The sequence below is a fragment of the Vombatus ursinus genome, unplaced genomic scaffold (assembly GCF_900497805.2).
Source record: "Vombatus ursinus unplaced genomic scaffold, bare-nosed wombat genome assembly UNPS02013588.1, whole genome shotgun sequence".
In the NCBI taxonomy this organism is placed as follows: Eukaryota; Metazoa; Chordata; class Mammalia; order Diprotodontia; family Vombatidae; genus Vombatus; species Vombatus ursinus.
The window spans coordinates 4,300-76,349 of NW_020953366.1; the positions used below are offsets into that span (position 1 = coordinate 4,300).

General features: G+C 39.5%; 2 protein-coding genes across 3 annotated transcripts; one reads left to right on the forward strand and one right to left on the reverse strand.

Moving 5' to 3' along the window:
- Positions 1-3,098: 3,098 nt before the first annotated feature.
- On the reverse strand, positions 3,099-36,598 carry LOC114040562 (DNA-directed primase/polymerase protein-like). Of its 2 annotated transcripts, XM_027858674.1 has the most exons (14): positions 36,476-36,598; positions 31,860-32,111; positions 29,905-30,002; positions 28,410-28,539; positions 20,746-20,893; positions 15,029-15,316; positions 13,105-13,267; positions 11,581-11,669; positions 11,093-11,182; positions 10,908-11,016; positions 7,649-7,731; positions 7,512-7,558; positions 3,863-3,934; positions 3,099-3,622 (listed from the first exon to the last, which is right to left on the reverse strand). In XM_027858674.1, exons 2-14 carry the CDS (start codon positions 32,037-32,039, stop codon positions 3,347-3,349), a joined length of 1,773 nt encoding a protein of 590 aa, XP_027714475.1. In that variant the 5' UTR covers positions 32,040-32,111; positions 36,476-36,598; the 3' UTR covers positions 3,099-3,346. The 2 variants fall into 2 exon arrangements, with proteins under 2 accessions (XP_027714475.1, XP_027714476.1); XM_027858675.1 differs by lacking the exon at positions 3,863-3,934.
- A 299-nt stretch (positions 36,599-36,897) lies between these two features.
- On the forward strand, positions 36,898-54,743 carry LOC114040560 (caspase-3-like). Its single transcript, XM_027858673.1, has 7 exons — positions 36,898-37,046; positions 43,157-43,222; positions 46,204-46,325; positions 48,558-48,686; positions 48,964-49,139; positions 50,844-50,964; positions 52,408-54,743. Exons 2-7 carry the CDS (start codon positions 43,170-43,172, stop codon positions 52,635-52,637), a joined length of 831 nt encoding a protein of 276 aa, XP_027714474.1. The 5' UTR covers positions 36,898-37,046; positions 43,157-43,169; the 3' UTR covers positions 52,638-54,743.
- The last annotated feature ends 17,307 nt before the right edge of the window (positions 54,744-72,050 follow it).

Genomic DNA, 72,050 nt, shown 5'->3' on the forward strand with positions numbered 1-72,050 from the left:
AATGAGAGTATTAATTTTGCAATACTAAAAATCTGCAAAATTAGATTATATACTGTACCAAATAGAACAATTGTCATTTCTAATTATTTTGCCTGGGTAGTTCAACTAATAGCCTTTGTAATTTGTAGCCTTCCTTGGTCCATTAAAGCATTTAAAAACAGACTTAAAACTCTGAGTGAATGAATAGCTACTTGTTGAAAAAAACACTTTTCTGAACCACATAGTATTTTTTCTTCAAGTTTAGTTAAAAGCTGTAGAAGAATGGAAGGGGACATGGCACACATGTAACATTCTGTATTCTGCTCATATATTTCACCATCCCCCTGACCCCCTTTTTTTTTTTAACCATAAAGGAAATTTTTAAAAATTTTTGCTACTTTTTGTTTTTGCATCATATGTTGACTCTCAGATTGCATCACAATTGACTCCCTTCTCCCAACCCAGCAAGACTTCCATTTTATTAAAAACAAAACAAAATCCAAAAGCAGTTCTGTAAAACTAACACCTAGACTTTTCTTTGTGGTTTTTTAATTCTTTTGGTGCCAAGTCTGGTTATTAAAATTACAGTTGGGTTTAGTTTTGGTTCTTGCTGTTGTCCCAGTTTAACCTATTTCCCTGTTATCATTTCATATATATCCTGTTTTAAGAATCCTTCATATTTGTTGTTTACAAAATAACATCCCATTACATTTATGTACCACAATTTCTTCAGTTTTTTTTCCCCACAATAAACAGGCACATTATTTGTTTCCAGCTTTTTACTGTAACAGTGCAGCCATGAATGTTGGGGGATGTAATGGAGCCTTTCTGTCAGTGAACTCCTTGGAGTTTATAAACCTAGTCATGGGGCCTGATCAGTTTAGTGGCCTTTTTTTGGGGGGGGGGGGGGGGCAATAATTTGACATTATTTTCCAGAGAGTATTTGGACCATTTCATAGCTTTCACACATGCTTGTCTTCCCACAGCCCCTGTAATTTCATCTTCAGCAGTTTAATGTATAAGGTGACATTTCAGTGTGATTTCAATGTGCATTTCTATCATTAGTGATACAGGGCATTTTTTTCTTTCTTTTTTTTTAAGGTAATTGGGGGTCACACAGCTAGTAAGTGTCAAGTGTTTGGTCTGAGGCCGGATTTGAACTCAGGTCCTACTGACTTCAGGGCTGGTGCTTTATCCACTGCGCCACCTAGTTGCCCCAGGGCATTTTTTTCAAATAGCTGTCGGTAATATTTATCTATTTTGACCATTTCATTTATCCAGTCGAGAGTGACTCAAAATGAAGTTGTTCAATTGCCCACAGGTTTTGGATGTCTGAATTTGTTTTATTCTAAGTCTATAGTTCTTTTAATGGAAAAGGAGATTTGTTCAAGCTCTCTTGCTCATTTTCCATATTATTTAAGCAGTGGAAGCCAGGGTTAGGCCTGAGATGAAAGACAGACCCACAGACAAAGCTTGTGTATCCCAGTGAGGCCTTTCAAGTCAGCAGATGCCTGGGGGGCTTAAGGGGTGACATTTTGGGTCTCCATTGTGGATGTATCCCAAGGGTCTGCTGTGAGCCCCATTCTCTCTTCCCTCTATGCTAACTCAGTAATACAATGGTTCTTATCTCTATGCAAGTGATTCCCAGATCCATATATTTGAGCCTAACTTCTCTCCTGAGCTCTAGTAATTACATCACTAAATATCTCTTAGACATCCTGAACAGGATGACTCAACATCTGAAACTCAACACATCCAAACCAATTCATTTTCTTTCCCCCCAAAACTCTGGGGCAGCTAGGTGATGCAGTGGATAGAGCATCAGGCTGGCCTCAGACACTAGCTGTGTGACCCTGAGCAAGTCACTTAACCCCGTTTGCTTCAGTTCCTCATCTGTAAAATGAGCTGAAGGTGAAACCACTTTGCCAAGAAAATTTCAAATGAGGTCATTTAGAGTTGAACACAACTGAACCAACCAAACTGAACAAAACTCTGCCCTTCTAATCACCCAGCCTTGCCTCGCACTCACACTTAACCCACCTGTCTTTCCAACATCTCTTGTGTATATCCCCTTCTCTGTTCCCCGAGCTGTCACCCTTCTGGCTGGGCTCCCTGCCTCCAGACCACCTGCCACTCAGCTGCCATAGTGATTTTCCTAAAGCACGGCTCTGACCACTCATCTTTCTCTACTCATCTACCCCCTTGTTTTCCTTTTACCTCCAGGAACAAAAAGAAAATCCTCTCTTTGGCTTGTAAAGCCCTTCACAGCCTGGATCCCTCCTTCCTTCTTGCTCTGTAAGCCAGTAATGCTGGCCTTTGTCCCGTGCCTCCTCACCCTCCACTGCTGAAATGCTCTCCCTCTTAGATACCCCAGCTCCACCTTCTGCAGGAGGCCTTTCCTGACTCTTTTCCCCTTCTATTTCCAGTCTATATACAAGTTCCTCAAAGGCAGAGACCACGTTTTTGCTTTTCTTTCTATGTACAATGTTGAATAAATGCTTAGTGACTGACACCAGCTATTTAAGAAGCCAGCTTAGTTTCAACTGCAGTCTCAGATCTACTTAGCTAGCTCCGAAACTTTTCTGTTTTATATGGGAGAAGTCTAATTTCTGAAATTGCAGTGATATTTGACTAGTGTTCTTGCTTCTCAGGGGTGCTGGGGAGGAAAGTAATTATTATTTGTTACCTTTGCTTCCAGAGCTATGCTTCAGATCCCTGAGCGCTGTGATTGGCTGAGGAGGTGGTGTCTGGCTTTGTAAGCTTCATGGGCCTAGGGCTCAGGCAACTTTAAGGTTAGCCTGAGATTAAGGTTAGTTCGTGGCCTGGATTCTTGACTGACAGACTCTACTGTACCCCTATTGTTGACATGCTTTATGCAGGTTAATATCAACCTGGGGCTTTTAGTTCAACTAATACTTCATATACTGGGGACCTTGTGTCTGTGACGTGGAATGACATCCAAGTACAGGGGTCTAGAACAGTGTCAGACCTGTATTAGTAATCATAGGTTATGATATACAATAGGACCATTAAAATATCAGCATTTAATAGAATTTCTAGTAATAATCAAGAAAATGTTCAAAAAGTAAGAAAAAAATTCAATAATAGGTACCATAATGATCAATTTATAAAGCTCTGAACTAGACCTGTGATTTCAAGAGGCCAGATAATTCTCAGATGAGGTCAGCATCTCCTCTGCAACTGCTGGCCCTAGAAAGTTGCCTGTTCTAGTACCAAGGAGCTTCTGGGGGTTGCCCAGGGTCAGTCACACAGCCCGTATGGCATACAGATGTTGGGACTTGAGCCCCAGTCTACCTGATTCTCCTCCAGTGAATTCCCAAGTTTTACCTTTAGCCGCTCTTTGAAGTCACGTTATACTCCTAGTCGTTTCCTGTTCTTGTAGCACTTCCAAGAGAAGTGCATCAGGAATCTCATCCTCATTGGGGCCATCACTGGCCAGACTCTTCTCTGCAGCTTCCGCAGCTTCCAAAAAACAGGCGTCGTCAATCCCATTGTCCCAGTCTGCGTCTGCAGGCACCTCTCTCGTCAATATACCAGAAGAGAATTCTTGTGAATTTGAGGACTTTGGGTTAGTTCCAATGTTCCTAGTTTCGGTTCCATTCAAAATGGGGTCTTCATCATCCTGAAAAAATATGCAAACACCATCACAGACCAGAGACTTGAGGCAGGCAGCCCAGCTCCCACAGTTCCTAAAAATCATACTAGACCAAATAAATGACCAAGAAATCCAATGAGAACAATCTACGATGAACTGCACAAAAAGTCAGCCAGGAGCCCACAGGCATAGAAAGGCAGGTTGCCAACAAAGGCAGATGAGACACGTAGCCCTCCCAGGGCCAGCAGGGATACATGGCATACAAACCTGTCTCTGGAGACAGCAGGAACAGAGGGTGGGCACTGAGAAAATCCAGCCAGATGAGCTGCAGTATGAACCCTGGAAGTGACCAGGAGTGGTAGTAAACATTTCGGATGAGGAAGTGCTCAGCCTGAGATGCCACGGAAGGCCCCAAAGATGCAGCACTCTGAACCTGAAAGCCTCGAAAGAGGCCTAAGCCTCGGAGGTGGAGGTCAGCACAAAAAGCCAAGAGGAGTCCCGTCAGGTTTGCCCACCTCATCCAAAAGTGCATTAGAGGCCAGAGCCTAACCCATGACAAAGCCGCAGTTCAGGGACTAAAGCTTGATAAATGAGTAAACCTAAGACAATAACCACCATAAAGAATTACTGCAGATCCAGAGATGGAGGGAAAAAAGAAAAGGAGAAGAAATTTAACAATTGTTGAACTCTCTGTAAACTATTAAAAAAAACAACAACAACAAACTTGGACGCTTTCAGGAAATGAAAAGTTGCCCAAATCTATTAGAACCAGAAAGCAAAGTGAAAATATTAGGAATCCAATTCCCTCCTGGAAAAAAAAGCCCTAAAATGTTCTATTAATGTCATAGTCAAAATCCAGAGCTTTCAAGTCAAAGAAAAAATACTGCAAACATCCAAAAAGAAAAGTACCAAGAAGCCACAGTCAGAATCACACAAGCCCTGGAAGCTTCTAATATAAACATAAGGAGATATTGGAATTCAACATTCCTTACAACCAGGAATAACTTACCCTGCAAAGCTGGGTATAATCCTACAGGGAAAATTAAAAGCACCTGTAATGGAATAGAAGACTTTCAAGCCATTTCTGATGAAAATACAAGAGGTGAGTAGGAATTTTGAAATATAAACACAAGAGTCAGGAGAAGCCCTGCTTGAGCAATTGAAAGAGGCTCTATGATGCTGCAGAGCTAACATTCTAATAGGAGGAAAAAAACAAGTGTCCCTCTAGAACTTTAATGTCTTCAAAAGGGCATTGAGGGAGTTAAATAAGAGAAACAGGCTGTAGGTGCCTGATCCTGTTTTGGGAGTTTGAAGAGGGGGAAAAAAAAAGGAGGGTAAAAGGAGGAATACATTAGTGGAGAAAGGCAGAATAAGAATGTGGAACATGTTTTTTTTCCTCATAATTGGGGTGCATGAGAAAACAGTATACAGACATGCAGAAAGGGCAAGCAGGCATCAGTGGAACCTCACTTACCTGAAAAAGAGGGTTGAACAAGCAGTTTGGTACAGAAATACATCAAACTCAAGAGAAGGTTAAGAGGAAGGGTGATGCTGGAGAGGCAATACTCAGACAAAACAAATTTCTTGGATCTTGAAAGAGAGGGGAGATTAAGATAAAGACAAAAACTGGAAACTGGGGACAACATGCCCATCGATTGGGGAATAGCTAAATTATGCTGTGTTAATGTAATAGAGCATTATAGTGTCCTTGAGAATGACAAAAGGCATTTTCAGAGAATCCTGAAAACATACGAATGAAATTATAAAGCATGAAGTGAGCAGAACCTGTAGAAAATGTATTTCAAGGACACTGTGTAAAGAAAAACAAATTGTAAAGATGGAAGAACACTTATCAAAGCAATGACCAACTACATCTCCAGAGAACCTGCGATTAAGCAATGTCACCTTCTGACAGAGGCAATGGGCTCAAGGGGCAAAAAAAGACATACCCTTTTGGGCATGGTGGCCACTGTGTGGATTTGTTTTGCTCGATTACGTTTATTTGTTAAAAGGATCTTCTCCTCCATTTTAAATTGAGGGTAGGGGTAGATATGAAAAATAAGAGGGCCACCGAGTGTTTTTACTGTATATAGGTTTATCTTTTCTATGTATTTAGCTCTATTTTGGGGATTTCTGTTCTGCAGCAATGGTCTATTTGGCCCACTACAAGACAGTTTTAACAAGAACTGTTTTAGAACGTTTTAAAATCTGGACGGGCAAGTTTACTTTGTCCTCTCTTCCCACGCCGATCCCCATGCTGGTCGGCAAAACAACAAAATCAACCTTTGAGATTCTTGATTGTTTTTATATACATTTCATAACGATCTGACCCAGTCTTCTAATGAAATCCATTGGGATTTTTGCTATTTCATTAAATCTTTTTACCATTTTTACTGCATTGCTTCAACTCATACAATAATGAATTTCATTAGTTATTGAGATCTAATTTTTGTTAATTTTATAGATTATTTTTACATGGATAATTCCTGAACATTAATTTTTTTGTCATAAATGGGACTTTTTTTGGGTAACTAATGGCTTCTTGGTCATTGGTGGTATATAAGAATGTAAATGATTTTGTGGATTTACCTTTCATCCTGCAATCTTGATGAATTAATTTTTCTCTAATTTTTGTTGCAACTGATAAGTTTTCTAAGTAAACAAATTATCTGCAATAAATGATCTTTTCCTGATCTTTTGATTTCCTGTTAAACCTTCAAAATTTACTTTTCCCTTCTCACAATTACTAAAATTTCTAATACCATTTTCTCTTTGATAGAGATTCTCTTTGATATGTTTACATCTATATTCATTAGTGAACGGTCTATAATTTCTTTTTAGTGTTTGTTTTTAAGCTTTAGGATACCATATATGCCTCATAAAAAGAAATGGGTAACACTTCATCTTTCACTACATTTAGAAAGTCAATATGTGAATTATTTATTCTTTGAAGCTTTGGAAAAAATTCACCAATAAATCCATCTGAGTGAAGTGTTTTATGGGTTAATTCATTGATTGCTTCTCTTATTTCTTCCAATGAAATTGTTATTTATTTCTAATTTTGTTAATTTATAGTTTTGCAAATAGTCATCTATCCCTTTTGCTTAAGTTTTCAGTATATCAGCATGTAGCTGTGTACATTTACTGGTGAAATTATTCTGAATTTGTAATGGTCCCTCCTGCCTTTCTAATTCTGAGGAGTTGTCTTTCTTATTTGTGATTTGTAATTTACTTGCTAGCAAATAATTTGTCAACTTTATTGATCATTCTAAAGAGTCTCCTCTTAGTTTTGTTAATTCAGTTGTCTTTCATTTTCTATTTTAAATAATATCTATTTTTTTCCTTTGGACTATTACTTGTTTTCTAACATCTTTTTTAAGTACAAACTTGTTTTATTCAGTAAGTACATTACATTTACAAAAGGAATAACTCCATACAAAAAGTATTTCCTTTGGTCCCTTTCTCCAAAAGACACCCCTTTCTTTTGCCCTGATAATTACCCTTCAACCTTCCTTATCCATTCTACACAGCAGATAATTTCTACATATCCCAATTATATGTATACACACACACACCAAAAGCTTACTGAATTAGTTATGATAGGAATGTAAGGAACCAGCTGTTCAAATCATTGCACTGAGCTCTGCATTTGTCTGCACTAATGGTTTAATATTTCTGAGAAGGGTTGGCCAGAGTATGAATGAAATTCCAAAAATGAACATACAAGAGAACAATAATAGCAGCCATCCTTATCCTTTATGTCAGGCTAATCGTACATATTTGGGGGAGAGGAGAATGGGATGGGAAGTTATTTTCTTAAGTTTCAGAATGACTTGGATTTAATATTCATAAACATGCATACCTTTAATTCGAAGACAAGTTAGCTAATATAAAATAACAAAAAAATAGCACATACCTCTTTGAACAGATATAAGAGGCACACTTCAGTTGGTAATGGGAAACCTAAACCAGAGAGAAATTTTTATTTATTGCTTAAAATAAACATAGTTTTTTAATTGCTGGAAAAACTGCCTTAAAAAATCAATAACTCACAATCTGATTTGAAGTTTTCTGCTCTGCAGACAGGGTCATGACATTTTTGATACCAGACCTCATTTTTCAGATCCACCAGAATCCTTCAAATATAAATATAAATATTAAGTTTCCTAATCCTTTTGCACATTACTTTTTTAAAACTTTATTGTCATTTTTATTTTTAAAATCACCTTCATTTCTATCTTTTCCCTTCCCCTATCCAGCGAACCATCCTTTGTAACAACAAAAAAGTCAATTCAACAAGATCAAGGAGCAGTCATCTGAATCTGACAGTATATGCAATGTTCTACACGCATATTTCCCTACCTCTACAAAGAAAGGGAGGGAGGGAGGTGCATTTCCTCAGCTCTTCTCCAGGGCCAAGGTTATTCATAGTTTTAAGGAATAAAGGTCTTAGCATATATCTTTTTCATTCTTTCCATTTACATTATGAATTGCTTTCCTCATTCTGCTTAGTTCATTCTGAATCAGTCAATTCCTATAATCTTCTGTGGTTCAATGGGAAGAGCACTGGCTCAGATGTTCACTTCACTTATGACACTACCTCGGGCTAGTCACCTGACCTTCAGTTTATTCATCTATAAAGTATGAGCTCTGTGATCCCATTTGTTTGTCCGTTACCAACTGATGGGTCTCTACTTTATTTCCAGTTCTTTGCTACTCCAAAAATTTCACTGAGTATTTTGGGGTCCATTGTAGAACCTTTTGTTTTTTTACTTCCTTGGAGCAGATACCCAGCTGTGGGCTCTTTGGGTCAAAGGGTATAGATGTTTTCATAACTTTTTTTTTTTTAGCATAATTCCAGATTGCTTTCCAGCATTAGTGGATCAATTAATAGATTCTTATTTTTATTGATTTGTTTATTTTTAAGATTATCTTCATTTTTCAACACCTCTCTTTCCCCTCTTCAGCAAGTCTGTTGTAATGGAGAATTTTAAAAAGGGGATAAAAAAGTTCTGCAAACCAAGCTGTATTAGCTTTGTCTGATAGTTTATGCAATGTTTCCCCCACCCACGGTTCCCTCACCTCTCTGTAAACAGGGAAGGAAGGCACACTTTTTCAACTCTTTGAGACCAGGCTGAGCCATTTATAATTGCATAGTGCAGAACATTAAAATAATAAATAATAAGCATTATTACTAAAAAAATTTGCTGTCTACTGTCTGCCATCAATCAAGTATCTACTAACCACTTATTATATGTCCCTATGCAAGGCACCATGCCATGATATGCAGGATACAAAGGAGTATGAAAAAAGGCCCCTGCCTTCGAGGTACTAACAGTCAACTTTAGGAAACAAAAGATAGGTGAAAAGCTAACAATTATTCCCCACAGGATGGAAATACTGAACCAGTAAAAATGAAGAGTGACATGCAATGATGCAGGAAAGCTTCTTGGAGGAGCTGATCTTGAAAATGGATAGTAGGATTTCAATTGAAAACGCCCCATTGAGTGGGATGACAAAAGGCAGAAAATCACAAGCAGTATTTTGGGCATAGTGAGAAGGGCCTGTGCTGGGGAGACAGGGGTACAGTGGAGAGAACAGTGTTCTACAAGTCATGTTGGGACTCCAGGCGAGGCATTTGTCCTCACTGTGTCTCAGTTTCCTCAATGAGAAAACAAGAGGCTTGGATTAGATGATCTCTAAGGTCTCTTTTAATGCCAAGAATTTCTTGGAGGGTGATGCTGATGTTTCAAGCCTTAGAGTGTCTGTGACAATGATAGAAAGGAAGTCATGAGATGGAGTGCTGTGTTGAGAGGGATCATAAGAAAATAGATTTAGAGTTGGAATGGTTCTTAAAGGTCATCTTTTCAACCCCTTTATTTTACAGATGAGGAAACTGAGGCCCAAAGAGTCAAAATGACTTGCCCCACATTGCAGACAGGGGCAGAGCCAGGATTCAAATCTAGGCACCCTTAACCCTTTTCACTGGACCACACTGCCTTGCAATGATGAGTCTGGTTTTAGACACAGAACACGGGAATCGGAGCCAGGAGAGCCCTTTTGAGACCATCAAGTCTAGACTCTTCATTTTACATATAAGAACCTGTGGCCCAGAGATATTAAGTGCTGCACCCAATGTCCCAGAGCTAGTAAGGCATGTGTTTAACTTAAAACAACTGCAAATATTCACTAAACACACACACTCAAGACTTGGAAGACACTCCTATGATGAAACTATAGACTTGGGAGTCATCCACACAGAAGGGATAGTTGAAGCTACAGATTACAGAAAGAGCAGAGCAAAGGTCCAAGAACTTGTGACGTTTAGGAGGCAGAAGGAAGAAGAGTTAGACGGCAAAGGAGATACTAAAGGGGAGACTGCGTCTGTGCCTTTATATCTCACAGTGCTGTTATGTCTGAAACTTAGAGTAGACTGAGAGATAATGGTCCAAGCATGATCAACTTATTAGGCTAGCATTAACCAATAAATTGGGTTAATGGCCTCTCTCAATGACCAAAAGACCTCACTGAGGGCTGACTTAGATGTGTTCCTTCTGATCAGCCTGACAGTACATTATTTGGACCTCCCCTGGCAAAGTAAGACAATCCCATTGGTAAGATATTATAATGAGGAGGTGAGATGAGAGCTCTTCCTCATTTAGAAAATGGGAACTGTTGTTCAGCTGTATCTGACTCTGCATTAGTATCTTGGCAAACATATATCAGAATGATTTGCCATTTCCTTCTCCAGTGTGTCCCCATTTTACAGATGAGGAACTGAGCCAAACAGGGGTTGAGTGACTTGCCCAGGATCACATAGCTAGCAAGTGTCTCAGGCTGATTTGAACTCAGATCTTAGCACTCTATCCACTGCCCCTCAGATAATAGGATTAGGCTGCAGACAATGCTAAGTAGTTTGCAGTAGCTTTGATTGATTCAACTTGAATTTGAGTTAAATGGGTAATGGGCTAACAGTGCAAAGGTAGATAACACAAGGGTGATTCTGCTCTCTCTTTTCCGGGTTCCCCACATACTAACGTCTTGCTAATCCCATTTCTGTTCCTGACTCTAGGGGATTACATTCCCATTCCTAGCTCAAATAGCTCTCCTTAACTTGAGACTTCAGACTAAGCCAAGTAAATGCTTATCAAGTAGGGCAAAAATAAAAATCAAATGTAGTAGATACAGATTACTAGAAATAAACTATAACTATAAATTTAATAAAATTCTGTGCAAAAACCCAATCTAAAATGGCAATAAATTTACAAAAATATGTATAACTCTTTCTTTAAAACACTAAGCATTTACTTACATTATATTATTACTCTTGTGGGCTCTTTTAATATTTCCACACCAGCGATACTTAGAAATATCATAAACAAGTAATTCTTCTGGGAAAAAGTAGTTCCAACACCGAATTCCTGAAACATCAACAATATTTATAAGTTCAATAGAACCACATCTAAGCAATACTTAATAAACAACAAAGATATTTACCTCCCTTAATGCCATTCTTATTCACCAAAGAAAGAACAAAGTTATCAATTTCAGGATATGGTGAGCACTGGAAGCCTTCAATGACACCCACTGCAACAAAAGAAAGGGAAGGTGTAAACTACTCAAAAGAGCTAAACGATATGCAGCTAGATTCTAGATTGTACTTATTCAGGGGCTGTAGATTTTTTCAGCCCAGGTGCCCACATTTTCCTGTTTTTGTTTTGTTTTCCCTCCTCTCCTGTTTGCTTTTTGGCAATGAGAGAGCAGCTCAGGAAAGAATGAGGGAGTGAAACTGAAAATCAGGCCAATTTTGCTACTCCTTAGCAGTTAGGGTAAACCCTAATTTTTAATTAAGTGCATGATTTTACAGTTTTTAAAGTGAGAAATCTGTAACAAGAACACTGTGCATATAAAAGGTCTCATTTAATTTTAAGACTTAATAAACTTTAAAGAAATAGTAAATATATAAAATATTTTAAATAGCATACCTGTAGTATTGGCACTGTTAAAATATTTGGTCCTTTTTTGTTTACTTAGAGGTACATCACAGGTAAGGATTCGTAAAGTGTCTGAAAATCTGAAAATACAGAGAAAATTAAAATGTCATTACTTAGTATTAAAGAACAAAATGCCAGGGAAAACAATTAAGTTCTAAATATTAAAACATTTAAATACTATTTGTTCAACATCTGTTGCACCACATTTATCCATATAATCCCCCTTTCTCCCTCAAAAGGAAGGTGATAGCTACTGGATAAATTAATCCCTCTGATGAGAAGGTGAATAAGGATTGCCACAGTTATAACCTGAAGCACAATTAGTACAGTGTTTGGCACATAGTAGGGACTTAAATGTTTTTTTTTTGCCTGAAAATCAGAAGAGTTATGTGTTGTACTAGACAAATCTCTGAATAGGTAGTCAGGAAGCCCAGGTTCTAATATCTTCACCACATTCACAGAGACAATACTAGAAGGTTTACAAAGCACTTTCTATAAAACCACTCCAGGAAACAGGTAGCCCCAATGTTATTATTATTATCCCCATTTTAAAGATGGCTCAGTGATTTACATATAGCCACATAACTAGGGAGTATCAAGTCATGGCTGAAACTCTGATCTTCTGATTCAGAGGCCAGTGGGAAGGCAGGAACTAAGCATATATATAGTGGCATATATATAGCCAGGCACTGTGCTTATAGTAATATCTCATTTGATCCTCACAACAACCCCCATGGGAGGTGCTATTATTATCCCCATTTTACAGATGAGGAAACAGAAAGACAGAGGTTAAGTGACTTGCCCAGGTTCACGCAGCTATTAAGCGTCTGAGGCTGCGTTTGAACTCAGGTCTTCCTGCCTCTAGGCTCAGTGCTCTGTGCAATATATGAAGCTTCTAGTCTAGTCATTAATTTTATGATGAATGTTATCTTGCAGACAAGGAAGCTGGAGCAGATAACAGACAGAATGCTGGGTGATAACTCTGGGCCCTGCCCATCTTCCCGCCCCCCCCCAGGGCTTAAAAAAACAAGGTACAGGCCAGAGGAAAGTGGAAGGGAGGTGTGATCATGAGAAGAGGAAAGAGGAAAGAGTCCCTACTCTCCAGGATTCTTGCTCATTTCGAGGGAAAGGACTTGGACTGTATTTGAATGTATAGATCTCTAAATAACCCGGCTCTGGGATCCTAGTGTGGATGAGGGAGGGGCCGTGAAAAGGCTCCTGAGGCCCCTGACACCAGACTGATGCTCTTTCTACCCCAGATAAAGAACCTAAGAACCAGAAAGATGTGAGACAGCTCCTGAATCAAATGCAGGTCGATGATACAACCTCCCCTTTCTCTGCAGTTCTCTTTTGAGAGACTTTTCTCCTGACCCAGAGAGGCACTAATCTCCAATATCAGAGGTGATGACTCCAGGGAATGCAGAGGCCTCAGATCTGATACCATCAGATCTTCTTTGATAAATGTCACCACAATTATCACAAATAAATGAAAAGCCTAATTCTGGCACTGCATACCTGATGTTGGTAACCAAAGAAGAAAGGAAATACTGGTTTTCTTCAGAAATAGTCTTTGATTGTTTTGGAAAAAATTTGTTATCTTCAGCTACTTCCAAAGACACACATTTGCCCAGTTTTGATGATTTGTACAGCCGGAAGTTTCTATTTCTTGTATAAACTCCTATATAATATACACATGTAAAAAGCAAAGAAAAAAAATATTAATTTTGAGAAATCATTGTGACACAATGAAAAAAGTTCTGGTCAGAAGATCTGAATTTGGGTCTCTGCTCTGACTCTTATTAATTGCATGTCAGCGGACAATTCATTTAATTTAAGACTCAGTTTCCTCATCTGTGGAATGGGTTTTGTAATATTTACAGTCAATCTTAAAGCATTTTATGAACTTTAAAGTATTATTGCTATGTCATCTATTAAATAATCTTATTTTTATTTTTTATTTTATTTTAGGCAATTGGGGTTAAGTGACTGGCCCAGGGTCACACAGCTAGTAAGTGTCAAGTGTTTGGTCTGAGGCTGGATTTGAACTCAGGTCCTCCTGACTTCAGGCCGGTGCTCTATCCACTGTGCCACCAGCTGCCCCTTAAATAATCTTTAAATAATACTTTTCATAACCAGTAAATATTACTTTATTACTGTAGTCTACATTAGGCACATATGGGAAAAAATCAGCTTTTTATCCAAGGTTACAAAATAAAAGTTTTCTTTGAGAGGATATTCAAGTCTTCTCTGAAATTGTTAAGGAACATTTAAGAAAACAGTTCCCCATTATTACATAAATGGATGTAGGTATAAGGTTGGACTAATTCCCCCAAGCAAATCATTATTAAAATATTCCTATCAGGCCTGTAAGCTGATTCTTTGAGGCAGCTGATGCTCAGTGAATAGAGCAATGGGCCTGGAGTCAGGAAGACCAAAAGTTCAAATCTGGCCTCAGATATTTACTGGCTGTGTGACCCTGGGCAAGTCACTTACCCTGTTTACCTCAGTTTTCTTCATCTGTAATAGCACTTACCTGCAAGGTTGTTGTGAAGAACAAATGAAATAAGATTTGTAAAAAGTGCTCAGCACAGTACCTGGCTCAAAGTAGGTGCTATATCAATGCCTATTCCCTTACCTTCTCTTCCTTAGGGGTCAGGCCTTTCAGGAACTGGATATATGTCATATGAGACAGTTTTTTTTTTTTAAGGCAATTAGGGTTAAGTGACTTGCCCAGGGTCACGCAGCTAGTAAGTGTCAAGTGTTTGGCCTGAGGCTGGATTTGAACTCAGGTTCTCCTGACTTAAGGGCCGGTGCTCTACCCACTGAGCCACCTAGCTGCCCCAATATGAGACACTGTTAAGGGGCAAGATAGGCACAATATTTGGCTACTGGTGACTAGCATGGCTGGCTGGATTTGTATATTATTGAAAGTTATGTTGACTCAGTTCTGAGCCTTGCTTCTCAATCAGGGCTGGGAGAGGCTCTGTTTGGGGAAGGCAACACAGTTTACAGCTTTTTATATTACATGCTCTTTGTCACATAACCCTACCTACAAATGGCCACACACTTGCTGTCTTTGGGAGGAACTGAAATGCTCAACCCCTTTTGCTGAGATGGACCTATCCAAATTGTCTTTAAAGTTACCAGTAAAGTCTGGCCCCACCTTAAAGCTATTGCTGATCTGCAGTGATTAGCCCATCAGTAGCTACCTGGACTTACTTAAAATAGACCCCTTTTAATTCTTTTTATCCTGAGTTTTGCCTCATTAGTCAAGGTGAAAACCCAAATGAAGAATTTTCCTTTCAACAGTCTATTCCTTGATCAGCCCTCCAAAATCCATTTCTCCCAATATCCTTTGAGGCTGGTCCAAAGCAACCTGGATAGAATAACAATTCCAACAGTTATGAATTTACATATGAATTCACAAAATTTTACATACCCACATCTACAAAAAGGTGATTATCTCCGCCTTTATTCTTCACAATTAAAAAGGAAAGATCTGGTGCATTCTGCTCTGATGTCCCCAAATCTTCTACCTTACATGAATTAAAAGGCTGGCTTTTCGCAGTATTTTTATCTTCAGATAAGTTTGTAAAAGAGGTTTCTGGTTTCACTATTGTTTTCGTAGACAAGGAAATTATGTGTCCTGGTACTTCTGGTATCTTGTTATTAATTTTACCATCCTCTAATGCAATCACAGGTTGCAAAATTTTTCTAACAAAATTACCTTAAAGAAAATAGATGCGATTAAGCAATTGTTTTATTCAATTTAAAACTTCTAGCGTTAACCATATCTACCTAAGGTCAAGTTTTCTACACCTTCAGAGTAAGTCAATATTTTCCCTTCTACTTTGGACCTATGTGCACAGTGCATAAGGAAAGGAAATAAGGAAAAGGACTAAGTGATCAAACAACCTAACAATGGGTTTGAACAATAACTCTGAATTTATGGCTGACGCCCAAGCACTTTGCTTCCACTCAGTGAAACGGTTCCATCAGTTGATCGCAAGGACTTGACCCATTCAATGCCCTTCCTCTACTCCCCTAGCCCCTTGTGCTGGCTTTAGCTATCCCAGCCCCGCCAGCCCTAGCATTTTTACTAATCCACATCTGGAATACGTTCTGCTATGGGCACCACATTTTAAGGACACTGAGTAGGACATGTCCAAAGGAAGGTGGGAGGGACAGTGAGATGACTGGAAACCATGCCACATGTGGGTCAACTGGACTAACCAGGAAAACTTAGACTGGAGAAGAACGTGTCAGTGTCTTGCAGCGTCTGAGGGGCTGGTATGAAGCAGAAGGGCTGGACTTGCATTTGGCTTCAGGGGACAGAACTAGGAGCAATGGGTAGAAGTTACAAAGAAGTGGACTTCAAGTTAATATCAGAACAAACTTCTTAAAGAGTTATCCCAAAATGCAGCAGGCTGTCTCAGGAGGCCATGGTTTCTCCATCACTGCCAGTCTTCAAGAAGACTGGATAAACACCTGAGGGCCCAATGGGGATTCCTGTACATCCTACTGCACTCAAAGAATGCACTACTCTGACTCAGCAGGGCTGCTCAGAGCTCCTCCATCTGGTTCCCCTGCTTCCCCTCAGATTCAGACTCTTCCAGTCCCAGGAAGAGATTCACACTTGACCTTAATAACGCCACTGAAAGTCAAATTAGAGGGATTACAGTCAGGGCAGGAAGACAAGCTGGAGTAGAAACTGTCAGGGCAAGGGCTGAAGGGTGAGCTAGTAATTGGGGACACATCTGATTTACCAAGGAATCAACCGACTCACTGACCGAGATGAACACAGACAAACCCTTCCAATTTCTTCAGAAAAATGCATTTATAATTATGCATAATAGAGTAATTAAATCTGCTTCTTTATGGAGTTTAAGGTTTGTTTTTTTTTAATGATTTTCAAAAGTAAATTATATTTCTTTGTTATACTTGGCATTTTGGTCAAGTCCCCCTAAACCAATGTTTATTTTGAGAAAACTGAGTATCAGAAGTATTTCCTGTACATTAGTCCATTAGCCTGCGAGCTCCTTAAGAGCAGAGACTGTTTTTGACTTCCTTTGTATCCTCAAGGCTTAGCAGGGAGTCTGACATGAAATGGGCACTTCATAAATACTAGTTGGCTTGACTACCCACATCGAAAAATAGGTCCATCAAGAGCTTCCTTAGATTTTTTAAGTTTGCATGTTAGATAGCTTTAATTCCTAAATACTGGCTAAATTAATAAAGCTAAGAGGACCTAAGAGGGATATCATGGAGTTGTGGGTAGAAAGCTGGCCTCAGCTCAGTCAGGAAGACCTGGGTTCAGGTTCTCCCTCTGACATTCACTGGCTGGATGACAATGGGCAAGTTCTTTAAACACTCAGCGCTTCGGGCAGTTCCCTCACATCATATACTGCTGGCAGAACAGGTCCTGGTTGGCAGGAGCAGAGGGAGTTCTCTCACCAGGAGTTTTCTTATACCAATGAAATCACAGGTCTGGACAAAATGAGGCTAAGTAAAAATGTGCACTACTCCAATTTAAAAAGTTACAATAAATGTATTTGTAAGAGACTTTAATCCCTAATTTGTAAGATTTATTTACATTATGAACACTTCTGGATGACATTACATAAAACTACTAAGCAAATCAACAACTACCACTATAAATTCATTATCTCTCTTATACTAAACTCTGACTCTAGCTAAAGAAGACTGCTTCCCCTCCTCAATCTTCATTTTCTACTGTTACACCATTCCTAAACAGGACCAAACCACTGTCAGCCTTAAACAGCATTTAGTCACTTTATTTTCCAGGCAGCATATTCAATTTCTTGTAAATTAGTAAGAAGACAAGAAGCAAAAGCAAAACCATTGACTCTCTGTGCAAATAACACACAACTGCCCCCAGGATATGGTGAATGATCAGCACCCACAGACCAAGACATAAAAGAGAGCAGAAGGTACTCCAAATAGAAAATGGTATTATGTTTCCTAATTACTAACCTGGCTCAGTAAAAACTAATCAAGGGGCTTAAGATGATGATAAATGAACTTGGATGACATGGGAAATGAAAGCCATCCACCAGCAGGATAGACCTGTGTGCTGGCTGGGTTAGAGGCTTCAGAGAGGTCTTGGCCATTTGTCAGCTTAGACGAGGGCCTCCAGGCACCCCCCCCACCCCGCCGCCTCCACCCCTGTCCCCCTCTTGTCTCTCCAACATCCCCAATTTTGGTGCCTCGTTAGACTTGTATTCCTGAGGCTGTATCAAATGCTTTGGGCCTTTCTCAACTGTCTCGTAAAAATGTTCCTGCCCAGTATCTCTAGGTCTTGTAATAACTGAGCATCTCTGTGACTATCTGATCATGGGCAAAGTCACATTTCCTAAGCCTTTGTTCCCTCTTTTGTAATACACATCCACCACATCTAAAGGGCATTGCTCCCAAATGAGCAGGAACTTTAATGGCCCTGGATGACCAGGAAGCCTTGTCAACACAGCCAGAGGCTACCAAGAAGAGGCATCAAAGGGGACACGGCTTGTGCCGTGTCCCAACCATGGGGCTAACCAAGTTCAGGCTTTATTGGTGTTTAGGGACAATCTAACCCAACCACACTAGGGAAGAGGGGGAAGGCACAGTAGATATCGGTTCTGTCACAACCTACTTTTCTATATATACACATATTTTTGGCTATCCTATCCCTACCACCTCTCCTTTCACCCCAATCCCTAAATTGCAAACAAATTTTTGTAACAAATATTCATAGTCAAACAAAACTTAATTTCCACATTGATCATCCCCCCAAATGACATGCCTTCTTCTGTATCTTGTGTTATGAGGTGGATAACATACTTCATCACTGCTCCTCTGCAGTTGTGGTTGGTTGATCAGAATCTTTAAGGATTTCAAAGTTTGTTTTTTTAATAATGTTCTCATTTTGTTCACTTTATCTGCATTATCTGTTCTTCTAAGTCTTACTAGGTTTCTCTGAAACTCTCCCTTTCATCATTTCGCTGCCTGCACATAACCTCCCTGGGCCTCAGTTTCCTCATCTGTAAAATGAGGATTAGATGGATGACTCTTAAGTCCCTTACAGCTCCAAACCTCTAATCGAGTACAGAAGGAAGACTCTGATATTTTCAAAACCAAACACAGAGGTTTTGATCTTGGGTTACTTGGGTTAATAAGGGTGCCAACAACAGAGGAAGGTTACAAGAGAGGCAAAGTTTATGGGTATTTCCTGGCAGGGGAGACAGGAAAACAAAGATGAGTTTAACATATGACACATTAGGTCTGAGGTCCAGATAGAGACGTCCAGTAAACAACTAGAAATATGAAACTGGAATTTAGGGGAAACAACAAAGATGTGGAGTCACTGGAAGAGAGACAATAATTAAAGACAAGAAAGTGTCTGAAATTGCAGAAGGAGAAAGAAGAGACCAGTTTCCAGAACAGAGTCTTAAGAAAGGAGAATAACTAATGAGAACTGAGAAGGAGCAGTTAGAGAGAGAGACTACATGGTACAGTACAAAGAGTAAAGGACTTGGAGTCAACAGACCAGGGTGGGAAAACTATTTCAGTAAATCACTGGCTTTGAGACCACAGGCAAATCACTTAATCTCTGAAAACCTGTTTCCTTATCTGTGAAATGGAGATAATAATTCTTGCACTACCTCCCTCACAAGGTTGCTTAAATGATCTGTGATTCACTGATTTAAGAGTTCCCTCTGATGCTGCAGGTTATAACGACCAAATTCGCCCATCCCATTCATGTCTTGTCCACGTCTTCCCACAGTAGGTCACAGGGGGTCACGTAGAGTCATGAAGGCCCTTTTCACTTTTTCCTGACATTGCCAGCATACCAGTGAAGCCATATTTTTCCATCTGTCATCTCTCATTCTTGTCTCATCTTCAGGCCATCTTCTCTTCCCACCAAACAATTCCCCGATAACGTTTTTCACTACTGTTACTTGAGGTTCCTTATCCCTACCACATGGCTCTCCTTCTCCCAGTCTCCTCTGTGCGATACTCATTTTTATTTCTTCAGAAAGTAATTGTGTTCCATGGCTTGTTGTCATATACCAACAATCAGCAGAATACTAGGATTGAAAAGATGGACTTTTGTTTTCATGGGAAGCTTGGGGTCAGCAAAGGAGTGTTGCAATTTCTCAAAAGCATTCTTTTGCAAACTTTAAAATGCATATAAATGCAAGCAGTTATTATTATTAGGACCTTACTACATCTCTATGCTCAATAACTAGGCTTCCGTAAGTATGCTCAGACCTTTCCCAGATTCTGCTGCCAATGTAAGGTGTGGACCTAGAAATGCTACGTTAAATAGTTTACTGGCTCAGTAACAATCAACATGTCTTCCTGCTGGCCCTATGATGAAACAAGCAGGAACCCAGTGACTGGGAATCATTCACCCCAGTCCTTTCCCTACACATGTGCCCTTCCTTTTTGCTTAGACTAGCTTTGCATAGATTTTCCCTATTTTCCTATCCCTAGGAGCTGGTACTGGCACATCCTCATCCTTCTGACTGCGCTTGCCTAGACTTTGGCCCACTGCAGCCCAAGGGTCTGTTCTGAAACATAGATTTGGGAGAACAAGAGAAGACATTAAAGGATGAAGGAAGTCAGGAACCAGATTCCATAAAAACAAGGAGACTTTAAACGGGGGCCACTTCTGCCGCAATAGGAAACCTCATGTTTCTTTGCTGGGGCAGGACAAACACTTGACACAGCCAGGTTAGGGTTCTGCAGGTTAAGACTTGGTCAGTGAATGGGTTATAGAATAACTAGAGTGCAGACTGTAGTACCAGAGTAGGAGTGAAGTTTTAGAGCTGGAGGGATCCAACCCCCTCATTTTACCACTGAGGGAAACCGAGGCCCAGAGAAATTAAGTGACTTGCCCAAGGTCACACCAGTAGGAAGTGGAGCCAGAATTTGAACCCAATTGAATTCCAAATGCAGCTCTGTTTTCACAATATCATGCTGCATCTCATATCCATGAAGCTCAATATCTACTTTTAATACATTGTGATATGTGCAAAACATCTACTTCAAATACATTGTGATAAGGGCAAAAAAAAAAATCAGTATCCAACACAATTCCACGGTTTTAAAAAACTAAGTTTACCAAAATTTAGAAATAATCAATGCACTTACCAACATGGATATTATTTTTAAATGCAACATTATGGAGCTGAAATATTAAATGTCGGCTAAATTTTTCATCAGTGCTAGAATCCAAGTTGAGAACATCTTCTGCTGAACAATTAACATTGAATAACTCTTGAAGGGCTGTACAAACATGCTAGAAAATACAAGAATATAAGCAGTTTGAATGCTTTAATTTTTCTTAAGAAAACATACTACAGAATTTGGAAGCAAACAGAATCCACCTAGTGACTGGTTTTATCAAAATCAAATTGTAAGCAGAAAAATTTCTCACACAAATTTAAACACAAATGCAGGTTTGCAAACCTGAGTTCTGAGGAGAATCCGAATTTCCTCACTCTGAAATTAACTAATTAAACTGCTATTTGATTGCTAACTGTGGTTTCTGAGCTGTTGTTTTACCCCCAGGTTAGAGACTGGCCCAGGAAAATTCTGTCAACAATAAATATTTGAACACACATTTATATGCATGCTCGATGAGAAGACATGAAAGGGTTGCTAACTGAACTGATAAAAGGCATACCCTCATCAATGAGGTCATAAAGCCACTGAAATATAAGATTCATCTTGAGTGTCAACATTACATGCCATTAAAACACCTCCAACTCAAGCCATTTTACTCCAGTTGTTTCTGAGAAAGGAGATAATTTGAAGGCAGTGTGGTATAGTGGAAAGATTGCACGATTCAGAGTCAGAGAACAGGGGTTCAAATCCTGGCTCTGTCATTTAACTCCTGTGCCCCTGGACGAGTCACAACCTCTCTGGTCTCAATTTCCTCAACTCCAAAATGAGGGGTTAGATGAGTTGACCTTTAAGGTCCCTTCCATCTCTAAATCTATGATCCTATGAAATGGATGAAGGGAAAAACATTGACTCTGATTATCACTGTTTCCTACAGATCACAAGGATGAAGTCAAAAGAGTTAGAAGCTGCTTCTGCCTACATACTGTGGACTTCTGCGCCAAGCAGAGCAGCATGACAGCCAAGAGCAACATTTGTTTAGAATAGGGGCCTTCTGCATTCTCCTCATCATGGAGGGGAGTGACATCAGATTGTGAGCTATATTAAATCACAAAACCTAGAAAAGCAGTGAAAAAGACAACCTGCAGGACATTTGGTGTGAGACCCAGCTAAGACAGATCATCTCAAGGGCACATAAACATGAAACAAGCAGGACAACAGGACACATTAAAAAACAAGGCAGGTTTGCCAACATTTGAGAATAGAAACCTATTTTAATCACAGATGATCATGAATTCTACCACCTCAGTACCAGATATGAGAAAATGGCATTTAGTCAGGAAGAATGGATAAATCTGACCAAACACACATAGAAGAAATGCATGCATCATGTAGCACATTAAAAGAATCAAGAGATTGATTTTTAAGGCATATCAGAGAGGGAAAGCCTCTGAAAGAACGGAAAAGACCAGAGATGATATTATTAACTACAGAAGGTTGAAAAGACAATAGCCAACTACCAAACCACCTATCTGTTTTGCCATTGCAATAATATCCTTATGATAATACTCTAGAAATGCTTTGAAGGGGTTATTTTTGATGAAAATATGAGAAGGAAACAGAGACTTCTACAGACTTTCTTGCATAGCAGAAGACTTCTTCACGTCACACAAGTGACAGAGGTGTTTACAAGAATCTATTGTTTAATGTCTGATTACACCAAAAAAGAGTTTGATTCAGCAGGGCATAATGCAACCTTAAAGGCTCTTGTCCAGTAAGGAGACTCCTATAAAATGTTAAAATGGTAAAACCCTCACTAACTGATTCAACCAGAGATAATTCTTCTCATTAATTCTCTGAAATATCAATATATTAGGTGGTAAAAACGGAGAAGTATTCGCTAAAAAGACATTCCCCACTGTCAGGGAGGGTGTCCTGCACCAGTCCAAAGGGAAGAGGGTTTCTGTACAGATGCAAAGTTTATAGGCTATTTCTGTTTGTGGATGACATTGTGTTGACTTCATCAAACCTCAGGACACTAAAGGCCCCTCCTCAGTAACATCCACAGCCACTTTAAAAGATACAATCTAGAAATCCGTACAGGAAAAACAAAGTAGATGAAGAATTCAGATTATAGTATGCAGGACTAAGCACTGGATATGGATGAGCTGGGCACATAACTGAACAAGAAAAAACAGGCAGGATGAATCACGTTTGGGAAACTACGAAGCACTCTGAATGATCTCATGTTGGCTGCTACCACAATGTTCCTCTGTGTAACACATTACTCTATTAGCTGTGTAGTAGCACAGTAAACGATAGATCATCATGGTTTCAAGATAATTAAGATGACAGGTAAGCCAAGGGCAATTGAAAGAGGCATGGTGGGGATAGGAAGACTGGTCAGTAATGAGTAGAACCTGAAAAGTGGAATAAGGACCATCACATCAAGGATGTCTATCTTGGGAAAAGTGGATCAATCTCATAGGGATAACAGATGTACATCCCAAATGGTGTACATGTATTTAGCACACCTGGAAAAAAGACTCTGTAGAGGCTTTACAAAGGGTATTGATAATACCATTAGAGGATACATTGTAATCTGTACCAATGGCAGGGATGCACATACCAACCAGCTTTCAGAGCTGTCAGAGTCAAGTGCAGCTCTGACCATGTCACCCCACTACTCAATAAACTCTAGTGGCTCCCTATCACCTTCGGGGTCAAATATAAAATCCACTGGCTTTTAAGTTTTCTTAACCTGTCCCCTCCCCACCCTTTCAGTCTTCCTTCACCTTATACCCTCCCTATTAGACTCCTTGTTGTTCCTCAAACAAGATATTCCCCCTGCCCCATTCCTTTGGGCTTTGTCACTGGCTCCGTATCCTCTATGCCACGTCTGTCTGGGATGCTTTCCCTCCTTGTCTCCATTCCTGGCTTCTTTCAACTCCCAGTTCAAATCTTACTTCCTACAAGAAGCCTTTCCCAATCCTTCTTAATGCTAAAGCTTGCTCTTTGCTGATTATTTCAATTTTTTCCTCAATATAGCTTGTTTGTATGTTCTTTCCCTCATTAGACTGTGAGAACACATTGCCTTTTACCTTGTTTTGTATCCCCAGAACTTAGTACAGTACATGGCACATAGTAGGTACTTAACAAATTTACTGATTGACTCCTTAGATGCAAGTATAAAAATAAGAATTTTTATTATCCAAGCTAAAAGGGCAAATGAAGCATTTTCTTTTTTGAAAGTTTCATTGATGTTTTGTTTTAATGTCACAAACATTTATAGGTTATCCCCATCATGTAAGAAGTCTTTTGCAACAAAGTAAAATAAGAGAGTAAAACTAGCAATATTGTGACCTTATTTCCACAGCTGTAATAACTTCTGTTTTAGTTTTAAAATGTTTTTTTTAAATTAACAGAAATCTATTTTTTCTACCTCTTTCTTCCCACCCCATTTTTTAAAAAAGGGGAAAAGAAAAACAAATTCCTTGTGACAAATATGCAAAGTCAAGCAAAACAAGTTCTCTCAATGGCTGTATACAAAAATAAATATATGTCTCATTCTCCACCCTAAATCTGTCCCCTTTCTGTCAGGAGGTAGGCAGTGTGTTTCATTATTGGTCCTCTGTAATCATGGATGGTTAGCATAGGGATCAAAGTTCTCACAACTTTTGTGGTCATTCCTGTAGTTTATAGAAATCCTCAAAATTATTTATTTTTAATGATATTATAATATGAATTGTTCTCCTGGCTCTGCTCCTTCACTCTGCATCAGTTCATACAGATGTTTTCATGTCTCTTTGGAATCATCTACTTCTTACAGCATAAGAGGACTTCTCACATTCATATACTATGCCTTATTCACCCATTCCTTATCTGATGGTCATACTATTAGTTTCCAGTTTTTTGCCATCACAAAAGAAAATTATTAAATAGTTTTGTGCATATAAGATCTTTTTCCTATTTCCTTGATCTTTTTAGGGTCTAGGCCTAACAAAAAAAAATCTTCAAGAATTGTAAATCTGACTAATGCAAAATAACCAACAAGCTAAAAGTAACAACTTTTTCCTTAAAAAAAAAAGGAGGGATAGTAATGTTAAATAAAGTAACATTGTTTACACTGGCAGCATCTTCATAAAGTAATGCTTATTTTATTTTATTTTATTTTTAGGCAATTGGGGTTAAGTGACTTGCCCAGGTCACACAGCTAGTAAGTGTTAAGCGTTTGGTCTGAAGTCAAATTTGAACTCAGGTCTTCCTGACTTCAGGGTCACTGCTCTATCCAGTAATGCTTATTTAAAAAAAAAAAACAAAAAACACAAAAATACAGTTCCACTTTAACTTGTAATTCATCTTTTCATTTCTAATAACGTTGAATTGGGTTTGGATTTCTCTCTTGGCAGGTGAGGAGACTGGGCATGAGCAGCTGGGAAGGAACACAGAAGACTGTACTGAACTGAAAGGAAATCAGGGATTTTAACAGTCAGAAGCAAGGAGGAAATGCATGGGGGACAGAGAGTGTGAAGGTATGGAGACAAGAGAAGGAGTGTTGGGTATGAATAATCAGAAAGCCAAGCTGGATTCCGTGGCTAACCAGCTCAACTCTGCATTATCCTCTGCTCTTGACTCCCTTTTCCTATTGCTCTTGAGAGAAATGATTATTTCTTTCTTATATTAATAACCAATTATTAATTGAGATTAAGATTTTTTTTCTTTCTATTTTCTCATTCAGAAATAAACCTCTGCAGGTTAACATAGCCAGTCTTTGAAGGACATTATTGGCCTTGCCCCAAAATCTACCCCACCTAGATCATCTTATCTAGGTGGAATTGTAACTCTACCCAACCAGAAAAACTTTATACAGAGAATTTAATCTAGGTGAACTCTGGTCCATTGTGTTTCTACTCAGGCTTAGGGTGGGATGGGTGAGGGCAGATCCTTTGCATAGACTGGAGGGGTAGTCTGGAGTAACAGTGACATAATCAAAGTCATGCCCCCCAGATTCTCATTAGAATAGGTCGACTTCTCATTATAATATTCATTTTCTCATTAATTGTTAACCAATCAGAGATGATTGCTGCCCGTGGGAACATCCACTCTTCAAAGAGCATATTAGTATTGAGAGGCCTCCCTGATTCATCTTTGGTTTATGAGAGAAGGCCAAATGACCATTCTTTTATTATTTGCTACTTATAATTAATAAAATGATTAATTACCCAGAAACTAAGTCTCTCAAACTTTTCATACATCACACCCCTTACACCTTGGCCAGCTCCTGAATTAAACCCTGAATTAATTTCATCATCCACTGACTTTGCTCTTATGCAACTGCTGCTGAATAGAGTTGCAAGAAGTCACACAGCTATGCTGACTAGATCCATGTTAGATCATTTCAAAGGGGTCCTCACTGCAGCAAGGTGTCCTTGTAAATCTCCCTAACTTCTCTATCCCACTCACCATAACAGCTGTTCCAAACCTTCCATTATCTCCTCAGGCGTCCCGCAGTACCCACCCCTTTACCCTCTCACCCAAGGGGCTTGCACTCTATACTTTTACCAAGAAAAATCAAGGCCATTAGCCAAGAGCTCCCTCTTCTCCCCTTCTACCTCTTATAACCCTTTGACATCATCCCCTAGTGTCTCCTCCTTTATTCCAATCTTTGATGAAGAGGAAACCCTTTGGCCAACCTTTCCACATGGAATTTTAATCCCTTTCCCTTCTGTCTTCAATAGAGTGCCCTCACTCTCATCCCTTTTCTTCCTCTACTCTTTAACCTCTCCCTCTCTATTGGTTCCTTCTCTGCTGTCTTTGAATACTCCAAAGTCTCCCTTATCCTTAAAAAATCCTCACTAGATTCTACTAGCCCCTGATAGTCACCATCCTATATCTATCTAGCTACCTTCAGCACTACTTTAAAAAGTTGTTTATACTTGTTACTTCTATTTCCTCTCTTCTCTTCTGAATCTGGCTTCTTATCTTATCACTTAACTGAAACTGCTCTGGGAAGTTATCAATGATCTCTTAATTGCCAAATAAGATGGTCTTTCCTTAGTCCTCATCTTTTTCAACCTCTCTGCACCATCTGACACTGCTGACCTTCTCCTCTTGGACTCTCGTGTGACATTTCTCTCCTTTGGTCCTCCTCTGGTTTCCTTTCTTGGTTTTCTTTGCTAAATCATCATCCACATTCACCCCTTAACTCTATCTTAGGCCCTTTTCTCTTCTCTCTCTATATACTCTTATCACTTTGTGACATCACTGGCTCCCATGGATTCAATCATCTTCTTCATGCAGATGACTCCCAGAACCATACTGGCTGTGCTCAGATTCAGTTTCACCATCACCAACAGCCGACTAGATATCCACAGATTCCAAATCTTGTCCATTCTTAGAATTCTTACATCTGTCTCTTTATTTACATGCAAGGAGGAGCATCTCCCTAATCAGGCCCTCATTATCTCACAGCTTGCTTCAAGTCCCTTTCCTCTCCAACTGGTGCTCCACACAGCCACCAAAGTCATATTCCTCTAGTACAGGTCTGACTACGTCAGTCCCCTGTTCAATAAACTACAGTAGTCCTCTATTACGTCTAGGATGCAATACAAACCCCTCAGGTTGGCATTTAAAGTCCTTCACCACCTCATTCACATTTACCTTTCCAGTCTTACATATTATTCCCCTTTAAGAAATCTATGGTCCAACCAAACCAGGCTTTTAACTGTTTCTCACACCTGACAACCCAGCTGTTGTCTCTACACCTTGGCACAGGTGACAGCCCCAATGCCTCCGATGCTCCCCTCCCCCCTCTCTCAGAAGGCCTGGTTTCCTACAAAGCTCTGTTCCAACACCACTTCTGGTGTGAGGCCTTCCCTGATCCCCAACCTTTTAGTCCCTCCCCTACAAAATTACTTTGTATTTATTCATCTACTCTACGTGGACATGTTGTTTCCCTTGAGAGAATACCAGCTGCTAAACGGAGGGACTGTTTCATTTCTGTCTGAATTCCCAGTGCCTGACCCGGAATAGAACCTTCATAAAATCTTGAGTCAGAGCACCTACATTTGAATCCCAGCTGCCTCTTCCTACCTGCATCATCTTTCAGGGCCTCAGAGGGATGTGGACTGGACTAATTCTGTGTCACTTCCAACTTTAAATCGATGATCTCCTTTCCTTTATGAAGTGATCCAAAGTGAGATCCGTAGAACTACAACTACGTTCATATACACTACAATTATATTTAAAATAAGTAAGAAAAACTAAACAAAGACAAACTTAATAGAACTTCATAGAGACCTAAAAAGGGTCACACTAAACAACACTGTTGATAGCTTACTTGTTAATTCCTTTGGTTCTACCTTGGTAAATGTTAAAGATTCTTTTTATTGAAAATTTTCCTCCTTATTCTGTATGTTTGGTTATTCATTTTTATCAGTGGTTATTAAGTTTATATTAAAATAAATTTAAATACACTGTATGACATCTTACCCAACCTGCCATTCTGTTCATTGTCTGGTCCAAGTGGAAATCAAAGAGAGAAAAGTCAAAAGGTGGATGACAGGAGGGAGAAACAGGGCAAGTAAACAGTTCACACATGTCATGAATTAGACGAATGTCTTTTGAATAAATAAGAGTGGAATGTACTTGGATACATTAAGAACAACTTAGGTCTATAGTTAGGCTTTTACCTCAATTAGTAGTGCAACCATTTCTTTTCCATCTGCTCCTGGATTGGCAGGTTTACTAAACTCCAAATCAAAATAAAGCTTGCAAACAGCATTTTCAGGAATAACTTCATAGCAGTGCATGAGATTTTTCCTACGTTAAAAAATTCAAATAACACATTTCAGGTCATAGTTACTTTAGTGCTATACTTAAAAATGGCAGACTTGTTGTAAATTATGTTTTGCCTATGTATTATTATTAAACAATACAGATGATTGGTATTCAGTCAATTCAGTCATGTTCAATCGTCCACGACCCTGTTTGGGGTTTTCTTGATGCAGATACTGGCATGGTTTGCCAATTTCTTCTCCAGCTCATTTGACAGATGAGGAAACTGAAGCAAACAGTGACTTAAGTAACTTATGGTTAAGTGACTTGCCATGGGTCACACAGATAGTAGTGTCTGACACCAGATTTGCACTCAGGAAGATGAGTCTTTCTGACTCCAGGCCTGGCAATTTATCCACTGGACCACCTAGGTGCCCCAATGTAGATGACAGTGTAATGTAAAAAGGCATTGGACTTGGAGTTTCCCTTGGACAAGTCACTTGAGTGCTTTCCATTTCCCCACCTGCAAAATGGAGATAATATTTGCCTACTTCAACCTAATCTCTACTCTGAGACTTCATTTTCTTGTAGTGTCATAGCGATCCTGAGCTCTCTCAGGCTAGGCCCAGCAGGGTTTGGGGGTGGGGGTGTCATGTTCTCAGACAGATCTTACCAACTTGGGAAGGTGCTCAAGGCTAAAAGATGTTCAGAGAAGCTCAGCACCAGGTGAGCCACCAGGTGCTTAATTTTTTTTTTGGCCGTAGCATGGAGGAACTTGGCCAGTGGAGGGAGTACTCACGCTTTTAATAAAAATTATGGGGTTTGGGGCGTATTGAAGTCTTATCTACTTCACAGAGTTGCCGTGAAAATATCAGATAATGTTCTTAAAGTGCTTTGTTAAACATTAAATAAATGCAATTATTACGTGACTCTAAAATTAACCATTAAAAACACTTTCATGGATCACGAAGAAGATTTTCACATTCCATTTAGGTAGACAATCTTTGTTCAACAGTACATATTTGTTACATGCTAATTTTTTTTGTTATCACGAGTATTTGTTTTCTTACCAAATCAAGTATCTACCTCTTTATGATAATTATAATATGAATATTAAATTTTTTCTAGTGGTATACTTTTAACATTTGCCTCTGTAAGGGCCATTCCATGAGCCTAAGTCATACACTGTATTACTTTTTTTCTAACATCTGACAAAAAATTTATCGAGATCATAAAAATGATTCTTGCTTCAGAATTAGGTTATGCAAAGTAACTAATTCTGTTATGAAATCCAATTTTGATTACATTATATTGATTATATTATTTGATTATATCAATCTTACAAAGTAAGAAAGGGAAAAGAAATATATGCATATGGGCCCATGTGTAATGCTTCCATAGGATACTTACCGGGACTTATAGTAAAACCAGAGTTGAGAATAAGTTGTTACAAGGTATATACGTTGTCCATCTCCCGCTTTATGTTCCAAAGCAAATACATGTACATCCTTTATAAAGACAAAAATAATATTCCAAAATGCTCATATAATTCCTATCCAAATCTGTTTAACTCCTGAAAGCTAAACTGCAAGTTATTCACTATCTTGGTTAAAAATTTACCATTCACAAGTAATTTTTCTCTATAAATTAGGAACTACCATTTTCATATCATGAAAAACAATCTTCAGGAGTTCTCACTTCAGTGTTAAATATCCTAGTTTGGCTACCATAATCATTATGTGCAGGACTGTTTACAGATCAGCTACTTTTTTTTTGGTTAAGCTCATCTCTGAAACTATTTTCAGGAAGTTATGACAAAAACAGCTGATGAGCATGCATGGGACAGCAGTGGGACTCTTCTGGGGGAGGGGACGCAGAGGTGCTAGAATCTTGAGCAGATACATTGTTGATTAGTGAAATTTTAGTTCCCTAATAAGTTTCTTTTGTTTTGATTTGATAGTAGTTTGTGAGTTGGCCCTCTACCAGGATTTTCATTTTCTTTTTTCTTCAGTTCTCAGAGTTCCCCTCCTCTAGCTAACCAATCATTTCCTCATAGAAGTAGCCTTATTTTTCTATTACCCTTGGTTACTTCGCTTCCTCTAGGTATTATGGAAATAACCCTAGATTTGGGTTCATGTGTAAACAGGTGCAGAGTGGAAGGACGCAGAATCAGAAGAACAAGTCACTGTAACATCAACATTACAAAAACAAACATTTTTTAAAGATTGAAAATTGATGAACAAAACGAGAAGAACCACAATAACAATTTATACAATGAGCACAACACTGTAAAGACAAACAACTCTGAAAGCCGTCAGAACTCCCATCAATGCAATGATCCTCCATGATTCCAGAGGGCCAAGGAAGAAGCAGGCTCCCAATGACAGAGATGTGATGGATTCAGAGGGCTGGAGGAGACATATTTATTCTTGGACACTCTGTTGACTCCCTGAATTTTCCCATCCATAGATCACTGGCGCCTTCTTTCAAGGTACCTGGATTACATGCATATTCCACTGAAGTCCCCAGATAACCTAAAGAGAAGATGGTAGGACTTCCCTCTCCAAGAGAGAAGAGAGGATCTTTCTTATATTGCCCAGATGATTTCATTAATTGCCACAACAAAACTACAGGACCCAGTATTCCCTAGTCTCTGCCTCATCTTCAATATGACATCCAAGGAGCTGCATACGTAATGCTGAATTGGACAACTTGGCTTCATGGCTAGGACAGGGTCCCTTGACTTCATAAGGTAGAGGTAGAGGAAGGGAAGGAAATAAGCATTTACGTAGCACTTAGTATATGCCAGGCACTGGCTAAGCACTTTACAAATATTACTTCACTTGATCTCATTTCAGGTAGCAGGACGTCTTACTGGATAACTAGTTAAAGAGATGGGACTTACTAAAGAGAAACTGCAAGCTATTTTACTCCCTCAGACGGGCTGGTATAATCAGACTGTCACTGCAGTACAAGGGCCCTGAGGAAACTCCCCGCTTCTCCAAACTCCTAGGTCACTTAGTCAATGACACGACCCTATGGGGACTAGGTTACTCCAGTTGTCTTTGGGTGTGAGAAGCACTCGGTATAAGGGAAGACAGGTGCCAGCTAGCATCAACCAAGCAAATTTTACCTACAGCAGTTCAGGTATACACACTGATGAGATAGCAGCTATTACAACTGTTTACACATGGTTAGTGCAAAGTAAGTTGTTAGGGGAACTCTCAGGAGGCTATTCTCAAGTCAGGTGATATTGAGACGCTCCTGCTATAACCTGGAAGATGCCAAAGGCTCATAAAAACACACATCTACACTTAAGCTGTAAAACATTTTAAAAAGAAAGAACAAGAAAGAGGCTGTCTTACCTCTTTACAGGTTCTGACAAAGTTAAAAGCTTGAGCTTGACGATGAAACAGCCTCCATACAGAGGAGGGGTCCCCTGGCTCAGACAGCCGGGGCCTATAGACTGAGCCCAGCGGTCTTTTCTCATACTGGGATGCTCGTTCTCCAATCTTCCTCAATTTTTCTTCCCATTGTCTTTTCATTGATTCAGAAACCACGGAAATATAAATCCTAATATGCCACAATTCTGGAAATCCTCAACTGATACGTAATTTCTGTTTCAATAAAGAGGAAAAATGAATACAAAGTTAAATGTCTAGAATTTATTCCTTTCAGTAAAAAAATTTAAATTGTTTGACCTCCAGCAAGTGAGTTCACATTTCTGCATTTGCTTCCTTCTCTGAAAAATGAGGGGATGGACTTAATAATTTCTAAGGTAGCTTCCATTTCTAAATCCTATGATTCTTCATAAAGATGAAAGAAGAGTGGGAGAAAGTGCTAAAAATTTTTAGTTTTGACACCATTGGAGGATATGAATGTACTATTAGGTTTCACTTTAACAACAACAATAATAATAGCTAACATTTATATAGTGTTTATTATGTGATCCTCAACAACAATGCAACATAGGTGCCATTATCCCCATTTTACAAATGAAAAAAACTGAAGCAAACAGAAGTTAAGTGACTTAGAGTGAATTCAGGTCTTCCAGATTCCTGGCCCAGAACTATCTCCACCGTGACACCTCGCTGCCCCTTTAATCATTATTATGCATTTAAGAAAGGTTACCTTACTTAGAGCTCCAGCTTTCCCATTGTGAAAATAATAAACTAAGAACCAAGAAAAAACCTCACAATTTTAAGAAAAACAATGCCTCAGAATAAAATTGACCACAGCCAAGTCAAAAGGAGGAAGTTCCAAACATTCACCCAGATAACTACTTTGCCCAATAGTCCTTGGTGTGGTAAGGATTGTGATTTAGAAGGAACTTGAGGAAATTCATAGAATGGATGGTTAGAGCAAGAAGGCACCATAGAGTGTAGCTAAATAATTTGATAGGTTGGGGGGAACACAACTACCCCAAATCCATTCTTAAGAATGAATCCGATATCAAGTTAACTTGATAAGTGTTAAGTGTTATATAAATAATAGCATCATTCCTCTTCCAAATATATCTTCACCTAACTGTTAATAAATGTCAAGTGTTAAAAATTCTAGCTTTGTCCTTTGTTGTCGAATATGAACCGTAAGTGTAGGAGCAAAATGGGAGGGAAGGAGGCTAGATGACAAAGGACGAGAAAATGGATAACATGGAAGGATACCACCTTTTTGGCTTTATCATTTATTTTTCACTCTTAAAACTTGGAAAAAATATAGAATGTTAGAAAGTTCTTTAATTTTTTGATGGAGAAAGAACAATCTTTGATATATAATATAAGGTTTTCTGTTGTCCATTTGCAACATTCTCCATGACAACGGCATATACTTCTGCCACTTGTTTTATGCCTCACCTGCTATTAATGATCAAAGAATTGACAAAGTTTTCTGTATTGCGTCTATGAAGCAAATATTCTATTACCTTAACGTATGAATAGGAGAGCCCTTATTGTGACAATTTTGTTCTACCAAATTAATGTTTTTTTTTTAGAGTCAATAAATTTTTTATTTAAGCATGTGATAGCAAAGATGCGGTTGGTTATAGAATATTAGTTGCAAGAGTTTACCTATCCCCTTTCATATTTTCATTAAAAATACTGTCAGCCCCTGCTTATTCTCATAAAGACTGTGTAGATACATGGGTCCGTAGCTTTTGATCTCTGAAACATTTCCCCCAGCAGTTATGCAAACCATTATTTTTTTTCCAAGAGTTTGTGTGAGTCTTAGCACTCTTTGCCTCCTTTTCCATGACTGTCACTATTCCTACAGAAAGGAGCTGCTTTGTATTTTTCTTTGTTTTGTGGGTTGCCATAGCCAAAACATGCATTTGCTAGTGACCTGCCTATTTAGTGAGACTATCCTTGGATAGCCATCACAACCTGTCATTGAGACTATTCAACCATCCTATTTCAGTATCAGCTTGCGTCCTACTTGTGGTCTTCAAGACTCCAGGGTCAATAAGGCATTGATGGAGGACTCTTACGGAGGTCATGGATGAGGGTCATATTTAGGGTACAAAAGTTAAATTTATAAATTATCTAAAAACCGTATGCTTCTAAGTACTCTTTGTCCCTTTTCCACACGTCTGTTGCTACAGAAGTGGAGAGTCGTTAAGCCACTTGGCATCTTTTTTTGTCTTTGACGTTAGGATAATCGGTTTGGGTAATATTTTGGCAATTGGTTTCCAATGTGAACTCTAAGTTATTTTAATTAGTGAAAACGTCTACAAAAGGACAGAAAAAACCATTCAGTGTAATCTCCCGGAGAGCAGGGACTATTTCAGGAAGTCTACAAGCGCTCACTGTTAAGCACTCACTGGGTAGGAGGTACAATAGCAAGTACTTGGAAGGGTTTATCCATCTAAGCCAGGCTGATCTAAGCAGAATAGCCTTACCCACCAAAGAGTTTATTTTCTAATAGGAGTGATAACATAAACAGAGTGAAGCAAAGGTAATTTTGGGAGTATGTTTCCTAATAGCTGGGGGAGGAGGGAAGGAAAAGGCCAAGAATGAGACAATAGAGCTGAGACTTGAAGGAGTCGAACCCTAATCATCTCACTCCAGGTTATAAGCCTCTTAGCCTTAAATTTTCCCCAATCCAAATCCATCTGCTACTCAGCTGTCAAACTGACCTTCCAGAAGCTTGTCAGACCAAGTCACACCTTCTCACACACACTCAAACTTCACTGCCCCCCTATTACCCCCAGAATTAAATATAAAATCCTGTTAAGCTCCTACAGCACTCCTTAACCTGGCCTTATTCAAACTTTCCAATCTTTCCATATACTCTCCTATTCAGCATCACTGGCCTTCTGGCCATTCTTGACACAAGACACTCCATTTCCCAACTCCAGATTTTTCCTTGGCTGTCCTCCTCATGCTTGGAAGTGTTTCCATCCTTTCCCCCTTCCTGGCTTCGCTGGCATTGTTCAAACCCAACCTAAATTCCAGTTTCTTCAAGCTTTTCCCAACCTATTTATCTTGTCTCTGTCATGTTTGTATACAGTTGCTTGCATGTGGTCTTCATCATTGAGTTGTAAGCTCCAGATGAGCAGAAGCTGTTTTTTGAATTTTCAATAGCTGTCCCTCCTGCCTGGAACTTTCTCCCTCCTCATCCTCACCTCTTGGTTTCACTTGACTTCCTAGAAGCCTTTCTCCATTTCCCTTGATCTTAGTGTCTTCCCTGAGACTTGTTCAGATGTGTTTCATCTTCCTAACCCTGTGGACCACGCTGTCCATGGGGTTTTCTTGGTAAAGGTACAGGAGTAGGTTGCCATTTACTTCTTCAGTGGATTAAGGCAAACTGTGATTAAGTGATTTTCCCAAGGTCACTATTAAGTATCTGGGGCTGGATTAGGGTGCCACTGAGGCACCTAGCTTACCTCTGAGTCTACCCCCAATTTTTATGTTGTATATAGTTTATTTGTTTATATGATTTCTCCTCCATTAAATTGTATGCTCCACAAGGGTAGGTATTTTTTTTTCCTTTCTTTATATCTCCCAGTGTTTAGCTGAGTGCCTGGTACACAGCAAGTACTTAGTAAATGCTTGTTGAGGGTGACTACTAGTATTCTTTAAGTGTACATTCTCTCAATCCTTCTTCCATCTCCTTTCATAACAGCTTCTTTGGGACATTTTTATCTTTGTATTCCCAAAGCCACATTTTGTTGATGTTCAGTTTTCAGTTGTGTTCTGCCACTTGTGATTCCATTTGGGGTGTTCTTGGCAAAGATACTGGAGTGGTTTGTCATTTCCTTCTCCAGCTCATTTGACAGATGAGAAACTGAGGCAAACAGGGTTAAGTGACTTGCCCAGGGTCACACAGCTAGGAAAGTGTCTGAGGCCGTATTTGAACTCACAAAGATGAGTCTTCCTGACTCTAGTCCTGGTGCTCTATCCACTGAGCCCCCTAGCTACCCTAATGCCACACAGTAAGAGCTTAATGTTTTTTTTAACGAAATTAGGCACTTGCTGCAAAACTAAACTGCTATGTCATCTCGAAGCTCAGAAACTTTCATCGGACAGGTGCAGGGGTCACCTATCCTAAGCCTGAAGGGGCTGTCAGAGGGGGCCCGTCCACCACAGGGCCAGGATAAGCAGGCGCTTAATGCTTGCTTGCTAACTAGACTGTACCCAGATAAGAAACCTAGGCTTATGGAAGGGGGGGCGGGGCACCATATAAGGAAATGTATGCGGGGCCTTCAAGGTAATTTACCCCGACGCTTCCCCGCCCCCTCTCCCGCCCCATATTTAAAAGTGTGGCCCAGACAAGTGCAAAGGCCTGCCTGCCCAGCGTGGGGCCGGAGCCCATCTCGTTCTTCCCCCGCGCTGCGCGGATTGGCCCTCGGCGCCTTCCGTACCCCTCCACCCAGCCCACAGCCTGGACCCCTCTTGCGGCCTAGACCCCCCCCCCCGCCTCTTTGCCTCCCTATTTTCTTAATCCGGGGAAGCAGAGGACCGGTAGCCGTTCGCCCTCATTTTACCTAGGGAAATGGGAGGGACCGTTGTGGTGGAGGCCCAGGCAGCTTCTAGGTTACCAGCGCGGACATAACGCTCCAAACTTGGATCCCGCCGGACACCGCCTGGAAGTCTGTTGGGAGATTCAAACTGGGCGCCAAAGCGGCCCCGCCCACCGTGCGTCAGGGTGAAGGCGTGTGCGTAGGGCGGGGGAACGGAGGCGCGGAAGGGCTGGGGCGGGACTATCTCCATGGAGGCCAGTGGCTGGCCGGGGCGGAGGCGGAGCTTATCCCTGGTTACGCAAAGGGGGTGGGGCTTATCCGGACTCTGTAGAAACTGGCTCCGCTTAGAAGTCTTGTCATTCACTGCAGAAGGGGAGGGATTAAGCCTGTCTCGGGAGGAAAGAGTGGTGAGCACGAGACGAAGGCGGGGCTCACCTTGGGAGAGACGTGAGGGAGCGCGGCCCGGGGCTTATCTCTGCGAGTTTAAAATAGAGCGTTAGGGGGCGGGGCCTAGCCCATCCTCCAGGGCATTGGCAGTAGTTGCAGTGTGTTAGGCTGAGGTGCGGAGCGGAAATCGAACGCCGGTCGTCGTGTGGTAAGTGCTCCGCTCACCTACCCCCCAGCTTTGTCGGGCGCTCTAACTCCCCCCTGCCCCCTCCGAACGTGGCACCCCCGGGCGCCCCCGCCCCCACCCGGGGCTTGGCGCTGCTCTCTCCTTTCTCTCTCCGCTCCCTCTTTCTCCTCCCGCCTGTTGACGCCGGACCCCGGCGGAGGCCGGAAGAGAAGGAGACCCCGGGGTCGGCCTCGGGGCCGCGGCCGCTGCTGCTGCGCGTGGGGGCCTTGCCTTTGTCTGCCGTCTAAGGATGGCTTAGCGGGGGTGGGAGGGGACGGTGCGGGAGGAGGCTTCAAACAGCCCGCAAACGAGCAGGGGGGGTCTGCGGTAAAAACCTGCGAAGCCCCGAGAATACCGGCCAGATGGGGGGCCCGGGGGCAGGGGCTGGGGACTGGGCCGGAGCCGGAGCAGGGGGCCGTGACTCAGCCCGGGGGGGGGGGGTGACTCCGGGCCGCGAGGGAGGGAGGGTGAGTGCGGATTTTTTCCTTTGTTTCCTTAGAAACATGCCCAGGGCTATGACTACTCGGGTGACTGTCCTGAGTTTTAAGCCAATCCCTCTTAAGTAAACAGAATGACTGGGCCCTGGGGACACTGAAGTTCTCGCCTTTGTAGGCTGTTGAGCTTGGGATTCCTTGGGCTTTGTTTTGCGGAGGGGGCTTTTGTTGTTGTTCTAGATCCTTTACTAATCTGGAGCCAAAACATTTTTCAAAAGTGAAATATGTAATTACCGCCCCTTTTCAGATGTGGAGACGTGTGTCCGTGTGTCCCTCCCTGACTTTCTTCCGAAGGGTGATGCACTGGAAAGAGCACATGGGCTTTGGAATCAGACGACTGTAGTTTAAATCCTGTCTGTGACTTACCCTCGTGTGAGTGTGTGCGTGTCCGTGTGCGTGTCCGTGTCCGTGTCTGTCCGGCCGTGTCCCTCCCTGCTGTTCTTCTTCCAAAGGGTGATGCACTGGCTTTGGAATCAGAGGACTTTAGTTTAAATCCCGTCTGTCACTTACCCTCGTGTGAGTGTGTGCGTGTCCCGTGTCCGTGTCTCTCCGGCCGTGTCCCTCCCTGCTGTTCTTCCAAAGGGTGATGCATGGCTTTGGAATCAGAGGACTAGTTTAAATCCTGTCTGTGACTTAACCTTTATGAACCTCTGTTTTCTTACCTGTTAGAGGGGCTTTGCTAGATACCTGTAATGGTCCTTCCAGCTCTAGATCTATGATACTTAGTCCATACCTACCCACGAACACTTTTATCCTTGGAATCTGGCCAGTTTGAAACTTCTCTGGCTGTGCTCAGCCTATATAGTTTATCTAATTGAGTCCAATAGTCGGAGGGATTACTTATCTATTTACTTCTTCTATTTCTTCAAGCCCTTTTCCCCTCCAGGATATTCTCTCTCTCTCTTTTTTTTTTTTAAAGGCAATTGGGGTTAAGTGACTTGCCCAGGGTCACACAGCAGGATATTATCTCTTACTCCATCCCCTACACTTACTGAATAATTAACGTTAACTACTTGCATCTCATCTGAAAAGGATTCCATCAGAAATTATAGTTAGAAGATGTGTACCAGAAATTGTTACAAGATGTGTATCAGAGAGGATCTTTAATAGAATTGAATTATGGAGGGTTTTTGTAACAATATAAAAATGAAACAAAGTAACTGCTGTTGGTGACTGTTGAGTCAGATTAGATTTATCTATTCCTCTAGATTGTTTGTAGAGTGTTCAGCCCTTTTAATGAGTTGACCCTGTCCTTGACTTAAAAGTGCTATCTATGCAAAAGTAGAGTAAATATATCACTCAATTTAGGTCTGACTATTTTGTACCCTTCTGGCTTTTGGTTTTGCTCCCCCCCCCTCCAGTTTATTCAGGATGCTTGGGGAAACGAAAGCAGAGTTTTGGGGCATTTTGTAACAGCATCTTGAACCTCAGATCAATATATAGTAAACATTTTTACCAGATTGACTCATGCTGAGGGAAGACTTCATCAGCTCTGAGTGTTTTTGCAATTTTGGAGTCCAAAAAGAGAGGGTATAGTGATTTTTGGAAAGACTTTTGCTTCTAAACCACTTAACTTGCAACCATTAGTTTAGGGCATTTATGGGGGCAGCTAGCTGGTGCAATGGATAGAGCACTGGCCCTGGAATCAGGAGGACCAGAGTTCAAATCCAGCTTCAGACACTTGACACTAGCTGTGTGACCTTGGGCAAGTCACTTAACCCCCATTGCCTAGCAAAAACAAACAAAAAAAAGTGTAGGGCATTTAACCACTGTTTCACATTTCTGCAACAGTAATTTGCTTTTCCCAGAACCACTTTGAAATGTCCCCTGATGTTTTTCCAAGTGTTATTCCAAAAAACTAAACAGGCACAAATGAAAACAGAGGGAACAAAACAGGTTCTTTTTTTTAAATGAAGTAGCATAACATTTTCCTTAATGATGTGAATTGATTAGTCTCTTATTAGGTTAACCAAAATAATCCTGGATGAAAGATGCCAGGTAAATATATAATTTTCATAACTATGATAACATAAACCTCAATATTAATAGAGGCAACATGATGCAGTGGAAAACATGCTGGACTTTAAGTCAGAGGATCAGGGTTGAAAGCCTAGTTCCCCTTACTATATCTGTGGGACCTTTACTTTCCTCCCTTGCCATTTCCTTAACTACAGAATGAAGGGGTTAGAATCTATGCCCCTTCCAGCTCTAAATCTACGATCTTATGACATAATGACATAGGTATTATCACCATTTTGTATTGAGGCTTAGAGAGATTAAGTGATTTAGTGGTGGTGGTGGTGTTTTCTGATCCTGAGTCCAGAGCTCTTTCTCTTCCACTATATTGCTTCTTCCTAGAGTAATACTAAATTTTTTCAGCTCTTTACTTCTCTTGATGTAGACTATGATATGAACAACATAAAAGAAACATTAACTAATAATGGCAGTTGCTCCAGAATGAGAACTAAGTAAGATATAAACTGAGTTGATAATCAGCTATGTCCCAAAATGAGTTGGAAAAAAATTTTTAAGTGATACCTGACCAGGATGAAGGAAAAAATAATTTTCTGCAGTCCTCTATTCCAGTCGTTCTCAAAGTGTGGAATTTAGACACTGGGGATCCCTCAGACCCTTTCAGGGGTCAGAGGTCACAACTGTTTTCATAATATAAAGATAATTATTTGCCTGTTAAAATACTCATCCTACAATGTTACTTTGGAACACTGGTCAAAGTGACACAACTTTGGAGCGCCCAGTCAGTCTTAAAGGATCCATGACATTACCTTTGTCCCTCAGAGACCCACAGTGATTTTAAAATTAAAGCAATGACCAGAAAAAACATGAAAATGTCAGCAGTAAGGCTTCCATTCGGTTATAGCCTGTGTTTGGGATGGAGGCCGAGTTGCAAACAACACTGGAGGGCCAAGGAAAGACCTCCTATAAAGAATTCAGCTGGGACTCCCCAGCACAGAATTTTTAAACTCCCCGAAATAAAAGAGGCCTCAGCTGTTTAACCTGAAGCATGAATTCTTCAATGATGTCCCTGACACCTGGTCATTTAACTTCTCCTTCAAGACCTCCAGTGACAGAACCTCATTTTGATGTTTTGGTGTTCTTCTGAATGTCCAAGACTTGGTTCTGGAAGCAGATGCCTTTTCATTGTTTTTATTTTCAGCTATAAAGTTGAGTTGTTTTTTTACCCCATACCTGTACACCCAGGCTTGTTAGATCTCTCTGGTACAATTCTACCGTGACAAGTCCTGTTCCTTACTGGAATGTAAACTACTTGAGGGCAGGGACCAAGTCTTATTTATCTTCATATCTTCTTCTCCATCATCTCTCTCTTACCCAACTCTAGTCTTTCTACAAAGAGTGAGGGATTTTTGTGGGGGACCCAGGTGACCCTTGTAGAATTTGGAAAAAAATTTTTTGAACTGATAAAGTGAATGGTCTTACTACCCGTTGCCACACCTCTAGCTGCCATGCTATGCTGTTTGTAGGGCTTTGAAACTCTTGGAGGATGGACAGCTTACTTTGCTCCATGTTTACCAAGTGTTCTCTTAGCCAAAAGTGGCAGAATAGGTCAAGATTATATAGTAGGCAGGGGCAGCTAGGTGGTGCAGTGGAGAGAGTGCTGGGCCTGAAGTCAGGAAGAGCTATCTTCCTGAGTTCAGGTATGGCCTAAGACACTAGCTTTGAGACTTTAGGCTTTTTGCCTCAGTTTCCTCATTTGTAAAATGAACTGGAAAAGAAGATGGCAAACCACTCCTGTCTCTTGCCAGAAAACCTCTAAATAGGGTCACAGAGAGTCTGACTTGGCGGAAACCACCGAACAACAACTATAGTAGGCATTCAAAAAATGTTGTGAAATGGAATACTAAAGTGGAATTGCAAGATTATGTGACACAATTTGTAAACCATAAAATGCCATGTAAATGCTAGCTATTATTGATTATCATAATGCCATATGCTAAATTGCTGAGAACCTTCCCTGATTCCCTTGTTTCCCAGTTGGTAATGACTGCCCTCCACCCACCCTCCCACCCCATCCCCCAGTACACACACACCAAGTTCTTTGTTATATTCATTCTACTTGAGTGCCCTAATCTGATCTAAACTTTGTATTTCATTCACTGCTGGCCTGGTACTTTGCTCTGATTTGAATTTCTTTCTGAGGATTACATTCTCTCCATTGTAATTCCACACAGCACTAGTACAACGAATATACCTAGAGGGTATAAAAAGTGTAATATGAGTGATCTTCAACTCATAAGTGTGTTAGTACTTATGTACATGAAGCATTATATATCTATATCTCATTTTTAGATTTTACATTCTTCAGTTAGTTATGACTAGTCAACCTTACCTGATGGAGGCATCTTCAAAACTGCTTTTGCTAATAACCGTTTAATTTTTTTAAGTTACTAGCAGTATGACGTCAAAGGAAGATACAGTATCAATTGAAATGTCTTCAAAGCTGATAAAATTCAGAGCAGATGCAGAAATGTTAAAGGAGAAATAACCATTGAATCATTTGCCTTCTGTTTATTATTCTTTCTGATATATAATGTAATCTTTTTGAAAAATAGCAAATGTTTCTAATGGCAGACTTTTCCCTCAAGCCTTACACTATGAGATCACTATTCCTAAATTAGTGCATATTGAATTCAGCAGAATAGGAAGTCATCATTCCCTTAGGTAATACATGGATGAGGTAATGCTGCCAGTGCTCTTCTAGCTAGGATCCTCATTGTCCTATCAGAAAATGCTGGTAAGATCAAATAAAGGATATTTGTGTACTTTTCAGTGCAAATCTGTATTTGAGTATGGATAGGTTATAAATCCGTTATTGACCACTGACCTATATCAAAATAGCAAAAACAAAAAAAGAGCAACATTTGAAGAAAAATGGTTAGAGCTGCTTGTTCCTTAAAAATATGATTAACAGATAAGGGATTTAATTTAATGGCTTTTTGAGAGGACTTGGGATTTAATTGCTATAGGGTTTATCCTGCTGAGGAAGAAAGACCCTTCTGCTAATACAGGTGGGCACCTTCTCCCCTCTTAGTTGTCTGGAACAGTGAGAAGTTAAGGGTCTCTAAAAAGTCCAGGGTCCCACTACTAGCGTATCCACTACAACTGCAATGTCTTACACCAAGTGCTGCAAAATACAGGATGCTTGTGGAAATACTTTTCAGATTCTTACCTCATGGCTTCCTTTCTACATGGGAAAGTCAGTGAGGTGAACTTTATTTTTCACAGGCATTTTCTTATGATTTCTGCAATATGATATTGACAACTTTTTTATTTCTGGAAAGATATTTTGAAGATATCCTTCAGTTCACCAAAGCTATCAACTCCTTTTCCCGTTCCTTCACAATTTGACTATTTGAAGCAAAAATAAGCTATAATTTTGCATTACTTTTATGCTAGGCAGAGTGTTGGCTCCCTAAATGAGTAGAATCTTTAGTTCTGTGAAATACAAGATGATTTGCTGGGGGTTGGGGACAATAAAGGATATAAAGCTAAAAGAATAATTATTTTAAAAATTTCTATACTATAAAAATCTGATGTTTAACTTTTCTGTTTTCTTGTCAGTAATAGAAACAGCATGGCAAATACTGAAATTACAGTAGATTCAAAATCCACCAAAAGTTCAGTACTGTAAGTATTTCCATAAAAATTCTGGATCTTCTTGAAAATTTTAGTAACTAGGATTAAGCATAATAAAACAAGTTTTAAAATTTCCACAAGTGAGCTAATGTGATCTAATTGACAGGAAAAGTCACTGTACTGCCTCTAGTTGGTTAGGCTGTCCATGGTACTCTTCCTGGTTTTCTCCTCACTCTTTCCTCCATAGCTCTTTTTCTGTAGCTTCAATTCCTCTTGAAAATTATTCTCCAATTGACAGCTCCAGCCTCAGTCCTTCCCAGTGGTTCTAGTCCTGTGTTTTTCTAACTGCCTCCTGGTTATCTCTCTGACACCTCAAGCCCAACATGTACAAAATTAAATTCCTCTTCTAGTCTGAAAAAATATGTATTTACTAGGTCTGTGAGCCTAAGGAAGTCACTTACTTCTCTGGGCCTCATTTGTCTCTCTGTAAAACGAGGGAGCTGCACTGAGTGGCCCATAAGGTCACAACCAACTCTAAATCTGTGACTGGTTTTTATGTGGCATGGTACTTTCTTACCCATTAACATAGAAGATACTGAATAAAGGTAACCTTTTTGATGACTCAGCACTTTTTTGCACATCAAATACTCTATACAAATTCTAGCACAAGTCAAGTTATTGAGTGCTTACTCTGAGCCAGGCTCTTTGTAAATGCTGGAAATACAAAGAAAGACAAAAAATACTCTCTACTGTCCAGATGTTCAGAGTCGAATGAGATACAAGCTGACAGCTATGTATGTGCAAACAAGATATATAGAGAATGAAGGGAAGGTTAGCACAGAGGGACAGCTCTAGCATTAAGGGGGATCAGAAAAGGGGTCTTACTGAGGGTAGAATTTTACCTGATGCATGAATGGAGCTAGGGAAGCTAGGAGGCCATGGCAGTGAGGGAAAGAACCGTAGGCACAGGGGATAGCCAGTGAAAATGCACAGTTAGCCAGTGGAGCTTGATGGCCCAGTCCTGCAGTCTGTGCTTCTGGGAGGCTGGGGCTCATGGATCTTTTGATTTCAAAAGCTCTGAGCTGAAATAGGGCTAAAGTCAAGCAGGTGCCTTTACTAAGTCTGGCACCAATATGGAGAGCCCCTGAGAATAGGGCACCACTTGTATGCCTAAGGAGGAGTGGACCAGTCCAGCTGGGAAGGAGAGCAGGTCAGAGTGTCTGTGGGATCAGGCAGGGGCCCTTCCAGCCTGAGTAAGATAGGCAGACCCAGTCTAAAAATAAAGCAGTTGAGAGGGGATAAGAGTGTCTTGTGTGAGGAACAGCTAAGAGGCCAGTGTCAGTGGGTTGTAGAGTATGTAGAGGGAGGTAAGGGGTAAGAAAACTGGAAAGGTAGGAAGGGACTAGTTTATGAAGGCTCTAAAAGGCAAATGGAAGATTTTCTATTTAATCCTAGAGGTAATAAATACCTCTAGGCATATATATATATATATGTATATATATATAAAATATTTGATACCTAGAGGTAAGCTACTAAAGTTTGGGGGGGAGGGGGCCATGTAACATAGCTAGACCTGCACTTTAGGTAGGTCACCTCACAGCTGAGTAGAGGATGGACTGAAATGGAGAGACTTAAGGTCAGAAGATCCATTGAGTGAAGACCAGGCTATTTCAATAATGCAGGTATGAAGTGATATGAGGGCATGTACTAGGTTGGTGGCACTGTCAGAGGAGAGAAAGGGACTTATATGTGAGAAGTGACAAAGGTAGAAGGAAGAGTTAAGTGTTGAGGTTGGTGTAGATAATGAGCTGAGTTTTGGACATGTTGAGTTTATGGTGTCATCCAACTTGCGATGTTCAGGAGGGGGTTAAAGATTCAAGACTGGTCAGAGAGAGGTGAGACCTGGATATGTAGATTTGGAAGTTACTTCGAAATCATGGGAGCTTCAGAGATCACCAAACAAAATAGTGTAGAGGGGGAAGAGAAGAGGGCCCATGACACAGTACTGGGGATTCCCAGTTCGTTAACAAATGGAACCTGGATGAAGATTCAGCCAAAGACACTGAACAGATATCAGAGAAGTAGGAGGAGAACCAGGAGAGAACACTGCCTTGAAAACCTAGGAAGGGAGGGTAACCAACAATGTTGAAGTATGCAGAGTAGTGAAGAAGGATGAAGATTTTAAGAAGGTCATTAGATGTAGTGATTAAGAGATTATTAGTAGGTTAGAGAGAGCTGATTTAGTTGAATGATGAAGCTGAAAGCTAGACTTCAGAGAGTTAAGAGAGTGAGAGGAGGGAAAGTGGAGGCCCACATTATAGGCTGCCTTCTTCAGGAGTTTAGCCATGAATGAATAGGAGGAGACAGATGGACTGATCAAGGGAGGGGTGTTTGTGAAGATGGAAGAGACATAGATGTTATTAGCAGATAACAAGGATGCAGCCAGTAAGGAGAGACTGAAGATTAGTGAAAGCATCTTGACCTGAGACAGTATTGAGATATATTGAACACTGGATATTCCCATTCTTCTATACTTCTTGGATCCATGATTTTTTCTCTAACTAGTATATATTTCCTTGTTTTGCATGAGGGCCTGAAGAGCTCTTTTCTGAATCAAGTACATGAATTTTAATATTTGTGATGACTTGATATCATATCCTCCTTGTCTAAAAGCCCTCATTTTCTTAACTATGTGCTTCTTGTAGTATATTGTACTGTATATAATTTTTTCCATATTAGTGAGTTATTTTTTTGTAATAATTGTTTCCTGTTTAAGCACTATTCCAATTAATTGAGCATAATAGTTTAAATAGAAGCTTTTCGATCTTAATTTCTACTTTTTGTTGGTTTACTTTGGATCTTGTAAGTAATTGTTATCAAGACCTCACCAGATTAGCCATGAATTAGCTGATTCCTCTTGAATGTTTTATTGATAAGTTAAATCTACTTATTTTAAATTTTTCTAAAACCAGACAGAATGGAGTAACTTGTGGACTATTACCAATAAAATATGTTATTTCATTTCCAAACAGAAAGATCCTCCATGGTAGCAAGTCAGCAGAATCTGGTCTGTCATCAGACAGCTATAAAATGGATTATCCAGAAATGGGGCTATGTGTAATAATCAATAATAAAAATTTTCACCCAAATACTGGTATGTATCATAATATTTTGTCATTTTCCCCATATTCCATGATCAACAGTGGATAAGTTAATGTTGTCAAACACGTGCAACAACTTTTGCATTAGAAACTGGGCAACAACACTAATGCTAGTGGCTAAACTAAAAACCTGATTATCTCTTTAAAATGTTTTACAAGCAGAATTTAGGTTCCTTAGGATTTCCTTGCAACCTTCACTTAGAAGGATCAAAGGGTCATAGATAGATAGATGGAGAGCTGGAAGGGAGCTCAGACATCATCTACTCCCTCATTTGTAGAAACTGACCTTTCATATGCTAAAATGCACTATTAAGTAATAGTTTTGAAGGTGAACAAGGTTACAGATTCATTTGGGTTTCTCTTTTGGTGGTGGTCACCAAATAGTATCATTATTTAACCATGATTTAAAAAATAGCTGAGACTAGACACTTAGAACCTTTTATTTGGAAGGGACCTTACTGACTGTATGATCCAGATCCTTTGCTCTACAGAGATGGAAACTGAGGCACAGAGAGGTTAGGTGATTGGCTTGGCCAAGGTTATACAACTAGTGAAAGGCAGAAATGGGCCTCAGTGTTCTGACTCCACCACCATGTTGGTGATTTCCCAGGGTCTCAGATTAAGACCAGCATATTGTCATGAAAATATCATCTGAAGTGTATGTAGCTTACTAAATGATGTGAAAAATAAAGTCTTGTGGTTTAAAACAATAGTTAGTCTTTCTATTAAAGAATTTGGGTACCTTCTGTCTCCCTTACTCTGTGCCAGCTGCTAGGTATAGGTAATGCAAAAAAAAAAAAATTAGCAGGTCCTTAACAGAAGGCAGTTAATTATCTTGGGAAATAATCAGAGAACATTACACTGAATAGGAGTTAAATTGTGCACTAAGTGAACTAAATTATTGTAACTGCTACGTAGTTACAGGATTTTTCTAGTAGAATAATGAGAACTTTTATTATTATGATCCAACTGGAACTTGTCTTTACAATGTTCTTTGTATTCAAGAGAATGGATTATGAATTGTTTCCACCTTTGACCTGGTCACTTTGTTTCTTTGGGAAAAAAAATGTGTTTTTTAATTAATATCTCTCTTCTCTACCTCCTCCCTCCCGTCTTGAAAAAGAAAGAATAAAGGCCACACTTAGTACAAATGTGTAGTTTAGAACAAATTTCTACATTTGCCTTTTCCAAAAAATTAATCATTCTGCACCCTGAGTCCATCTCTTCTATGAGAAAGCGACTAGTATGTCTCATCATGAATCATGCTTGGTCATTGTGTCGATCACAGTTCTTAAGTCTTTCAGAGTTGTTTGTCTTTACAGTGTTGTTGCTGTTATATAAATTGTTCTCCAGGTTCTGCTCACTTTACATTGCATCAGCTCATACAAGGCTGCCCAGGTTTCAGAGAAACTGTCCCCTTCATCATTTTTTACAGCACAATCACAGTATTCCGTTATATTCATAGACCATAATTTGTTGAGGCTTTCCCTAATTGATAAGCAATCCTTATTTTCCAGTTCTATGGCTATGGCACCATGAAAAGAGTAGATAAATATATTTTTGTGCACATGAGCCCCTTTCCTCTTTGATCTCTTTGGAGTATACATCTAAGGATGGAATTGGCCTATATACCCACTGGATCAAAGAATATGCACAACTTAGTAACTTTTGCAGGCTAGTTCCAAATTGCTTTCCTCATTGGCTGGAAATCCCAAATTTCCACATTGGAGCTGGTTTACAGCTACACCATCAGTGCATTGATTTGCCCATTTTCCCACAAGTGTGCCAATATTTATCATCTTTTTCAACTTTGCCAATCTGATGGGTGTGCGATGAAACCTTAAGAGTTGTTTTAATTTGCATTTTTCTAGTTATTAATAAATTGGAACATTTTTCATACGGCTAGCTTGAATTTCTTCCTGTGAAAACTACCTGTTCTTATCCTTTAACGTTTTGTCAGTTGGGCAACACCTTTAAAACTTTATGGCAAAATTGACCAGTACTGAGGCTGGGGTCCAGAAGATCCGAGTTCAAATTCAGCATTATACATTTACTAGCTTTGTGACCCTGGGCAAGTCATTTATAAAGTGCTTAGCGTAGTGCCTGGCACATCATAGGTACTTAGTAATTGCTAGCTATTATCATTATTGTCATCTTTGCTCACTTGTTTTCAAAGCAATAGTTTCTTTTGAAACTGCAACTAAACGTTCTCTTTCTTTTCAAAGGCATGTCATTTCGTTCTGGTACAGATGTAGATGCAGCAAACCTCAGGGATACGTTCAAGAGCTTGAAATATGAAGTCAGGAATAAAAATGACCTGACATGTAAAGAAATAATTGAATTAATGTGCAATGGTAAGTAATAATTTATAGAATGACTATGAGTTAGATGCTGACACTCATGAGTAAACATAACCCAGTGGAAGAAAGGGTGAGATTTTGCAAGGTTATGTATGAATACATTCTAACTTTGTGGAATACTTGAAATATACCTCACTTTCTGAAAGCAAGAACTGAACCAGAGGACCTGTTAAGGTCCTAATCCAATCCTCTCTCATTTTATTGTTCCCATAGAACTGGTTCTGAAGTGGTGTTTTTTTGTTTTTTGTTTTTGTTTTAAATGTATTCCAAGTTTCTAAAGAAGATCACAGCCAAAGGAGCAGTTTTGTTTGCGTGATTCTAAGTCATGGTGAAGAAGGAATCATCTTTGGGACAGATGGATCTGTTGAACTGAAAAGATTAACATTTTTCTTTAAAGGGGATAAGTGTAGAAGTCTAACAGGAAAACCAAAGCTTTTTATCATTCAGGTAAAACATTGTTTGGAGATTGGTTATTCAGTTTGTGGTATATCCAAATGTCCTTTTGCTTTCCTCATTCCCAAGGATACCTTAATTTAGAAGCTTTGCGTTTCCTTATTTGAAACCTCCACTAAACAAAGAATAGTAGGAATAAAAATGAAAATCAGCTATTGGTTTATTGATTTCCATTTCTCTCTTCCAACCTTGTCAACGATAAATCCAGAAGATCCTGAATCATCTGATTTTTAAGACAGGTGACCAACACATCATAGATACATGTTAAATACCTATACCATGTTTAGGCATATCAGTGTATAGGACGTACTAAGGTACCAGCACACCTAGCAAATTGTATTTCTTTTTAGGTGTCATGTTTTTGGAAGGATCCTAAAAAGCTAGAGGACAGTTAGAGCAGTGTGGCCAGGCTGGTGTAGGGACTCAGATCCACATCATGTGTGTTGTGGTGTGTGTCCTTAAAGGGGAGGGGATGAGACAGACACAGACATGACAGGCATTTGAGGGCATGTCATCTAAAAAGGTTAGACCTGTTATGCTTGGCCCTAGAGGACAGAATCTGGGATGGTGGGTAGCAGTTTCAGAGAGGTGGACATTATCTCAGTATAAGGAGCGTATGGTGTGGGTGTAGGGGTGTGTCCTGGGCTGCCTTGGGAGAGATCTTTAAGTGGAGGCTGAACAATTGCTTACCAGGAATGTAACAGAAGAGCTTCCTGATCAGATGCAGGTTAGAGTAGGTGACATGAAGTCACTTTTCTTTTCTGAGATTGTAGATTCCAAGCTAATAACCTACTCGCTTCTATTCTTAAAATAATCAATTACTTCTGATTATTCAATAGTTCTAAATAATTAAGATAAATTGTTATTTTGTTCCACTGACAAAGACTGGAATTTATGATTTCCTTTCATGTATAAAATAGATAGGGAGGGAGCATCTGGCCTGGGGACCAGGAGCCCTGAGATCAAGTGCTGCCCAGCATACACTGGCTTTTTGACCCTGGGCACATCAGTATACCTCACAGGGCTCTAGGCCACTGTCAAAGACTGAAGTGCTCACCTGCATTGGTAGAGAGAGTTTCCTCACCTGGGAGTTCCCTATATCAATGAAATCAGAGGTCCAGTCCCAATCCTATAGAAATACTCAAATGTACCTTGACCACAGTATGAACAGTTACTTTCCCATAACCATGTTTTCTAGCTAATATATTTCAGATAATAGGACATAGGATTTAGTTGCATATGTCTTTCCCCTTTTAAAATCACAAAGGATGAATGGCCTAGTACATGTCAGACCAAGTCAGGAGCAGTTTTCTGAAACACTTGGCTATTGATTCTGGGAGGCAGAGATAGAAAAAAAAATAATGGCTAGAAAAATCGAAACCTAATGGGCTGTACGTTTTTAAGAAATCACATTTTTTTTTTTTTTTTTTGGCCAAGTTACAAATGACTAAAAATTTTTGTCTCTTGGAGTCCTTGAAACTGAACCAATCACTAGGAGGGACGTACATTTTTTTTGGTCCGGTTGTTGGTAGAGGTCCCCTCTCACGTGGCCACCCTCAGGGCCTTCCTCAAAAGAAAACATGGATTTTCTGACCTAGAATATAAATGAAGCCCAATAGGCATATACTAATGATTTTCAAAATTTTAAAAATTTACTCTAGATTTCACGCATGGTAATTGATTTTTTCTTTTAACTAGGCATGTAGAGGCACAGAGTTGGATTGTGGTGTTGAAACAGACAGTGGCACTGATGATGATGTAACATGCCAGAAAATACCTGTTGAGGCAGACTTCTTATATGCATATTCTACAGCCCCAGGTAAGAAAGAGTTGTGCAAAATTGGTATTTATGAAAATATTGCAGATTTTTGATCACACTGAGACTGATTTTTGTGTGTGTTAATGCTTACAGGAAGAGTTATAAGTCGGTTAGAGAATAGTATTACAAAGGCTGTCATCATTATTTTAATTCCAATGGGATCCAGTTAACTTTGTTGTGTCCAGTAATCACAGACCTTATATATGATTGACCCTTGACTTCAGCTCTTAAAAATAAATCGCATTCATGATTATGCTTCTAGTGGTAAAGTGAATACAGTAGCATAGTATAACAGCCATGGAGCTTGGGAATCAGAAGCCCCAAGTTAAAATTCTGGCTCTGCCATGTAAGAGCTTGGTGACCATAGGCAAGACATTTAACCTCTCACTGCCTCAGCATTGTACTTTGTAAAATAGGAGTAATCATACTTGATACTAACCTGGATGAAATATTCCTATTAACAATCTTTTTTTTTTTTTTTTTTTGGCTAGGCAATGGGGTTAAGTGACTTGCCCAGGGTCACACAGCTAGTACATGTTATGTGTCTGAGGCCTGATTTGAACTCAGGTCCTCCTGAATCCAGGACCGCTCCTGTATCCACTGCGCCACCTAGCTGCCCCCTCTATTAACAATTTTAACAGCCTTCCTAACACCCCTTTGCAGAAGGTTCGGCAAGTTGTATAGTCCTCATTTTATAGATGTGGAACCTGAGGTTCTTAGAAGTTTAGTCCCGTGGCCCCCTGCTCACTCACTCACTACCCTCTGAGGCAGGAATTGAACCCAAGCTTGGTAGTCTGATTTACCCGTGATTTTGCCTCTCAACAGAGAGAATGCATGGGAACCTTGTCAAGGACTAGACAAAGAGCTGGTGGTCATTATCATTCTGTTAATATCAGCAGTGTGTCTGATAGAGCAGGTGGACTATTATGAAATTGATGGAACCAAATAACACAATAATCTTCTTCTTAGAATTGGAGCAGGTGGGGAAAGGGAAAGAGGTATTGCTTCTGTCTTTGGCTTGTTCACTTGATCCTCTCCTTTGGAAATGGAGTTTAGCAGGTAGAAATCTGAGTGAGTCAAGTCACCAAGCTTATTAAGGGCTTGCCAGGTGCCAGGCACTGTGCTAAAGCTCTAGAAGGAGGGGCAGTGGGGGGACCCAAGGCTGAGAGGGTTCACCTACAAAGGCAGTCCTCCTTGAATTTCTTTACCAAAAGAGGAGGTGATATGGGGATGGAAGGCTGTACACAGCATTTTTTCTTCCACTTCATCAATATCACTGTCCCAAGGCATAAAAAGGGTTTTTTCCTCCCATGGTCCGTGAAGCCTACTGGAATCCATACTTGTTTTTTGGATAGTTTTCTCAATAATTTCATGTAATTATTTGTGACATCAGCTTCAATAATTGTCATTTTCTGACAGTTTGTGGGTTTTGTTGTTTTGTAGGCTACTATTCTTGGAGAAATTCAAAGGATGGTTCGTGGTTTATCCAGTCACTTTGCACAATGTTGAAACAGTATGCTAACAAGCTTGAGATAATGCAAATCCTTACCAGAGTCAATCGGAAGGTTGCCACAGAGTTTGAATCTTATTCCTTAGATGTTAACTTCCATGCAAAGAAGCAGGTGCCATGTATCATGTCCATGCTTACTAAGGAACTATATTTTTTCCCCTAAGAAAATCAATTCATTTTAATTTGTATGCCAAGCCAGTGAATGACAGGTCTGAGGACTGTATTTCCTCGGTAATTTAAATTGCACACTTTGAGCCTAATTCAGTATGGCAGTGGGTGGGGTTTGGGGGTTTGGGAGAGAATCACCATTTCTCCATTTAATAGAACCATTACATTGCTACTTCAAATTCAGGTAATTTAAATGGAAGCTAATTAGGAGTTAATATATTGGCTTTGAAAAGAAAAACAAGTGAATATTGGCATTTGTTACAAGAAGAAACTATTGTATCTTCAAAACTTTAAGAGTATTTAGAGATTTAGGGAACAGAACACTTCTTAGTGATGTACAATTGTGTATTTTGAAGGGATTGTGGAAAACTAAACACATTTTTACGTAACTATGAAAGGGAGCATGGCATAGAGGGTAAAAGAATGGCTTTGGAGTCAGGAAGATCCAGTATGCAGAGCTGTCTGAGATAATGTTACCCTGGGCTAGTAACTGCACCACTCAGTGCAGAATTCACTCAGAGAATGAAGACTGTAAATTTTATACTAGCTTTTGATTAGTGGAGTTTCCATTCTGGGAGTTCCTTCCAGCAGGTGAGCTCAGTTATCCTGACCTAGTTTTTTTTAAACTGATTTTATAACTGTACATTCAATTTTTGTCAAACGACAAATGAAATATGATGATGCTTTCTGGACCTCTGCCACAATCATGGTATTGCTAGAGAGTAGCAGTGGCAGGCTTTTACTTGGGAAAATTCATATTTGGAAATAAGCAAGGGAGATAGATGAATTTTTTTTACCATACACATTAAAATTCCATTCTTAGTTTCTGAACACACAAGGGACATGGGGCTAGAATTTTTATATCTATCAAATAAAACTCATTTAAATGTTAAATTTAGAAACCAGAATTCTATTTGGGTAAAAATGTGGCTGACCTCAGGTGCTATCTACGAGCCATACTAAATCATCAAGGGCAAACAGGATTCATTCCCAAGCCAAGGTGCTGAAATGCCACTTGTTCACCAGCATAAGAGGGGTGCTTGTGCCTATGCTGATCAAATGGGCTGGCTGTCAGCCAGCAGAAAGTCATCTAATGACCCCCTGGGTGAAAAACTGAAAAATGACTGACTCTAAGCAACACCAATTAAAGAGATGGTAGGGATATAACTTGAAGCAATGTCGTATGTACTGAGTAGTTTTGAAAACCATCCAATGACCTAATTAATCTGGTGCAGCTTGGCACACAACAATCAGTGAGGGTATGGGATGCTTACTTCTGTGGAGGCAGTGGACCCAGTGGGAAGGAGGCAGAAAGAAGTACAAACTAGATCTTCAGGGCAATGGATGCATGCAAAGAATGGTTCTCTCTAGTAACAGCTTCTTCAAGTCATCAGTCTATATATGCAAAGAACAAAGCCAAATGGACACAATGTCAAAGTTTTCCAAAGATGGCTGAAGACCTATCCAAATATTGGCATTCTTTGTTGAAAAATATTTCTGCATGTTAAATTATTTTCAGAGACATTTATAATCATAAGAAAATAGCAAAATTTTATTCCTTTCTAGAACCTTTGGTTGATTTACTGAACATAGATCCTAATATAGATCTAGAACTGAAAGGAACCTCAAAGGTGAAGCCACCTAGACCAATTACCCTGTTTTACAGAGGAGGAAATTGAAGCTTGATGAGATTGAATGATTTGTCTAAGATCACACAGGTACAGAGCCGATGAATGGGGGCCTCTGCCCCCAGAACCTCTTGCTCTATCCACCTGTGGTGCTTAGGCCATCCTCTCCCTTTTACAAATGAGAAAACTGAGACCAAAAGGAGTGAAATAACTAGCATAAAGACATAGATGATTAAGGGCTGAACAGGAACTAGAATCCAAGTCTCTTGATTTGCTCCCTAAGTCATCAACAATCTTTCAGTCGGGTGATTTTCATTTTACTTGAGGGGGAAAAGCCTAAACTTATAAGTGGTGATATTCCCCTTTTACTAGCACACAAATGCTATTTCTTATTTATGTAATTTAAATGCAGCATGTCATTGTAATGGTACTTGGTAATGTTTGTGTGACCACTTCTACAATAAAAATTTATTACTTTGAATGTTTTTACTTCTAAAAATAAATTTCTGTGAAATTTGCTAATTTTTCCCCCTCCTCATTTTTGATCTATTTGAAATAAAACTTTCATTTTATCTCACAGCAAACCTAAAATTTGGTGGGTTCCCCACTGGGGGATGCCATTACCCTCTATTAGATAGGGTAGATCATTTATTCCGTGGTAACTATGTTCCAGTCATTATACCAAGTACTGGAATGCAATTTCAAGCAAAAAGATAGTACCAGCTCTCAAAGACTTTACATTCTAATGGGGGAAGACACCCCACCCCCCACAATTCTTGCCCTCAGGGATAAGCTGTGGGTCTCTATTTGACTTCCAAGGTTTTGCAATGGAGGAAAACTTGCATACCCCTAAGGTTTTTACCATTGAATCCCTCATAGTTAGGAAGTTTCCTATAGAGCGGCATAATGGAACACAGTAGCCACCTAACAACCCTGACTGGCCATTTTCACTCTTAAGGATGAGATTATTGCTGGAATGACTTTCCTTTTGGGGAAGTAGCCCAGGACACATGGTTTATGATGGCCATACAAGAATTTATGAGGTCAGTACAGGACTGCTGTTCTTTAACACTCTTCTTCACTGTGCCATTACCTCTGAGAATGTAGAACAAGGCAATAAAGAACTTTTCCTGGGTCTCATTTAGACCATTCTTGCTGGAGTGAATTGAGTTTGCTGTTTAACCAGGAAAAGAGAGAAGGGAAGTTTCCTTGGAGCTTTTCTGTGGTCAAGAAAAACAATTTCAAAAACAGCCAGCCTTCCCAAATCCATATGCAACATAAAAGGGCAATCTCACAGCCTTGTACTAAACGACAGCTACAAGACCATTTACAATGGGAGGTTTCCTTCCATGGAGTCCTGCTGATGCCTCATTGCAATGTGGTGAACCTATGTTCTCAAAAGCCAACTTAAATGTATGTTTTGGTAGGTTTTCTCATAGTTCTGGCATCAAATAATGTCTGCTTTCCAAGGTCCAGCTAATCACAGAGGTGATATTTTCCCCAATTAAGCGAGGTAATTTTCCTGAGTGCATTTAAAGATAGAGCTGGAAGGTGCTGGATATGGTTAAAACAAAGAGCAAGTTTTTGTTAACCAATGTGTGAGTCATTTTTTAAATAATCTGTGTGAGATCATAAACTTGACTTTGTTGAGTGGAAAAAAAAGAAGGAAGCAAGGATTTATTAGGTACCTACTATGTGCCAGGTACCACTAAGTGCTTTATAAATATTAGCCTTACAACACCCCTGATGCTATTATGGTGCTATTATGATCCCCATTTTACAGATGAAATTGAGTTAGAGGTTTAATTTGCCTAGAGGTATCTGAGGCCATATTTGAACTCAGGTCTTCCAGACTCCAGGTACAAATCAATAACAAACTATTAATTCAACAAGCAATTAATGCTACAGAATGGGAAAATGATAAACAAACACTGACATGGGCTATACCCACTTCCTACTGAAGCTAAACTGATATAAAGCAATCCCATAACAAGAAAGGCTGTGAGAATCTGGAAACTCCCTCATTTATTTTTTTTTCTTTTTTTATTAATTTATTTTGATTTATCAACAATCACTTCCATATGCTTTTGAGTTTAAAATTTTTCTCCCCCTTCCTCCCCACCACCCTCCCCAAGATGGCGCACAATCTGATATAGGCTATACATTTACATTCATATTAAACGTTTTCACATTAGTGATGCTGTAAGTAAAAGTTAAAACCGATAGAAGGAACCATCAGAAAGAGGAAACAAAACTCAACAGAAGAGAAAAAAATAGCAATTCAACTTCCATAGTTCTTTCTTTGGATGTGGATAGCATTTTCCATCACAAGGCCTCTGGAGATATCTGAGATCCTTGTATTGCTGGGAAGGATTAAGTTGATCAATATTAGTCATCACACAACGTGACTGTTACTATGTACAATGTTCTCTTGGTTCTGCTCACTTCACTCAGCATCAGACCATACAAGTCTTTCCAGGAAACTCCCTCATTTAGCCAAAGACTTGAGTTCCTTGCCAAGAGGAGGAACATGGCTGCCAAGGACTGCACTAGTTTAGAATATGAACTTAATTTGCAAAACCTTACAGAGATGTAGAAAGTTGTAAGCAATATGTCTCATAAAGCAAGGAAGAAATGACAGGAAAATTTGAAGAAAGCTTGTTATCTCCCACTAGGAGGTCTTACAACACCTTTATTTGCTTTTCCTAGAAGAACCTATTAAGTTAAACCCCCATGGAGCCACAACTCCCTTTTTTTTTCCTGGTTTTATTGATAATAAGGATGTCAAGATTTCTCCAGGAATGTCTCCATCACTGTCAGTGTGTATTCTTTGATTCATGGTTTGTCAAGAAAGAATAGTTTCAGCATGCAAATATCCATAAAAATAAAAAGTATTTCTACACAAAAATAATCTAGGAGAGAATAATAGGAAAGGAAGTTCCTTTCAAAATAACCAAATGGGGCAGCTAGGTGGTGCATCAGCCCTGGAGTCAGGTGGACTTAATCAAATCCAGTCTCAGACACTTACTAGCTGTGTGACCCTGGGCAAGTCACTTAACGCCAATTGCCTTAACAAAAAAAAAAAAAGAAAGAAAGAAAAGAAAAGAACTACAAATTGCATAAAATATCTGGCACTCAATCTACCAAGGCACACTGAAAATGCATAGATGCAATTACAAATGTGCGTGTGTGCATGCACATACAAATGCTCCTATAAGACAACATTTTTTTTTTAGTTTTTTATTTTTGTTTTTTAAGGGTTCAGAGTTTTTATTTATATATACAGGTATTCTGAAAGCAAGGTCAGTGATCATTCCACTGTATCATGTTGCCTCGATAAGAATATAGAGAAAGCTATGACATGATTCTTGACTTCCAAGAGCTTAAAATTTAGTTGACAAGACAAGATATAAACACATAGAGCATTTAAAAAAAGTTAGTACAAGGCAATTTAGTTCAATCTAAATTCATCAAATTCTTACCATAAACAAGAAAACATGAAATAAAAAGACAAAAAAAAATCCCCTTTCCCTGCCCTCAAATTGTTCTCTTCTCCTAGGTAGCATTCTCCATATGAAAAGAAGAAGGGGGAGGAACAAGTATTTATTAAATGCCTACTATGTGGTAAGCACTATACTAACAATTTACAAATATTATCTCAATTCTGACAACCCTTCATATCCATATTGACTCACCCAATGATCTCAGTGGGTAAAGCATGTACAATTGGGAGAATGGGGATGCTTTTGTCAGAAAGAGGGAAATAAGGAAGGGGACTAACTTTAGTGAGAAAATGATGAATTTGGTGAATTCTGGCTGATTTTCACCTTAAATATCTTCAACTTATCTATGTCTAACTTAAAGTCAAGAAAATATTTTGATGCTAGTTCAGAGATTTAAATAAGCACTGAGCCCAAAAAATACAAGATCCTAGAAAATGCAGTTCCAGAAGTGACTTTGCTAAATAGTATTACTCATATGTCTTGTCAGACAAAATAAAAAAAAAAAGAAACTTAAATAACTGGAGGTATATAGAATGGTAGTGCTGGGCCATGCCAATATAACCAAAAATGACAATCCTACTTAAGTACCTACATTAATTGATAGTTTTGGTGCTATACCAATAAAACTACCAACGGGATTCCTGGCTAAGCTATACAATTAAATTATATTCAATTACAAAAACTAAGCATCTGGACTATCATGGGAAATGGATAACAATAAAAAGTTAAGGAGGAAAGCAGGATTAAGCAGTTCCAAACCTCATCTTGTAATTAGTAATCATTAAAACAATTTACCACTAGTTAAAAAATAAACCAGTGCAACAAGTTAGATAAGAAAGACTAATAATAATTGAACTTATTAATACAGCATTTGATAAATCTGACAACACTATGGGGAAGAATTAATAATAATTGTTGGGAATACTAGAAAGCAATTAGGCAGAAATGAGATTTAGATAAACATTTTCATATACCATAATAAATTCAAAATAAATGTGCAACCTGAATATTAACGTTCCTATCATTAAAAAAAATTAGAAGAAAATCAGATCAGGTACCTTTCAGCTATGGTTAAGGGGCAAATTCTCAACCAAATAAGGGATTGAGGTGATTACAAAAGTTGAAACAGATAATTTCAATTACATGAAATTGCAACTAGAATAAGAAGGGAAAAGCAAAAGACTAAAGAAAAAATCTTGGCATCTAATATCTCTGAATAGGGCTTGATATGAAAGACATATAGAGAACTGATAGACATATAGAAACCAAAAATCATTTGCAATAGATAAAAGGTTAAGGGATTTGAACAAAGAAGAATTGCAAGTGATTAACAATATCAAAGAATATTCCAAAGCAACAATACAAGAAATGCAAATAAAATTAATTGAAAACATAGTAGACACCTAACAGGAATGATTCAAATCATGAGGTAGTTAGTTGTGCATATATATACATATATGTATATATACATGTATATATAATATATGTATCTTACTAAAATACATGATATATAATATATTCATATATTAGCAACTTGTATATGTTATATAAAATATACACAATAATTGCCTCAATAGATACATGTGTATACATATACATCTATATGCATACATCTATATTATATATAATTTTTTCCCTGTCATTCAAACTTGCTCCTATCCAAGTCAGAACATGCATGATGGCTCCACCAACTCTACCATTAGATGTCACTCTAGATCATAAAACCCATTAATTACAATTTTTACCATAATTACCCAAACCAATTGTGGTTTATTGCCAGATAATTATCATCATTTTACATCTAAGAAAACTGAAACAGAGAGAGGTTAAATGATATTTTTTTTTTTTGAGGTTAAATGATTTGCACAGGGCAACACAGCTAGTAAGTGTCTGAGGACAGATCTGAACTCACATCTTCCTGGTTCCAGGCCAGACCCTCCCCAAGATGGCGCACAATCTGATATAGGCTATACATATACATTCCTATTAAACATATTTTCACATTAGTGATGTTGTAAGTAAGAATTAGAACCAAGAGGAGGAACCACCAGAAAGAAGAAACAAAACTCAACAGAAGAAAAAAAAATAGCAAATAGTATGCTTCGTTCTACATTCAAACTCCTTAGTTCTTTCTTTGGATGTGGATAGCATTTTCCATCACGAGGCCTTTGGAGATGTCTTGGATCCTTGTGTTGTTGGGAAGGGTTAAGACAACATGGCTGTTATTGTGGACAACATTTTCTTGGTTCTGTTCACTTCACTGAGCATCAGACCATACAAGTCTTTCCAGGTTTCTCTGAGGTCAGCCTGTTCATCATTTCTTATAGCACAATAGTATTCCATTACATTCATATACCACAACTTGCTCAGCCATTCCCCAATTGATGGGCGTCCTCTCAATTTCCAGCTCTTGGCCACCACAAAAAGAGCTGCTATGAATATTTTTGTACATGTGGGTCCTTTTCCCATTTGTATGATCTCTTTGGGGGAACTTCAAGTTTCAAAAATGAATGTTAAAAATGTTTTTACACATAACTGGGGAAAAATAAAATACTAAATAAATTAAAAAAAGAAAAAAGTCAACTATGATTACAATAATTACTCTCCAAACTCGGTAATCCTATCTATCAAATGAGATAATATATGTAAAATGTTTAGCTCAGTGCCTGACACATAGCAAACATTTTATAAATGCTGATTCCCTTCCTTTCCCTCTATCTAATCCTAGGATTTTCTAAACCTGGTTTCTAAGAATCCTAAGATTATCTCAATATCTCACTGGATACTGAAAAATACTCCTTAAAACCTCAAAGCAAAAAATCAGTGTAGTATCTGTAGAACTTTAATTTAAAAGGTCAATAAAGGGCATAAAACATTGGCAGGTAGATCACTGGTGTGCCGGTAAGTATTTAACAACTGGCTGTTGCAGGGGTGGGGGGTGTTCACAGATCACATTTCTAAGTTATATCTGCATTATTAATATTTTTCCATCACTTCAGTTTGGATAATCAACAAAACAATTAATCAAACCCTAATTTGTAGCATTTGCTGAATTCTTATATATAAATTCTTAGACTGAGAATTTAAAGGTCAGCTCTCTAGAGACAGTTTGAACTGGCCCCAGCACATCCCTGGTTGCTAGTGATGGGGTAAACACACCATGACATCAAGCAAACTTTTTGGTCCCTGAACGGAGGACAGCCTGTAGCAAGGGTTCATTAATCAGGGATTTGGAGGCTAACTCAGCACTCTTGCAAAGAAGCAGAGGACATTCTGTCAAAGCACGGGATCCAGTTTTCTGAATCCATTTCTTCGAATCATATTCCAGACACCGTGTCTTACTTTGTCTTGGAAACCCCAATGTGAGATTCTAGTCTATTTCTTTGTTTTACTTAACAACACTCTATCCTCCTGTAAGTTTTAAAGCCAGCCCTTGGCATTGACTTCTGCAGTGTTCCTTCCCCTCTGCTCCTTTCTCTATGAAGGCAAATATACCACCTACACACACCACTTCAGTAGGGAAGACTAGCTCCACCCCTGAGATACACCATTAACCTCTCATTTCCCACACTGCATCCCTACAATGCAATACATATTATATGCAAAACATGAAATACAAATTACATTTTTATGTATGCTAAGGATTGTGGATTTAAATATTTATGATGACCTGGGAGCATAAGAACAAGTCACTTAACCTTTCTCTGCCTTAGTTTCCTCATCAAGAAAACGGGATATGATAGTAGCACCCACCTTCCAAGGTTGGGAGAACCAAATGAGATTTGTAAAGCTCTTTGCAAATCTTAAAGTGCTATAGAAATGCTATCATCATCATCACCGTCATCATCATTCCTGATGTCATGCCAAGTATTATTAAAGCACTGTGTCATACAGAAGAACTAACAGAGAGGAAGCAGGTGGGGGTGGAAGGCTGGTAACACTGGAATGTTGCTCTCATCTGTTTTAAAGAGGAAACTGTATACATCTAGAGGTTGAGAAGTCTTCTGGATTTCTAGAGACTTGAGAAAACTGAGGGATAAGGTGGGGGAGAGGCTTTTAGAAGGGCTATAAGACTAAGATTAGGAGAGTGGGGTGAATATATAAGGGAGGGGCTTTTAGAGGAATGTAAAATGAGGGATAAGAGGGTAAGGGGAGAAGATAGGGTAATGGGGACAGTGTGAAGAGAGGCTAAGAAGGAAAATAGTAAAAATATAACATATACCTTATATACTCATTATATACTCACATACCTTCCCACCCTCTCTCCTACTTCACCTCTGTCTCATATGATGTGGTGGCTCTTCTCCTTGCCAAGGCAAAGGCTTTGATACCATTTCCATCCCATCTCATCTCATCCTGAAGACTGCCTCCTCTATCATCCCTACTCTCTCACTAACCTTTAGCCTCTTTCGAATGTCTTTTTTGCTGCTTTCTTGCTGCCTTCAAAGATACCCATGTCTCTCCGTTCCTTAAACTCTTGATTCAGCCCTGCCTGCTTTATTTCTCTTTCCCCATGTCACTAGACTGCTAGGAAAAGCCACCTACAATCTATGCCGTCATTTCGTCTCCTTGCACTTTCTTTTAAACCCTCTATAATTCAGCTTCTGACCTTACCATTCAATTGAAACTGCTCTCTTCCAAGATAGCAATAATCTCTTCATTATTAAATCTAATGGCTTTTTATCAGTCCTCATCCTGGACTTCTCTGCAACCTTTGAAACTGTCAATTACCCTTTACTCCAGTGTACTCTTTCCTCTCTAGGTTTTCTTGATAATGCTTTCTCCTGTTCTCCTTTCCTTTTCAGTTTCCTTTGTTGAATCTTCATCCTAGTTATGTTCACTGATAGGGGTTATCCCTCAAAGCTCTGTTTTAGGCTCTCTTCTCTTTTCTCTCTATAGTATTTTTCTTGGTTTATGTCACAAACTCCGATGGATTCAATTATCGCCTTTATGAAGATGATTCTCAGATTTATATATCCATCTCTAACCTCTTTCTTGAGCTCCATTGTCCCATAGCCAACTGCATCTTGGACATCTTAAATTGTATGCCCTATAGACATCTCAAAATCAATACGTGTATAACAGAAGTCATTCTCTTTCCCCTGAACCTTCTCTTCTGCTAACTTTCCTAATACTGTTGAGACCACCACCATCCTCCCAGTCTTTCTGGCTTGTAACATAGGTGTCATCCTCTGCTCTATCTCTTACCACCTACTCCCCATATCCAATCTGTTGCCAGTTCTTGTCATTTCCATCCTCACATTATCTTTGTATACATTCTCTTTTTTTTCACTCAGTTTGCCACTACCCTGGTGCAGGTGACATGCCTAGGCTATTTTAATGGCCTTCTGGTTATTTTCCCTGCCTCCAGCCTCCCCCTACTCCAGTCCACCTCCACTCAGCTGCCAAAATGATCCTGCTAAAGCACAAGTATGACTGTGTCATTCCCTACCCTCATTCAATAAACTGCAGTGGTTTCCTATTACCCTAGGACCAAATATAAAATCTTGTTTTGCTTTAAAGCCCTTTACATCCTGGACATACATCAAGTCAACTTTGGCCTATACCACATACAGATTAGAATATGCTGCCCTATGAAAAATTAAACAATGAAACAAAGTTCAGCAGCAGGGAGAAACATATAAAATTAGGTAAATTCACTTTACTGTATACTTCATGAGGTTGTCTTGGGCAAAGTACTTTCATAAATTATTAAAGCATTACATAAATAATAGCAGCAGCATTCCTCCTCCAAATATATTTTCATCTGTTAATAGATGTTGTGTTAAAAATTCCAGCTTTGTCCTTTGTTGTCCAATGTGAACAATGGGTATAGGAGGTTAGATGACAAAGGACAAGAAAATGGATAACATGGAAGGATCACACCTTTTTGGTTTTATCATTTATTTTTCACTCTTACAACTTGGAAAAAACATGGAATGTTTTAGAAAGTTTTTTAATTCTTTGTAGGGAAAGAACAATCTTTGATATACAATATGAGGTTTTCTGTTGTCCATATGCAACATTCTCCATGACAATGGCAAATATTTCTGCAGTTGTTTTATGCCTCACCTGCTATTAATAACCAAAGAATTGACAAAGTTATCTGTATTGTGTCTATCAAGTAAATTTTCTATTACCTTAACCTGTGAATAGGATAGCCCTTAATGTGGTATTTTGTTCTACTGAATTAATGCTTTTTTTAGCGTCAATAAACTTTTCATTTAATCATGTGATAGCAAAGATGCGGTTGGCTATAGAATATTAATTGCAAAAGTTTACCTATCCCCTCTCACATTTTCATTAAAAATACTGTTGGCCCCTGCTTATTCTCATAAAGACTGTCTAGATACATGGGTCCATAGCTTTTGATCTCTGAAGCATTTCCCCCAGCAGTTATGCAATCCATTATTTTTTCCCAATAGTTTGTGTGAGTCTTAGCACCCTTTGCCTCCTTTTCCATGACTGTCAGTATTCCTACAGGAAGAGAAGGATGCAACACAGGAGTTGCTTTGCATTTTTCTTTGTTTCATAGGTTGCCATAGCCAAAACATATATTCCCTAGTGACCTGCCTATTTAGCAAGACTGGTTCTTGGGTAGCCAACACAGCCTGTCACTGAGACCATCCAACCATCCCATTTCAGTATCAGCTTGCAACTCCACTTGTGGTCTTCAAGACCCCAGGGTCACCACCATTCCACAATAAGGACTCTTACGGAGGTCATGGACAAGGATCATATTTAGGGTGCAAAAGTTAAATTTACCAATTATCTAAAAACTCTTCTTAGCACTCTCTGTCTCTTTTTCACAAGTCTGCTGCCATAGAAGTGGAGAGTCACAATGGTCAGAAGGTCGCTTCACAATTTTTTTTTTGTGTTTGACGTTAGGATGAGATTGGGTAATAAATATTATGGCAATTGGTTTCCAATATGAACCCCAACGGTAAGTTATTTTAGTTAAAGTATCTACAAAAGGACACAAAAAATTAAGCGTAACCTCTCAAAGGGCAGGGTCTATTTCAGTAGGTCCAGATACATTTATTAAGCACTCATTTGGTGGGGGGGGTACAATAGCAAGTCCTTGGAATGGTTTATGTAAGTGAAGTAGCCCCTACAATCAAGGAGTTTACATTCTAACAGAAGTGATAACATATACTGAAGAGTGTAATAGAATTGGTTGCTGTCATTCCTGTTTGAAGAGGACCGAAATGACATTACTATGTCAGGGTCAAGGTACAGTGTGTTAGACTGAGGCTGATCAGACCAATATATGCTCTGAAGACTCTTACTATAGGTTGGGAACAAATAGTCCATATGAACATTGGAAGTGGAGACGTCTGTAAATTTTTGTATCTCATGTTTCTTTTGAGCTACTGCAATTCTGCTTTGCTTATAGAGCACAGCTCCTTGTTTGGTGCAAGAATGTGAGGCTGAGCAGTCCAATGTTTCCCAGGTCTCACAATCGATTCCGAAGTTCCTCAGAGAGACCTTTAGCATGCCCTTGTATCGCTTCTTCTGATTTTCATTTGAGTGCTTGTCTTGTGTGAGTTCTCTGTAAAATAGTCTTTCAGGCAAACGTACATTTGGCATTCAAGCAATGTGGCCAGCCCATCAGAGTTGCACTCTCTGCAGTAGAGTTTGAATGCTTGGCAGTTCAGCCCCAAAGAAGACCTCAGTGTCTGGTACCTTATCTCAACAGGTGATCTTCAGAATCTTCCTAAGACAATTCAAATGGAAGCAATTCAGTTCCCTGGTGTGGCACTGGTATACTGTCCAGGTTTCACAGGCAAACAACAATGAGGTCAGCACAACAGCTCTGTAGACCTTTAGTTTGGTAGTCAGTCTAATACCTCTTCTCTCACATACTTTCCTTCGGAGCCTCTCAAACACTGAGCTAGCTCTGGCAATGCACGCATCAACCTCATCAAGTATGTGTACATCCCTGGAAAGTATACTGCCAAGATAAGGGCACTCACCCACAGTATTCAAAATCTCTCCAATTGCTGTTATCTGATGGTTCCATGAATGGATGGTATGGTGTTGGCTAGTGGAGAACCTGGGTTTTTTGTTGTTGTTGTTGTTGTTTTGTGTGTGTATGTGTGTGTGTGTGTTTTGTCTGGCCAAAATTAGCAGAAGGGGCAGAGAATAAATCCACACTCTGTTGCATCTCAGCCTTAGAGGCTGCACTGAGTGCACAATCATTTGTGAACAAAATGTTGCACACCAACTCTTCCTCCACTTTAGTCTTGGCTTTTTTAGCCTTTTCAAGTTAAATAATTTACCAACAGTGAGGCAGCCAACCTAGATGTCATTTTCATCCTCATTGAAGGTATCTGACATTGATGAAAACACACTAAAAAGCATGGGAACAAGCACACAGCCTGCTTATATCCATTGGTGACTAGGGAAGCATGAGAGCATTGTCCATTATCCAGAACCAGTACAAGCATGCCATCATGGAGCGGAGGCACAGTACTGATGAATTCCAGGCAACCAAATTTTGCCATGATCTTCCACAAGCCCTCATGACTGACAGTATCACAGGACTTGGTCAGATCACAAACATTGTGTATAGATCTGTTCTGCTCCTGGCATTTCTCTAGGAGTTGTTGGACAGCAAACACCATATTGACTGTTCCTTGACCCTTTTTGAAGCCACACTGGCTCTCAGGTAGATGGCCATCTTCCAGGTAAAGAATCAGCCTATTAAAGTGGACTCTGGCAAGAATCTTGCCAGCAATGACTGAGAGAGACTCCTCCTCCTTTGATTATCACAGGACAACCTATTTCCCTTTCCTTTATAGAGATGGACAATGAAGGCATCCTTGAATTCCTGGGGGATAACCTCCTCTTGCCAGATAGCCTGAAAGATTTCAGTCAGCTATTATATGAGCAGTGGACCTTTTGCCATGTAAATCTCAGATGGAATAGAATCAGCACTAGGTGCTTTGCCACACAAGTGGAGCTTAATGACATTCAAAATTTCCTCCATTCAGCTGTCAAATCCATCTTCCTAAAACTAAAGACAGACCAAGTTACACACACACACATTCAAACTCCATTGTCTCCCTATAACCCCCTGAATCAAATATAAAATCCTCTGTTTGGCTCTTACAGTCCTTCTTAACCTGGCCCTGTCCAACCTTTCCAGTCTTTTTACAACTTACTCCCCTGCACATCCTCTCCAATCCAGGGTCACTAGCTATTCCTCACCCAAGAAACTCCATCTCCCTACTCAAGCCTTTTTCACGGGCTGTCCCCCACGCCTGCAATTTTCTCCATCCTCTTTACCCCTTCCTGGTTTTCTTGGTATCCTTCAAGTTCAACCTAAAGTCGTATTTTCTTCAAGCTTTTCCCAACCCACCCTTAGATGACCCCCAATTTACCCAATCTGTGTCATGTCTTCAAATAGTTGTTCATATGTTGTCTTCACCATTAGGCTGTGGGCTTCTGGTGAGCAGAAGTTGTTCTTTGCTTTTTTCTCTGTATCTCCAGAGCTGAACACATACTAAGCGCTTGATAGAGTCTAGTTGACTAACTGCAGAAAATGGGAATTCCAAGAGGTTGAGGCAAGGAGGGAGAGTGTTCCAGGTAGAGGGAGAACCAGTGCAAAGGAAATGGGAAACAAGATGGACTTTCTTAAGCGCAGAGAACACAGTTCAAAGAGGAGAAGAAATAAAGTATTGAAATTTGTGCTGAATCAGCCAGAATGACCCCATTGTTTCCAGTCTTGTTTATCTTCAGGGCCAAGTTAACCAGGGTCTTGAGAGGTGTCAACTAGTCTTTTGGGAGAGGCAGCATGTACTTTGATGCCATCCACTTGTCCTTTGTATTATCTGCTAGTTAGCACAGCAGCCACACTGTAGCCACACCAGGTTTTCATCCCATCTCTAATCTCATTACCCTATGATGTGGCAAAAGGGGAGGGGGAGAGCTGAGAAGCAGTGGCCCATCCCTTTTTGGGAACCTGTACCTATCAGGATTGTCTTGCTCTTAATAAGAAAAGTTGTTTTAAAAAATAAAAGAAAAGAAAGAAAAGTTGTTTATAAAAGCAGAGTTGGGGGCTTGGAGGGCAGAGTTTAAATCATGACTCAGCTGCTCTCTAGGCCTTGTTGCCTTGAGATGATTAACAAACTCCTTTTAAGAGAGAGAGAGTTTGCCAAAACCTCCTTATCTGTCAACTTGCCAGGTTCCTTGGGACCTTCTTCTTGGGACAAAATCTTATCAGTTCTGTGAAAGAAGCTTCTAAATCTTGTGAAATTCTAAAATAATAAATTGGTTTACTGAAAAACTGAGATCCCTTCTTCCATCACAAATACCCACTACCAAGTGTAGGGGGGATGCACAAGTTTGTTTATAGTATAGAAGTGATTTATATAATGATTTGTGATTGTGAAATTATACCTGAAATATTATATATTGAAGTTACATCTCAAGCCAACTTAATCTCAATAGACTCGTTTTAAAGATTTATTTTTGCCTTTTGTCTTAAGAGAGGGATATTGTTAGTCAGATACTAGAGACTTATAGTAAGTAGTCAGTGGTTTTGTTTGTTTTTGAAAAGTTAATTAATGGGTACAAGACAATCCTGATTGGTACAGGTTTCTTAAATGAGATAGGCCATAGTGTCTCCCCCATTGCCAAGCCATAGGGAAATGAGATTAGAGATAAGGGGGATGGGATGGGATGAAAAGGCATGTGGCTAAGTACTGACAAGTGGGTGTATGGGGTGTTGAGGACTAGCAACTCATGTGTGTGGTCTTGCCAACCCCTTTTCAGGGCTGCTTATCCATCTTTGGTGTCCAACTGGTCAACCAACTCTCACCTGTGGCTCCAAGCTTTAGCATGCACAGCGGCCACACCCCTGTAAAACCCTCTCAGCTGATGAACTAAACCAGATTGAGGGTAGTTGACAGTCTTCACTCATTGGTGAGTTAGGGAGATGTTTACCCCAAACATGTGAAGACTTCCCCCCCCAGGTGGAATGGGCAGATGAAAACAATTTGTTCCAATGACCATGAAGGTGGCTGAAGCAGGTGCTAATGGAGTGCTTAGAGCTTGGTTAGACATAGAAGATGCCAAGGTCATCCACTGCATCCGGGGCCACCACCAGTTGTCTCGACTTTTGTCTTGCCACTGGACTTTGATGACTCTGGAAGAGAGAATGAGGCTGACAAATCTGCCTCACTTAAATCCAATTCTCTTATAAGTCAAGACATTAGCCTGCAATATCATTGGTCCTCAGAAAATGAAGTACAAAGAACTGCAGGCTTTTAAAAAAAACAGTCAAAGGGATGAGATCAAAGTACATGTCACCTTTTTCAACAGGGTGGTTGACAGTACCAGAAGACAAGCAAGACCAGAAAAAATGGGGTCATTCGGATGGACTCAGCACAAATTTAAATAGTGTAATACTAGAAAGGGCATGAAGACTAGAAAGTCATGTGAAGTGCCCTAAATGCCAAATAGGGGAGTTATGTTTGATCCTAGAAGCAACAGAAGATGGTTGAATGATGTGTGTGTGTGTGTGTGTGTGTGTGTGTGTGTGTGTGTGAGAGAGAGAGAGAGAGAGAAAGGAAAGAGAGAGAAAAGGGGAAAAAAGGAGAGACAGAGGGGGGACTTGAAGGACAGAGAGATAGGGGGATATTGATAGAGAGAGAGAAAGAAAAGAAAGAGAAGGAGGGAGGGAAAAAGAGAGGGAGAAGATAAAGACAGACAGAGTGCGAGAGAGAAACAGAATTAGCCTAATGATAGAGGAGAAACAAAAATTCACTAAAGAAATGAACTCCTTAAAAAGCAGAACAGGCCAAATGGAGAAGGAAATAAAAAAATTCACTAAGGAAAATAATTCCTTAAAAAGCAGAATTGGCCAAATGAAAAAAGAGCTATACAAATTCACTGAAGAAAATAATTCATTAAAAATTAGAACTGGACAAGTGGAAGCTCCATGAAACATCAAGAAACAAAACAAAATCAAAAGAATGAAAAATAGGAGAAAATGTGAAATATCTCAATGGAAAAACAAATGACTTGGAAAACAGATCCAGGAAAAATGATTTAAGAATTATTGGACTATCAAAAAACCACGATCAAAGAAAGAGCCTCCATATCATATTTCAAGAAACAAAAGCTCGTTGATTAGCTGCAAAGGGGCATGGCTTAAACTGTCTCTGTAGGGAAGTGTAATGGGGCCAAGAAGCAGACAAGGTTCACCTTGGAATCATAAGGTTGGGAGGTAGGGTCTAGCTTTCAAAAGGGAGGCAGGTAGAAAGTGTAGGTCCTCCTTGCAAAGAAGAGTTGTGGGCGGGGCTCTGCCTCGGTAGGGCAGATGGGGCGAGGCTTACTCCCTCTCCTTCATAAGGGGCAGGGCCTAGCCCATCTCCCAGGTGATACTATAGCACCTGTGCTTGCAGCTGTGGAGCACAGAAGACTCTGGACTTCGGTTGTTTTGCGGTAAGTGCGGCACTCCCCAAACCTCCTTCCCCTTTATCGGACCCTCGAAGGGGAGTCCCCTCGCGCCTTCTCTTTTCCCTTCTGTGTGTGGCACAGATCAGGTGCTGTGTGTGTGTGTGTGTGTGTGTGTGTGTGTGTGTGTCCTTGTCCTTTTTCCACAGGGTGATGCATTGCGCTTTGGAATCGGAGGAGTTTGGTTTAAATCCTGTCTGTGACTTAATCTCTATTAGCCTCTGTTTTCTTACCTGTAAAAGGGCCTTTGCTAGATCCCTGTAATGGTCCTTCCAGCTCCAGATCTATGATACTTAGTCCACACCTACACACTAACACTTTCACCCTTGGGGTCGGGCCAATTTGAAACTTCTCAGGCTGTGCTCAACCCATATAGTTTATCTAACTGAGCCCAATCCTCAAATCCTTTCTCCTTCCCTCCCAGTTATTATCTATATTTAATAATTAACTAATTGCATTTCATTTGAAAAGAAGTCTATAGGAAATTTTAGTTAGAAAGTGTGTATCAGAAGGGATCTCTAATAGAATTGAATTATGGAGGATTGTTGTATCTATATAAAAATGAAACAAAGGTAGCAGTTGGAGATATTGAATCAGATTAAATTTATCTATTCCTCAAAGGGTATTCAGCCCCTTTAATGTTTTGACCTTGCCCTTGGCTTAAAAGTGCTATCTATGGAAGAGCAAAGTAAATATATCACTCACCTTGGTTCTGAGTATTTTGTACCCCTTCTGGCTTTGAGTTTTGCTTTTCCCACTTTGAGGAAGTGAAAACAGAATTTAGGAGCATGTTGTAACAATATCTTGAACCTCAGTTCAACATAAAATAAACCTTTTTTTTTTTTTTTTACCAGATTGACTCATATGCTAAAGAAAGACTTCATCAATTTTTGAATCCAAAAAGAGAGGTTATAGTGTTTTTTGAAAGAATTTTGCTTCTTAATCCAATTCAATCACAACCATTAGTTTAGGGTATTTAACCATTGTTTCACATTTTGGTAGCGGTAAACTGCTTTTCCCAGAACCACTTTGAAATCTCCCCTGATATCTTTCTAATGTCACTCCAAAAAAATGAACAAATGGGCACAAAAAACAGAGGGAACAAAGCAGATTGATTTTTTTAAATTTTTATAATGAAATAGCATAACATTTTCCTTAATGATGTGAATTGGTTACTCTCTTATTAGATTAACCAAAATAATCCTGGATGAAAGATGTCAGGTACAATGTTCTTAACTATGATAAAGAACATAAAACTCAATATTAATAGAGGCAAAATGGTGCAGTAGAAAATGAGTCAGAGGACCAGGGTTGAAAGCCTAGTTTCACTTACTCTATCTGTGGGACCTTCAGCTTTATTTTCCTGTGCTGCCATTTCCTTAAATACAAAATGAAAGGGTTAGAATCTAGCTGATCATTCAAAGCAGACAGAAATGTTAAAGTAGAAATAACCTTTTAGTCATTTGCCTTATTTCTGTGTATAATTCTTTCTGATGTATGATGTAATCTTTTTTGAAAAATAGCAAATGTTTCTAATGGGAGACTTTTCTCTCAAGCCTTTCATGATGAGATCACTCTTCCTAAATAAATGATGAGGAAGTCATCATTCCCATAGGTAATATATAGATGATGTAATGCTTAGCATATTACTCACCAGTGCTCTTCCAGCTAGGGTGCTGATTATCCTGTGGGGAAAATGCTGATAAGATCAAGTAAAGGATATTTGTGCACTTTGCAGTGAAAGTCTATATTTGAGTATGGATAAGTTATAAATCAATTATTTATACCACTGACCTTTAGCAAAACAGCAAA

What these genes read in the sequence shown, in the direction of transcription:
- LOC114040562 (XM_027858674.1), bottom strand. Translation starts at nt 32,039, where the DNA reads ATGAAAAGACAATGGGAAGAAAAATTGAGGAAGATTGGAGAACGAGCA. An exon ending in TGGTTGCACTACTAATTGAG is followed by an intron (nt 20,894 to 28,409) that starts GTAAAAGCCTAA and finishes TGTATTTTCTAG; the next exon opens with CATGTTTGTACAGCCCTTCA. An exon ending in TCTTATATCTGTTCAAAGAG is followed by an intron (nt 3,935 to 7,511) that starts GTATGTGCTATT and finishes GGTCACTTCCAG; the next exon opens with GGTTCATACTGCAGCTCATC.
- LOC114040560 (XM_027858673.1), top strand. Translation starts at nt 43,170, where the DNA reads ATGGCAAATACTGAAATTACAGTAGATTCAAAATCCACCAAAAGTTCA. An exon ending in TCCACCAAAAGTTCAGTACT is followed by an intron (nt 43,223 to 46,203) that starts GTAAGTATTTCC and finishes ATTTCCAAACAG; the next exon opens with AAAGATCCTCCATGGTAGCA. An exon ending in CAAAGCTTTTTATCATTCAG is followed by an intron (nt 49,140 to 50,843) that starts GTAAAACATTGT and finishes TCTTTTAACTAG; the next exon opens with GCATGTAGAGGCACAGAGTT.